Raw genomic sequence first — 72089 nt, forward strand, 5'->3', positions numbered from 1 at the left:
CCATCACAGCCTCCTTACTCTTGTTTTGGACATGAACCCAGAACTTAGTGTACGGTGGCATTTGACAATTAACAAGTAACCTTTAAGCGCCTTAACAAGTTTAGTCTTTATGTTCTAAAATATTAGTTACTGTTTGTTTACGTAGGAACAACAGGTCTGCGCTCGAGTCGTATTTTACTTAACAATTAAGAAAATAATTTAAAGCGTAAAATTATCAAAATAAAGAAATTGTACATATAAACTAAGGCATACAGTTCTATCAAGAGTTTTGTTTAAAACTATTTAAATATTACTATCCACTAATGCTGAGTCACACTAAATAAGATATCCTTGATTGCTGTTTGAAGCTTCTTCCCGTTAAGTGTGAAACTATTAAATAGGATGATCTATCAATCATTTCCGAGGTATTTACTTTCCGACAAATAACACCAATCGGCATAGCTCACAGAGTACAATGGCGATGGCCGGCGTCTATTTAATTGATATAATCGCTAGCCAATTAAAAAAAAGAAGTCGAGAAAAGTAGCCAATCAAAGGCGGAGTAATGCCAAAGACGAGGCAAGGTCCATTCCAATTGGTTGGCGGTTTGCTTTCGGCTCAATGAGTGATGCTAATGTCACAACGGGTGGGTGGAAGGGAAGGCAAACCCAGCCTTTAAAAACCAACCCGGTGGAGCAGTGCGCAGAGTGGGCGGGATGGAAATGATTGACACCGAATTGACGAATAAGCATAAAGACTGTACAGCTACAACCAATCGACCTCAGCCACAGGCTGGGTCTGGTGGGTTTGTGGGGGAGGGGGAGACATGGGCCCGTGTTGAAATAGAGGGAGAGAGAAAAAAAATACCGTGCGCAGAAAGGAAAACTTGCCGGGTGCAAAAGTTTTTTTTGTAAGCGTCTGCATAGTTACGGGTTGGGTGAAACAATGGAACGTCTGTTTTTCTATTCTCTAGAACTTTCGGCTTAGCTCTTCTCCTTCCACTCCCCACCCTGTTTATTTTGTTTTAAATTCTAGCCGTTATTTTAAACGCTAAACGGTCCTTTGTTCCTTGGAACGTTTGTTTTTTTTCCTCTCTCTTGGTCGCTCGCTGTCAGACTGCGGGAAGATGGACTGCGAGCCGAACCGGGCGCGCCTGATGTGCATGTTATGGTTGACATTCGGCTTCTTCGTGGTGGAGGTGGTAGTGAGCCGGCTGACCAGCTCGCTGGCCATGCTGTCCGACTCCTTCCACATGCTGTCAGATGTCATCGCCCTGGTGGTGGCCCTCATCGCCGTGCGCTTCGCCGCCAAGACCCAGTCGACCGCGAAGAACACGTTCGGCTGGATCCGCGCCGAGGTGATGGGAGCGCTGGTCAACGCCGTCTTCCTGACGGCGCTCTGCTTCACCATCGTGCTGGAGGCCATCGAGCGCTTCAGCGAGCCGCGGGAGATCCACAACGCGTTGGTGGTGACCGGGGTCGGCGCCGCCGGGCTCCTGGTCAACCTCCTGGGGCTCTGTATGTTCCACGGCAGCGGCAGTGCCGCCGGCGGAGGAGCGGCCCACGGCCACTCGCACTCCCATTCACACTCTCACTCCAGCTCGGAGAGCGGGGGCCACTGGCTCCGCAAGAAGAAGAGGGCCGAGGCTGGGAAACTGTCCGGCAACGGGACGAGCGTCCGTGACCAGGAGGAGATCAACATCCTCGTCAGCGGCAGCGCCATCAATGGTGTCAACCCCGACAAGCAGGATGTATTCGGTACGTGTGGCGATCGGGGATTCCCCCGCCTTGTCAACGCTAGACGCTAACACCTTTTTTTGTGTATTTTTTTTGGTCAGATGTTGGGGCCAGTCCCGGTGCCCAGCTCACTGGGAACGGGGTCTGCAATCTCAACAAAACAAAACCTGTTCTTTGTGTGGAAAGATCCATTCGTTTCCGTCTGTCCTTTCGCCGTTTGCTTGTAGTAAAGTGCCATGACAGATTTGAACCCGCACCGCAAGCCACTTCTATTTAATTCGAGGCCGCTGTGGCCCGAAAATTCCCAGTGGAGGAAGCACATTTAACCTATTAGGGCTTCACTGGCGATCTTATTTCTGTGGCATTACCTGGCGTTGTTTCAGTATGGTTTGCTTCAGACGACGACTGAGATGATCTCAAGCCACGCAAATAACCAGCTAGCCTTAATTTAAAGGCTAATTTCTAATGGTTCGATTTATACTGTACCCGGCTTGTAGCTAATATCCAGTACTATGTCAGATTCTGCTTCCCCTAACAGCACAGTTGACGGTGGCGGTGAGGTGTGCACAACCTATTTGTAGATATTTTTAAATCAGCCTGTTAAGTGTGACACCAGCCTCTGGCAGGTGGGACTTTAACCCGGAATAAACTTTGTGTACTTTTCAGCATATCCAAACCATTGCCTTTGTATTCAGAATTTCCAGTGCCAATTTGATAATTACATGTCAGAGAAAATTTAATTGGAAACTATTTTGCTTTGCTCTAATGCAAGATTCACAGCACATCTGGTATTATGATAGAGCAGTGGTAAAATTAAAAGATCTGATTGACATGAGACCACAAGAATTATTGCAGTTTAGTAGGAGGCCATTTGGCTCATTGGAGAGTTGGTGCAGCAACAATAAGTGATTCTCTTGTCTAATCCCTTGCTTTCTCCCATAATCCTGCACATTCTTCATTTTCAAGTCGCAGTCTAACTTTGTGTATTTCACTAGATTTTTGTTTTTTGATAATTGACCTGGTTTCATTAGACTTTCATTTGATTTCAGATTTAATAATTGAATTTTAGTTTAACTCCAATCAAATGCCCTTCAATTATAAATCTAGCGTGTAGATTAATAAACCATTGATATTGTCACTGCCACCAACTCTTTGTAGTGACAGCAGCGTCTGATATTGGGTATAATGCAAGATATTAAGCCTTAATGTTCTGATTTAACTAGTTTAAAATTGGTCAACGTACTGATTGATTGATTACAAAAGAGAATCTGTAAATGGTAATGTACATTAGTGGATAATTGTACATGTAAGCTGCATGTATTTTGAGTTACTTTTGTGGATTCAGGGCGGCAGTGGGGAAAAAAATAGCAGTTGTGTACAGTTTTACAACTCAATTTTACATGTTGCTGCAGTCAGTGTTTATTTCACAAAGTCCATTCTGATCATGTTATTTCACCCTGTCAATGAATTCTTCTATTTCCACTTTTCCTTCATGACATTAGCTAAAATATTCCATACCACTATAAAGGAAAAAGTGGATTTGGTCAACATTTTTTGATGGCTGAGAAATTAATTAACTGGTCACTTTTTTTTAAATTGCTTTTTCTGGGACAAGCAATATGTAGTTGGTTTCAATTGATTGTACTGTACACTTCAAACTTTTTGTGTGCTTGGAAATCTTTTGCATATGATACAAAAGAGAAAAATGCAAATTTTGTTTTAAATATCTGATTTTAAGTGCAAGGTTTCTTTTGGGTTTTTTTTTTGAGAATGTAATTGATCAGTGGCGTACACTTCTGAATAATGGAGCTGCTGGTATGTGGTGATTAAGTTCTTTATCATGGGTTCATGTTCCCATTCAAACTTTAGTGTTATTGGCTTGTGTTTCTCCTGAGATGTTGGCCCATTTTCAGAGCCTTCTACCTTGTTGTTCTTACTGCATTGTCTTGCCACTCTGTATTTATAGAATAATACAGAATGAAAGGTGCATCAGACCCATTGTTTGTGTGCCAGGTTCTTGAAAGAACAATACAATTAGTCTTGTCCCCTTTCCCTTCTTTCATAGCTCAACAAGCGTTTTCAAGTATTTACCCAATTTTTGTTTAAAAATTATCAAACTTTGTTTCCACCATTTTCAGGGAGTACATTCTGGTTATGATATCCATCAGGCCTTTGGTGCTTTTTTGCAAATTACTTTTTTAAAAAATGTGTATTGTTCCTACTGATTGTCTGTCTGAGCTTCTCATTTTTTGTATCAAAATCTTCCAGGATTTTGAACCCCTTTTGTACCTTCCTTGTACTTTTCCACCCTAAAGATCAAAACCAGTTTCAGTATCCAGCCTTTCTGCATAACTGAAGCCCCCAAATTCCTGGTACTGTTCTGGTAAATCTTTTGTCCAAGGTACTGATGTCCTTCTGAAAGACTGATGCCTAGCATTGAACACTACTCCAGCAACAAAACGCAAAATTAAACCTCAGACAAAAAAAACTCTCTCCATTTCTATTGCCTCTTTTAATTCTTTACACCAAAATACGTTATTCACACTTCTGTTTCAAGGGTACATCTGCTGTGCTTATGTTTGGCAGTCTATTCTCTACAGTTTACTACACTTCCAATGTTTGTTTTACCTTAAGAAAAAAAAAATTGAAAAGGTAAGCTACGTACTGAAGTCCATGCTGTTAAATACGTTACTCTTTCTGATGTATGTTAATGGAGCACCACTAATGGATTTCCACTCAGTCTGAAAACACCCATTCACCACTATCCTCATCCTTTCCCTTGCATAGCTTTTGATAACTACTTCTAATCCCACAAGCTGTCTTTTTAAAATATAATTAGTCTGATATACTTTGTCGAAGGCCATTTGATAATTCCTAAACACTTCTTTTAACTCTTACTTTATTTAAAAAAAAAAACTCAATCTGGTTCCTATTTTTGTGCTTCATGCTGTAGCATTTCAACAGGTTTTTCTCATTGGTTTTGTTTGCAGCCTTTATCATTGGACAACTCCTCCACTTTCGGTCACTTTTTTATTATTCTCTTGAACCCATACTCCCATATGTCTGCTAGCTTCTCTGTGTAGTTGTCCTCCAACCAAATGAATGTTTTGTGCAAGCTTCTCATGTGTACGTTATATTCTGAAATTCATTATTGAAATGTTTAAAGGTTCTATCAGTCTTGGTAATGTGAAACCATATTCTTATCTCCATTCTTGTGCAGTACACTAGCAAAAGTTTTGTGCATAAAATGGGTTCCTATTCTATCGCAGAAGATGTTGCGCCTTTTTGATGGTCACATGCTGGCTTTTACCCTTGAGTAGATTTTACCTATTGAGCTCGAAACTTAAAACATTGCATTTTTGATCTATTTTGTTTTGGGGTGGAATTATTTGCTAGGTTCCTAGAGATGTTGGTTGTCATTTTAAGAAATTAAACAAAACAGAGCAGAAAACTGAACTTTGAGAGATGTTTACATAAAATTCATAATGCTTTTGACAATCTTCAATAAAGTCAAGGCAAGCCTAACTCTGGTGGAGCCAGCTACCTAGGGTTGTTGAAATGTGTATGAAATTTTAAAAGCAAACAGTCGTCTTAGACAGGATATATGAAAGATTAGTGAAAGTTGAAGATCAAATACAACGTGGCTTAACTAGTGGAATAAGCTAGCATGAACTGCTAATCATTATGGTTTAGATATTTTAGAATCAACCTGGTCAGAAGTTATGACACCTAGGGGCAGCATGGTGGCACAGTGGTTAGCGCTCCTGCCTCACAGCACAGAGGACCTGTGTTCGATTCTTCTAGTCTCTGACTCCTGTAGTCTACATGCTTTCCTCCGCATATTTTCCACCATTTCTGTGTGGGTTTCCTCCACAATCTAGGGATGTATAAGCTTGCTTCATTAGTCATGGAGAAATGCAGGGTTACAGGGATAGAGGTGGGTCTAGGTGGGATTCTCTTGGAGGGTAGGTGTATACTTGATATGCCAACTGGCATTCTGATTCTGAAACCTCTGGAGTACATGGGACTTGAACCCAGATCTCCTGGTTGGGGTTGGGACATTACTATGCCACAGTATTATTACACTGTACAATTTCAGTTATCACTGTACTTGATTCTCCATAGAATCAGGATTCTCCACTATAGCAGTATGTTTTGATTTGTCTAAACTGTTGCATGCATTTATTCCATCATTTGAGTTGGCATCTTCTGATCAAGTGTAATATGAAATATTCATGCTTTTAAAAATTAAATTTGTGAAATAAAGAATATATCCAGAAGAAGGACAAAATATGTATCAGTCACCTTTCAATAAGGAGCTAGCATACTTATCATTTAAAGATGGTTCTAATTCTTAGTTATTGGAGACTCTCCAGCCCAGAAAAATCCAAAACTGCCCTTGCTCAGTCTGTATTATCCACTGCTTCAAATTTTAATAAACTTTCTCTTTTGAAAAATGCAAGTATCTACTTGCTAACCCCTGGCCAAAGTTTGTGCTCCATTAACATTTCCCTACATCGATTTGGTTTTTTTTTAGTACATAGATTTGTAATCATCCTGCAGAGTGAACTCTCTCTGCATCCTTTCAAATCCATGAATCCTGACTGAGAAGAATTTGCAGTTTGAAAGAGTTCTAATCTCTACTCTGGTTTTTTTTTTTTGAGATAAAAGAAACCTTTTGTGGATGCATAGTCTTTGTAATGTCTTTTGAAGAAATAGAACTATAAATAACTTGTTTCAACAGCTTGCTTGGCTGTATCATATATTTCTTGCAAATGCTTGAGAACCTAGCATATGTAACAGTTCTTCAGATATTGAGTTGAACGCATCTAATGTTAGCTTTGCCCTAATCTTGATGTGCCATTGTACTGCATTATTTCATGAAATTGTAACTTTCATCTTAAATATTTCAGTTAGTTTTAATCAAATTAATACTAATAGTGAAACACCTATAATGTCCAGACTTGATTATTCTTTAATTTGGTTGAATATTTTGTTTTGAATATGTTATCAAGTGACAAAATAGAAATCTGTCATACCATATATTTTACTAAGATGATTTTGTCAGGTTAGAATATTAAGTGAAGGACTAACCTTTTTTCAGAGGGTGAAGTAAGAACTACTGCACAACAGTTTGATCACACTGTTGTATCATAGACAGATTCCAAGAATATACTTGAAATATATGCAGTCAATTTTGTTATTTTTGATATACCCTGAATGACCTAGTTGTTATTTAATGTCCCCAAATCATAGCCAGAACCTGATGACAACAGTTGCATTTTGTGTAGACCAAGTTAGTTTTGTAGGTAAATGACTGCAATCTTGTTGTCACCTACCCTTTCTCCCCTGGGCTACAACATGTACCTTTTTTGATTAATAAAACTTTTCATTTGAGGCAATTTGTATATGATTTTGCAATCAAATTATGAAATGTATGTCACTCTTCATATTTTTGATTTGATAAATAAAATCCAAATGTGAAAGATTTGCCTGTGAAACTTACAGAACTTGTTCCCAAATTCTATTCCATAAGTGTACAAAATTAGCAGAATCAATACAGAAACAGACATCATTATAATATTATTGCAAGCTCTTAAGACATGCTGTTTGTGGTTTGATTTTAAGTATATTTAACAGGATGACACAGCTTACAAATCTAGCATGTGAAGTTGGGCTCTAGTCAGTTTAGTTGTTTAACGTCTTCTGATAAGATTTGCAAACAGTTTTCATAATACAAATATATGAACAAGGATCAGAAACTAGTTGTTCAGCACTTAGGGATGTGCTTCATCATCTCAAGACCCTGGCTGATATGATTGTAACCTCAAATTCCTATCCCTGCCTACCCCCTAAAGCTTTCCCACTTTTCTTACAAGTAATCCACTCATCTCTGCCTTTAAAAATATTTTAAAGACCTTTTTCCTGAAAAGGTGATGCAAACTGATTTCAAAGAGTCTTAACTCGTAGAGTCAGTCATAGAGTTGTGTAGCATGGAAAAAGACCCTTTGATCTAACTTGTCCATGACATCCAGATATCCTAAATTAATCTTCCAGTTCCTTTTGCCAGGATTTGTCTCATAGCCCTCTAAACCTTTCCTATTCATGTACCCATCCAGATGCTTCTTAAATGTGGTAATTGTACCAGCCCCACCACTTCCTCTGGTAGTTCATTCCACATGCACCAGCCTCTGCATGGGAAAAGTTGTCCCTTGGGTCACTTTTTATAAATCTTTCTCCTCTTTCCTTTTAAACCTATGCCCCTAGTTTTGGACACTCTACCTGGGGGAAAATACCTTGGCTATTCCATTCTATCCATGCCCCTCATGGTTTTATAAACAATTATATGGTCACCCTTTAATGCTCCAGGGAAAATAGCCCCAGCCTATTCAGCCTCTTCCTACAGCTCAAACTCTCCAACGCTGGTAACATCCTTGCGAATCCTTTCTGTAACCTTTTCATGTTTTACAACATGCTTTCTATTAGCAGGGAGGCCAGAATTGCTTGCAGTGTTCTAAAAGTGGCCTAACCAATGTCCTCTACAATTGCAACTTGACCTCCCCACTCCGTACTCTGTGCACTGACCAACAAAAGCAAGCATATCAAACGCTGACTTCACTATCTGTGACTCCACTTTCAAGGAACGATGAGCCTCTCTCGGGTCTCTCTTCAGCAACACTCCCTAGGACCTTACCATTAAGATGTGTAAGTCCTACCCTGATTTGCCTTTGCAAAATGCAGCATCTCACATTTATCTAAATTAAACTCCATCTGCCACTCTTTTTGGTTCCATTGGCCTATCTGATCAAGATCACATTGTACTGAGGTACCCTTCTTTGCTGTCCTCTACACCTTTTTGAATTTGTCATCTGCAAACTTACTAACAATACCTCATATGCTAATATCCAAATAATTTTTAATAAATGATTAAAATCAATTGACCCAGCACTGATCCTTGTGGCACACCACTGGTCACAGGCCTCCAGTCTGAAAAGCAACCCTCCACTGTCAGCCCCTCTTTTCTATCTTTTGAGTCAGTTGCATATCCAATGGATAGTTCTCCCTGTATTCCATGTGATCTAACCTTGCTACTCTGTGGGAAAAGATTTTTACATCCATCTATTTATTATGGGCAGTCTGCTTTTTTTTTAAACCATGAATCCTCATTTTAGATCCTTCAAATGGGAATGTTTACCTTGTCAACATCCCTCAGGATCTGATACGTTTCAATCAAGTCGTCTCTTATGTTCCAACCTCCACCAGTTACAAGCCCAGCATGTTTAATTTTCTCAGAGCATGCACGTTCCAGATATTAATTTGATAAACTGTCTTTGAATTGCTTCCAATGCATTTATGTCCTCTAAGGTGACCAGTACTATAGACAGTAATTCAGATCTGTTCTGTCTAACTGAAGCATTTTTGTTTTCATTCCATTCCCTTTGAAACAATGTACTTGCTGTATCAGCATATTAGCATTTTTGCAATCCATATACATGACACCTAGATTCCTCTGCATCTCCAAGCTCTGCAATGTCTCCTCATTTAGATATGTTCTTTTATTCTTCTGGCCAAAATGAATAGTTTCATGTTTTTTCACATTTATATTGTATTTGCCACATCTTTGCCCACTCACGTAAACTATCTTCATATAGCTTCCTTGCATCTACTTCACTACTTGCTTTCCCACCTATCTTGTGTTCTGGTGAATAATTCCCAATTGGATTACTTCTATTCAATTACTGCTTTCTAAAGTTCTACTTGAAATTACAGTAGTTTGGATGATCCATAATGTGAGGTATGAGGAATGGACCTAATTGAGTAACTTTCTTTTCCAGACATGACAGTTATGTTCCCCTGCCCCAGAATTCTTTCAGGGAATAAGGGAGTGGGATTAGCTGAATTACTTTTGCAGAACACTGGCACTAACTGGTTTACAACACACACCATCCTATGATTCAGTGGATAGAAATATTTTTCACAAATGCATTTTTGTAATGTGTGGTGTCAGACCATCGCATTACCCCTGCCCTCTGGTATACAATGGCATTGCCATCATAGAATTTCCAATCTTCACTATCCTGAGGGTCACCATTGGCTACGTGCTAGCCAAATCACACTCCTCCTACAGATGATTTAGCTAGTAGAATCATTGAAATTGTGTTCTGCAGCAAGTGCATACGTGAAGAATAAGAGTGACCAGGGAGAAAGTAGAGCAGATCAGGGATAGCATAGGGAACTTGTACGTGCAGCCTGAGCAGATAGGAGAAGCCCTGAAAGTCTTTTTTTTTTTTTTTTTTTTGCCTCTGTTTTCACTAAGGAAAGGGACCTTGTTGTGAATGAAAACTTTGAGGAGCTGGGATATGGGCTCGAACAGATTAAGATTGATAAAATTGATGTGTTGTTCACCAAAAATTTACATTCAGTCCCCAGGATACAGGATGTATCCTAGGTGCTCTGGGAAGTGAAAAAGGAGGTTGCTAAGCTGGTGGTGAAGATCTTTGCTTCCTCACTTTGCACAAGAGTCATACAGGAGGCTTGGAAGGAAGCGAATGTTGTTTCCCTTTTCAAGAAAGGGAATCTGGAAATCCCTGGCAATGCCAGGCCAGGCGGCACCACACTTTTCAACTCTGGTCTCCAGCATTTGCAGTCCTCACTTTCTCCCAATTACAGGCCAGTCAGTCTTGCATCTGTGGTCAGCAATTGAGGGATAGGATTTATGACCATTTGGAAAAGCATAGTGTGATTAAAGACAGTCTGCATGGCTTTGAGGGGCAGGTTGTGCCGAACTAATCTTTATGGAGCTCTTCAAGGAGATGACAATACTGCTTGACCTTCAACCTGTCGATGTGTATATGGACTTCAGCAAGGCACTTGATAAGGTTCCCTATGGTAGGCTCGCTCCTAAAGTCAGGAGGTATGGGATACAGGGAGATTTGGCTATCTGGATTCCGAATCGCTTGGCTGATAAAGCAGAGTGTGGTTGTGGATGGAAAGTATTCTGTCTGGAGGTCAGTGTTGAGTGGAGGGCTCTGTTCTTGAGCCTCTGCTCTTCGTAGTTTTATAAATGACTTGGATGAGGAGGTTGATAACTTTGCAGATGACAAAGGTTGGAGGTGCTGTTGATACTATCAAGGGCTATTGCAGGCTGCAGTGTGACATAGACAGGATGCAGAGCTGGGTTGAGAAATGGTAGATGGAGTTCAACCTGGATAAATGCGGAGTGATGCACTTTGGAAGGTCTAACTTGAATGCTGGATGTAGGATTAAAGACCAGATTCTTGGCAATGTGGAGGAATAGAGGAATCTTGGTGTTCAAGTACATAGATCCCTCAAAGTTGCCACCCAAGTGGATAGGGTTGTTAAGAAAGCATATGGTGTTTTGGCTTTCATTTAACAGGGGGATTGAGTTTAAGAGCCACGAGGTTTTGCTACAGCTGTAGAAGTCCCGGGTGAGACCATAGTTGGAATATTGTGTCCAGTTCTGGTCTCCCTACTTTTTAGGAAATATACAGAGGCTTTGGAGAGGGTGCAAAGAAGATTTAGCAGGATGCTGCCTGGACTGGAGGGCTTGCCTTATGAAGAGAGGTTGCCTAAGGTCGGACATTTCTCTCTGGAGAGAAGGAGGAAGAGAGGTGACCTGATCAAGGTATGCAAGGTAATGAGAGGCATGGATAGAGTCAGTAGCCAGAGACTCTTCCCCAGGGCAGGATTGACTGAGACGAGGGGTCATAGTTTTAAGATGTTAGGAAGGTATAGAGGAGATGTCAGAGGAAGGTTCTTTTATGCAGAGAGTTGTGAATGCATGGAATGCTTTGCCAGCGGTGGTGGTGGAAGCAGAGTCATTGGGGACATTTAAGTGCCTGCTGGACATGCACATGGACAGCAGTGAATTGAGGGGTGCATAGGTAAGTTATTTTGTTTTATATTAGGATTAATCCTCTGCACAACATCACAGGCTGAAGGGCCTGTTCTGTGCTGTACTGTTCTATGTTCTAAGTGCCTTATGCTGATCTCCACAATACACTAACTTTGATTTGTGCACTGTATCAACACTTGAGCTCAGTAGCATCTAAAATGAAGTGCCCAACTGACATGAATGTGTTTATTATTGTTCTTTCATTGCTGTTAGGCCACGTTCTTTGGAACTGGGGGAAAAAAAATGTTGATCTTGTAAATTTTTGCTGTACTCCATTTGCAGAATATTATCTGGGTGTCTCTGGTTAGAGTAGACAATGTTCTTTTGAAATGAGTTTAGTGGGAAGGGGTATGGAACTCTGCCCCAAAAGTAGTGGTTGCTAGCTCCGTTGATGCTTTAAGTCTGAGGTCAATAGAACTTTTCTGTCCAAAAGTACAAAATAAAGTAGGCTAGAGATGTAGATTCATCCTGATCTCATTGATTAAAGGAAAATAATTGAAAGGCCAAATTGTTTGTTCCTCTAACTTATATCTAACAGTACTGTAGAAGTACCTTTTTTTTTATTAAAACTGCAGCTATTTTAAAAATAATACTCCAAATATTCCAGGTTATAAGGTCCACTGGGGGTGGGGATGTGCAATGATGGGAGGAAAAATCTGTCATAAAGGATTGAAATCACTTCAGAGATAAAGATGATATCATGAGGTAAGCAGATAGTGAAATCTTTGCTTGGGAATATGAAGTGTAGGCTGTAATCTATCAAAATAATTTAAACAGCCCTCTTAATGAGGTTAATTTTGTTCAAAATGTTTTGAATGCAGAATAGTGTATAAGCCATCTGTTAGCTGTGATAAAGTGACTGACTGATTAAATGTGGAGATTGATAAGTATGTAGTTTTGTGGAGGTTGGGATTAACTTTAACACAGACTGGGATAAGTGGACAAGCGTATGTCAGGAAAAAGTCTGAATTTGAGAATTCAAGATATTTTTATGCAACAGTATCTTGTGACATGGCTCCTTCGTGCCTTTTGGATTTAATGAGTCACATAATTAACAGCCTTTTTGTAATTTGAACATTTATTGAATACCATGATTGAATGCAATGGAGTGTTATAAGAAATGCATAGGCATTTGGCTTACTGAGTCAGCTCTGCTGTTCAGTACAATCGTAACTCTTTATCCACTATCCGTTTAGTCCTAAGAACTATCGCAACATTTTTCTTAAGTCTTCAATGTTTTGGCTCATCAACTTCCTGTGGCAGAGAGTTCCACCGATTCGCCACTCTGGGTGAAGAAATTTCTCTTTTGTGCAAATAGGCCTGCCACTTCTGCAAGTGAGTCCTGGTTCTGGACTTTGCATCACTGTGAGCCTCCTTTCTGCATCTGCCCTGTCTAAACCTGTTACAATTTAATTGGTTTCTGAGATTGCATTCTCCTGCCCCTACCCCAAATTCTACCGAATAAAGTCCTAACTGATACAGTCTCTTCATACTTCAGTCTGGCCATCCCAGAATCGCTTTTGTAAACCTTTTACGGCACTATCTCAATAGGCCAAGATAAGGAGACCAAAACTGCACATAACACCAGTTTTGATCTCACTAATACTTTGTACAGCTACAGCAAGACATCCTTGTTTCTGTACTTTTGCTTTGAAGACAAATGTTCCATTTGCTGCCTTCATTGCCAGCTGCACCTGAATGCTTGCTTACTTTTAGTAACTGGTGCATCACACATTTTGGGTCTCTGCATCATCCCTTCCCCAATTTATCACTATTCAGGTAATCTACTTTTATCCAAAATAGATAATTTCCTTTTTTGAAAAGGTGTATATACATTCCAATTCTCCTATCACCTGACATCTGCTGTAAAATGAGGAAACATGTAAATTAATAAAATGACAATGTCAGTGAAAGGAGTTTAAAATAATTCGGTGATTTTTACTCTCGTGATGGAGAGGGATATGTGTGTACTACAGGGCAAGAGTTATAGCTGGGGTCAGGGAAATTATGATGCGGTGAGGCATGACTTAGGATGTGTGGCTTGGAAAAGTAGACTCCAAGGCAAGAGTGTAAATGATATGTTGAGCTTGTTCAAGGAGCAACTATTGAGTGTCCTTGATAATTATGTACCTGTCAGGCAGGGAGGAAAGGGTCGTGCGAGGGAGCCGTGGTTTAATAAGGAATTGGAATCCCTTGTTAAATGGAAGAGGGCGGCCTATCTCAAGATGAGACGTGAAGGTTCAATTGGGGCGATTGAGAGTTATAGGGTAGCCAGGAAGGACCTGAAGAGAGCTAAGAGCAGCAAGGAGGGGACATAAAAGGTCCTTAGTCGGCAGGATTAGGGAAAACCCTAAGGCTTTCTATAGGTATGTTAGGAATAAAAGAATGACTAGGGTAGGAATAGGTCCAGTCAAGGATAGTAGTGGGAAGTTGCGTGTGGAGGCGGAAGAGATTGGGGAGACACTGAATGAATACTTTTCTTCAGTATTTACTCAGGAACAGGGCATTGTCGTCGATGTGAATACTGAGTCACAAATAAGTAGAATGGATGGCTTTGAGGTATGTAGAGAAGAGGTGTTGGAAATCCTGGAAAAGGTGAAAATAGATAAGTCCCCTGGGCCTGATGGCATTTATCCTAGGATTCTCTGGGAAGCAAGGGAGGAGATTGCAGAGCCATTGGCCTTGATTTTTATGTCCTCTTTGTCTACAGGAGTAGTGCCAGAAGACTGGAGGATAGCAAATGTGGTTCCCTTGTTCAAAAAGGGGAGTAGGGATAACCCTAGTAACTATAGGCCGGTGAGTCTCACTTCTGTTGTGGGCAAAGTCTTAGAGAATTGTAAGGGATAGGATTTATGCATATCTGGATAGGAATAATGTGATCAAGGATAGTCAGCATGGTTTTGTGAAGGGCAGGTCGTGCCTCACAAACCTTATTGAATTCTTTGAAAAGGTGACTAAGGAGGTTGATGAGGGGAAAGCGGTAGATGTGGTATATATGGATTTTAGTAAGGCGTTTGATAAGGTTCCCCATGGTAGGCTACTGCAGAAAATACGGAGATATGGCATTGAGGGTGAATTGGAGGTTTGGATTAGGAATTGGCTGGATGGAAGAAGACAGAGGGTAGTAGTTGATGGCAAAGTTTCTTCATGGAGTGCCGTCACTAGCGGTGTTCCGCAAGGATCTGTTTTGGGACCATTGCTGTTTGTCATTTTTATAAATGACCTGGAAGAGGGGTTAGAAGGTTGGGTGAGCAAGTTTGCGGATGATACGAAAGTCGGAGGAGTTGTTGACAGTGAGGAAGGATGTGGCAGGTTACAGCAGGATATAGAGAAGCTGCAGAGCTGGGCAGAAAGGTGGCAAATGGAATTCAATGTAGCTAAGTGTGAGGTGATTCACTTTGGGAAGAATAACAAAAAGATGGGGTACTGAGCTAATGGTCGGATACTTGGTAGTGTGGATGAGCAGAGGGATCTTGGTGTCCATGTACACAGATCTCTGAAAGTTGCCACCCAGGTAAATAGTGCGGTGAGGAAGGCATATGGCGTACTGGCTTTTATTGGTAGAGGAATTGAGTTCCGGAGTCCTGAGGTCATGATGTAGTTGTATAAGACTCTGGTGCGGCCGCATCTGGAATATTGTGTGCAGTTTTGGTCGCCATACTATAGGAAGGATGTGGAGGCACTGGAACGGGTGCAGAGGAGGTTTACCAGGATGTTGCCTGGTATGGAAGGAAGATCGTATGAGGAAAGACTGAGACACTTGGGGCTGTTTTCATTAGAGAAAAGAAGGTTTAGGGGTGACTTGATTGAGGTGTACAAGATGATTAGGGGGTTAGATAGGGTTGACAGTGTGAACCTTTTCCCGCGTATGGAGTCGGGTATTACAAGGGGGCATAGCTTTAAATTAAGGGGGGGTAGATATAGGACTGAAGTTAGGGGTAGGTTCTTCACTCAGCGAGTTGTAAGTTCATGGAATGCCCTGCCAGTAGCAGTGGTGGACTCTCCCTCTTTATGGGCATTTAAGCGGGCATTGGATAGGTATATGGAGGATAGTGGGTTAGTATAGGTTAGGTGGGCTTGGATCGGCGCAACATCGAGGGCCAAAAGGCCTGTACTGCGCTGTATTCTTCTATGTTCTATGTTCTAAAATAATAGCGTTGGAATTGATTTTATATACCAAAAGGGGAAGAGGGCTACTTGCCAAAGGAAGGGAGAGGGAAAAAAAAATCAACAGTAGACTTTAGTAAATGGGAAATGCTGCAAAGTAAGTCTTCCTACTTCAAGGACTGTAATTTCCCCTCCCTTGTTATCAATAATGTCCTCAATCACATCTCTTTTTTCATTTCCTGCAACTCTGCCCTCGAACCTTTTGGGCATGAAATGGTTTTTAAAAATCTGTGGCGCTCTCGCTCTCGCTCTCTAACTGATATGTGTTGACTGGTTCAATTTAAAGCAGATGGATGCAGGACCAGGATCAGTATATGGAATTAGTTAGCAAATTGACTATGATATCCCTGAATGATGGAACAAGCTCAAAGGTAAATTACCTGTATTGAGTATGAATGGGTTATGTTTGTACATGTATCCTATAGGGACAATCCTGAGACAAGTCACACTGAATGTTCATTGCCTCACTCATAGCCAGTGTCTAGTGTACATTCACTAAGTAGTTAGCAATGCTGCCTCTCAGCACCAGGAATCTGGATTCGTTTCCAGCCTTGGGAAGATCAAAAATGTAAATTTAGAAAGTGAAATTTTAAAATTAGAATATTGTACATTTAAAGAATATCAATGTTTTTGTCTAATACTGTTCTTATTTTGCTATAGATCTACTGAGGGACAATAGTATGGAAGGTCTACAACTGAATGGAATTTCTGTTCTTGATGACCATCGTGATGAATTTGGAGATGTAGGTGACTCTGCATCGCAACTGAACATGCGTGGTGTCTTCCTTCATGTGTTGGGAGATGCCCTGGGCTCTGTCATAGTGGTGGTAAATGCACTGATATTTTACTTCATTTGGAACCCATGTCCTGAAAATGGCCCATGCATTAATAAGTGTTTACATGATCATTGTGTTGATCGAGAACATCTAAATGGCACACAGTCAAACATATCTGAAAATAGTAAAAACATTCCAGAAGCTGGACCCTGTTGGGTGTTGTTCTTGGATCCCACTTTATGTTGTATTATGGTATGTATTTTGTTGTACACAACGTATCCTCTTCTGAAGGAATCTGCTCTTATTCTGTTACAAACAGTCCCTAAACAAATAGATATGGAGTTAATAAATGAGAAGCTGCGCAACTTGGAAGGTGTACTAGCTGTACATGAGCTTCATGTCTGGCAGTTAGCTGGTAGTAGAATTATTGCAACCGCCCATATTAAATGTCGTGATCCAACTGCTTACATGGATGTAGCAAAACGTATTAAAGACTTTTTCCATGATGAAGGAATCCATGCCACAACCATCCAGCCGGAATTTGCTTCAGTAAACTCTGAATCACGTATTTCCCTTTGTGAACTGCCATGCAAGACTCAGTGTGCCTTAAAGCAGTGTTGCGGTAATGGTGAGAAGTCCTCAAGTGATTTAAAGTTGGAAACTCCATCCACTCATTCTCTTGAGGTCATCAGGGAATCTCCTGAACATCCCAATATGAGGACTCAAAGAAATGAGACTTGCAGCAATCCTGCAAAAAGCAAAGACACACAATATGAATCAGCTGTGTAAATTTAGTCAGTCTAATTTTAAGTGACGTGGTACTTTATTGACATTAAAATATTGGGGTTGTCAACTGGAATTGATTGGCACTGAGCTAAAATAATAGTGGTGCCTAACAAATGTTATTGAACTTGTTCCACTGCTCCTTGATTTATATATGGCACATTCCAAAGCAAACTTATGGACAGCTGATCAGAATCTACTTGAATCTGTTCTCACCGCTTTGGGACAAGCAATGTGGATAGTGCATCACTGACTGTCAGCGGAAAATGTATTTAATTATTATTAAAGGCTGTAACATTTTGCAAACTTAGGTTTTTCTATAAACACTTTTTATATAGAATGATGTAACAGTTTTACATCAACTTGTAAAACTCCTTGTCTCCACCAAGTTGAGTTGCTGCTATATAAAACTAGGGGAGGGTAGTAGTGTGAAAAGCAGTCCATTAAATCCAGAATGTTAAACCTAATAATTGGTATTACATGTGGGTAATTTGCTTTGGTGTGGTTAAAATGTGACCCTTTTTATCCCCTCTAGCTTGAAAATTACATTTATTGTATTGCTCTAAATTATTAGATAGCAGAAATGTTTTTGATGCAGAGTGATCTGTTAATTCTTGCATCAATCCAGTTAATTATAACCAGTATTCGTAAGTAATGCTTTATCACTCTGTCTTGAATTTGTACCCCAGCCAATAACTTGTTTCTGTCTCTTTTTGAGGAATGATGTCCTTCTGGACCAGTGATTTATGTTTTTTTAAAAAAAATATACATTGAAATCTGCAAGAACAATTGTGTGGGAGTTTTTTCTCTGTGGGGGGGTGGGGGGAGGGCAAATCTATAGGATGCAGATTATCAACCTAGTGTATTGAAGGTTGAGTGCATAGTAAAAGTGAAGGACTGTAACAGTGAATTGTACTGCTTAGCTATTTGTTTTTAATTCCTTCATTTCACTTTTGCAATTGTTCACAATCCATCTCTGGGCAGCATTTACCAAGATCCATTGTTTTTCTTGAGTGTAAGATGTTTGTCTGCATACACCTATTTGAGCAGGCATATATGTTTCAGTTATTGGGTAGATTTTTCTAACTTTTTTTTTCTAGTTAGATGGATAGTAGATACAAAATCTGGATGGATTTGTTTTCACTTCCATTTGAGTAAAAGTATTTTACAAATAAGGTATTTGGTAAAAACTGGCAGTACTTGTGCAGTGATGACACAAAGAAGACAGAGTTTGGAGGAAAATCTTGCTGTAATTTTTTTTCTCCTGTGACATCCACTATTATTTTGATAACCTTTTTTGAAATTTTAAGCCTTCTTTTGAATGCAGACAAATCCATGCATGTCTGAGATTACCTGAAATGTATGTGTCAGGCAGCTGCCAAAACTAATTTGGATAACTTTTAAATATAAAAATGTTGGATTTACATGAATTTCTAGGAAACTGGCACTTAACATTTTTATGTTACATTTTATAAATCTCAAAACCATATCTAAAATTTTGATAGAAATATACTATTTATTGGATCAGGTTCCAGTTCCCATATTTTCTTTTGCTGCGATCTTTAAGTCCTGACTCTTTCTGCTCCCTTTACGGAAGTAATTACAGATGTAGCACCATGTAAGTAATTGCTTACATTTGGAAAGCTTGTGAATTACTGGCTACTTTGACTGTAAGTTTACTGAGTATTTTCAAAGATCCTGCAGACTAAACCTGAAGCATAATACCAGCTTCTAATGCTTTGAAACCCTTTCTCCTGTCAAAATATTTAAATGTTTAAATGATAAGCCATGCTTGATGCTAGGTTTAAACCATATACTTATGTTTACACTATATGGTTTCAGTAAAGTCTAATTTGCAAATTTTGTACTAATTCTATTAAAATTGTGAAAACAATCCTTTAAGTAGATTGTCATCACAATTGTGTTCTGCTTGGAAACACTTAAATTTTAGCATTGGTGTAGCACAGTTGGTTGTAAGTCTGTTATTGATAGTGGTGAATGATTTTTATTTTTTGATGTTGAATGAAGTATGTTAATTGAGCATTGACACACTGGCTTGCATCTATTTTTTTCCCCCAATATTCTAAACCAATCCATTTGTAACATTGTTTTGTTTTTAGAATTTGAGGGGTGGGGAGAATAGATCTGAGATCAGGCTTGTGTTTTTGAGTTCTTAAATAGATCAGTTGTAAATCTTCTAGGTCCAGATGTCCTCATTTCTAGCTTCTAGTAATGTTTTTTCCTGAAAACAGTGGGCAATGTTTTGTTTGGCAGCGGAGGGAGAAGTGTGACTGGTGGGGTGGGGGGGGGGAAACATGTCAGGTAATCCAAGCTCTAAACTTAGGGAAAAGCCAACAAATTTCATCAAGATCTGGCAACTATCATTAGAAAATAGTGTATACCATTAGAGCAAGTCATTTTTGACTTAAAAGCTTTAAATGTAAACCATTAGGCAAAACAAATGTTAAAAATCTATTTTTTGATTCATTAAGAGGTATTAAATGCTACTTTTGATTTGCTTTTGTTTGTAGTAATTCTACTGCTTGATTTCAGACACACCTAAATTTATCTAATGAATGTGACTTCTGAAATTTATTTGGATAGTTCAGATCTAGCTGACATCTACTACCATGTAGACCACATTTGGTATGAAAATGTTTTTAATCTGTATAATTTTACAGCCCTATGTTGAGTGGATTCTATTCTAGAGCAATAGCTTTGCACAAAGCCTCAAGCCTTGCGCACACTTTCTTGAAAATCATTTAACTTTGTTTCTACAAACTGTATACTCATGTCATCCAGTTGAAAATGATTCACAAAGTCTCACTTTGGTGACCGTATAAAGGTTTTGGGATATGTGGTGATATAAAGTCACAACACTTTGTTACATATCCCTTAGCAGAACTTCACATTTCCAAAATGTCCTGGTTCTCAAAGGATATGATTTATAGCCAAAGCACTAATGTCCTACCAAGAATTCCGGTAATGCTTCTAAGATACATTTATTAGACCAAACTTAAAGTCTAAAATCTCTATATAGAGGAAAATAAGAATTCTATGTACATTCCATCGATCTCTTAATGTTTGAAGTTACCTGAGGGAAATGGTTGCTCAAATTGCTTAATATTGGTAATTGAACTTTTCCATTTGAAAGGAAATGAGAGTTCAAAGTCTATAGAAGCTTTGTGAATATCAATTGTTGTATATCTTAAATTATCAAGTCAACTTCTGAACCTTGGAAATTAGACTAATTGCCTTTTTCGGCCTTCTTTCTTTGCTTCATGTACAATGATTTAGATTTCCTGTAATTCTTGATCACAGATCATTACAAATAGGGAGCTTACAAGATTGACTGATTTGTCAGAGTAATGGAAAAATCGTCAAGTGTTGCTACATTTTTGTGTGGCATTGGTGTAAATTAGAATTGGGAGAAGAACATTTAATGCAAAGTACATTGCTTTGAACAAACTCCCTCCAGTTGAGGGAAATGAGGATCATTTTCGACAGCCTTGTTGCCACTGCAATTCAGTCTGTTCCAAAAAGACTGAATCTATAGATCCTGCCACATGTGGGGCAGACTATTTTAGAGGGTTGCGTAGATGGGTTATTTGTATGTCTGTACACTTGTTTGAATGCCTGGACATTGTCTATACATACCTCAAAGTCTTTGGATGTGTTTAGTCACCCAAATTAGCTTTTCCCTTTTGTCAGTCACAGACCATGGCCTCCAGTAAGTGAATGGGTGGGCATGTTTGACTTTGTTTTGAAGATCTTTTTAAAATGATTATCAAAACAGCAGGATAATCTGTGTACTGTACCAATTGGTAATGTGATTCTTGTGATCATGAAGGATTGCTATCTCTGTCTACAACATTTGAATTTTTTCCCCTACTACCATGGTTGCTGAACCTCATTTTTAAATGAGAGCCACCTCCTTCATAATAAAACTAGTGCTCTTGTATAACCAAGGCTATACTGCTTAGTTCAGACTTTAATGAGCTAAATCTTACTGGGATGTGTTTCACACTGCTTTAGGGCATGCTATTTCTACCTTTTTGTTTTTGTTTGAGAATTGCTGCTGAAATACTGTAGATTTGCACAATCTTCCTGAGTGCTAATTATTCACTTCCTATGTTCATTTGGGATAAATTAACTTTTGAATTGGTACAAAAGGTTTACAGACCTTTTATATATAAAATATTTTTAGGGGAGGAAGAAGGGATAATCCTTGTATACGTGTATGTTATAAAAGTTTGTAGTTAAAGGTTGTAACTAAAATCAGTAAATTTACTTGTTCTTCAACACCCTTTTTAGTGTAATAAGCTGAACTTGCAAACAATATTGCATGTCACCTTAAAGTGCCTGTGTCTGAACAGTTTCAAGAACTGCTATCTCTTCCTCAGTTGGAGAGGCAAATGTGATTCAGGTATCAAAATGATGGAGATCAGTACTACAATTCAGTTCATTTCATAGTGAGTATAAAATATGCTGATAGAGCAGGGAGAAGAGCCATGCGAGGGTGGCAAGTGTGAACTCAGTACATCCTTTCTTTTCCTTTTTTATAAAATCAATATTTGAATAAGAAACCTTTACACTCAGCTTTTTCTTTTGATTTGTAATGAATCATAGGTTTTTTTTTCTTGAGTATGTTGTTATCCTAAATTTTGGTGCAGTTCTATGCATTTGCTTTTGTCTGCAAATCTACACTGCAGCATTCATCTGGAATTTTGTTCTTTATTGTATGTATTGCATTTTGTTTTCCTAAAGTAATTTGAACATCTTGACTAGCCGAACTATTTAAATGTAATGTGCATTATAAACTTGTTCTTGATAAAACTGGTTTGCGTCCTTTTTTTTAGAAATTGGTTCACAATTTTTTTTAAAAATGCTTGGGTTTTACTCTCTACATAGGTTTGCAGAATAGGTTCTTAGTCAATCAAATTTCAATTTTTGTGAATTGATATTCAAAGATAATTATGGAAATTAGAAGTAAGTTAATGGTGGGTTCATGGCCAGACAAATTGAAAAATGGCAAGCCTTCGATGGGGTTTGCTGAACATTTTCAGGCATTAAAATTGCCATGACCATGTTCACTTTTTTTTTCTTATCCCAAAGTGAGCTTACACACAACTGAAATTTCTTGTCCTCATCATCAACTCTTAAACCCTACAATGTAGAAGCAGGTCCATTCGGCTTGTCAAGTCCACACCGACCCTCCCAAATAGCATCCTACCCAGATTTCCCCCAACCCTATCCCCATAGCCCTGCATTTCCCTTGGCCGTTCCATCTAACCTGCACACCTTTGGAATTTGGGAGCAAACTGTAACACTCGGAATGTGTCCATATAGACAATCACCTGAGGCTGGAATAGATCTAATCCCTGGTGCAATGAGGCAGCAGTGCTAACCACTTTGGGGCCTTTTTAAAATTACTACCTGGCACCAGTAAATAATTTGTATAGTCTGTTGGATATTTACACACCAAGTCCATTAAGCCCAGTGCAAATCGTCTAGTTAGGGAGCATGGATCAAAATGGAGTTGGATTGCGAGGTAAAGTACTGAAGTGCCCACCTTTGAGGCCTAGAGTGTTGGTGGACACAATGTGCTCCCTCACCAAGTACATGCAGGCAGAAGATGAGCAGTCAGTAGAAACAACCCCTTCCACAGGCTATTTAGGCCTAATTTAATTGTCAATTTGGCTACCCATCAGGAGCTCTTCCAACTTGTGTAAACCCACCACTGTATGCCCAAAGAGCAGAAGTGTAGGTCTAAAGTGCTATGATAACACTAAGCAACATATAAACTTGTCACCTGGAAATTAATTCTAATTCATTAACAAAAAACTATTAAAGTTACTGAAACAGGCAACCTGTAGACAAATAGCTGAAAAGATCATGGTGTTCCTTTAAAACAAAGGTGCCCTTGGGTGAATTCTACAGTACATTGATCCTTGTCTGAATTTTAAGTACATGCTTCTGCTAATTATCATGCCTCCAGATGTACAAATGATACCTGAAGTCACGAGTTTGTCCTGAATATCATTGAATGTGAACAGCACAAAATACTAAATAACAGAATATATCCCAAATACTAAGGCTGAATTTGACAGTGATCTGCATGGTTTGCTTCATATACTATGCATTGGATGCCTTGATCTAAGCAGTTACTTATGAGCTAGTTTAATTCTTAAAGATTTATTTTGGTCTTGATAGCATGAAATGAGTATCTTGGAAAAAAGTTTCCAATATTTGGCTTCAGGGATAAACAGTCTCGTCAAACCTTGGATGTAACATTTGAGTCTAATAGTGATATTCTGAATGGAGATTGAGAGCTTCAAAGCTGGGTGCCCCTAACTGAAAAGAAAATGTGCTTTGAGAAAAGAACAGGGAAATCATGATAAAATAAATTTAGTGGCAACATAACGGCCTCTTAACATTTCTTTTGCTTCCACCAAATTTAGCAGATGCGAGAACTTGGAATCCGATTAAAGAAAATTGAAACTTCAACTCTGTTGGATAACCTAAAATGGAATATTACTCCATGATTCTGCAGAAAAACTATTGGATTCATGTTTATTTTCATTAGGTAATTGACCACATTAATTCTTTTTCAATCTATCTTTCTACTTGAATTAATATTGATGGAGCTAAAATGGTGGTCACTAGTCTACATCAATTATAATAAAGTTTAAATAATTTTGAGTCTAAAGGGATATGTCTCGAATAACATTTTTAAGTCCTTTTGTCACACCTTTAAATTCATCAGACTGAAGCTGGAAATTTGTATAATTAAATGTTCTTCTTAAATTACAACCAGTTGTGTCCATGCTGGTACTGCAAGAGCAACAAAACTAGTCCTACACTCCCCTGTGTGGGGGAGGGGGGCAATTGTTGGGAGTTATTTTCCTAAGGCCCTTATTTTAGGGCTATGAGTAAAATCTTAAATTAAGAAGTAAATCTTTAATTGGTACAGTGACAGCTTTATAATTGACTTGTTTTTTTGCCACAATGATCAATTCTGTGAGTCAAGAGCCACATTTTGCTATGGAGAAAAATAATGGGATGACAATATACATCATTCATTTCCCCCACCCTCTCTTCTCTGGGTTCTAGCTTTCTGTATCCTTCTCTTCTGAAGCCATTCCAAAGAGTCAACTTTCAGAAAATATCACCTGGTCAGTTGCTGTGTCCTAGTTGCTAATGTTGATGGCTGCTAATGTTGATGTCTGCTATCATTGTATCTAAACTGCAAGTATTTGTTCATCCTTTTAGTTGGGCAGGCAGGACTTTGTGATTCTGTTACCAGCTCCCAAATAGAATGCAGCCACTTATCTTTGTGCATACAGCTGTTAGCCATCATATAGACATGACTGAACCAGATATCATTGGCTTATCAATAAATATCACAATCACTATAGTTTTGGAAACCGTTCCTTCAGCCCAACGAGTTTACACAGACCCTCTGAAGAATAGCTCACCCATACCCATTCCCGTACCCTATTACTCTACACTTACCCCTGACTAATGCAGGGGTATTACTCTACACTTGCCCCTAACCTACATATCCCTGAACACAGGGCAATTTGGCATAGGCAATTCACCTAAACTGCACATCTTTGGATTGTGGGAGGAAACCAGAGTACTGAGGAAACCCAGGCAGACAAGGAGAGAATGTGGAAACTCCACACAGTCACCCAAGGCTAGAATTGAACCTGGGTCCCTGGCTCAGACAGCAATACTAACTACTGTGCCACCCCAAATTATATAAAACAAACAAACAGCCTACTAAAGGCATACATATGCTGATTAAGATATTCCGGGACCTCAGCTGACCACTTCTCCTACCTAGCATAAGTCGTTTAGCTTTTATCACTGGAGAAGTGAACTAAAAGTTTTGCTATCCCCAACCAAAAATAACACTCTCCCCTCTTCTCTTGCCCCCCCTTTATATCTTTACTATAGCATTGATATCCTCCAGCACTAAGCTGTCAGTCCTGACTTTCTAATAAGCTAAGTTTCTGCAATAATGATAAATAATTTGGATGTGAATATAGGAGGATTGGTCAATTAGTTAGCAGATGACACCAAAGTTGGTGGTGTAGTTCTGGCTTTCTCGAGTTGCCACCCACTCATTATGCAACTTGAATGTAGCTGTTGCAGCTTTTGTGATGTTGATTTCTGCATCAAGTGAAATTGGTGAATTTGGAGTTTAGATATGAAATTAACTTCCAGAATCCCATTGGATGAAAGTATGAAAATATCCTGAATTATGACATTGGTTTGACCATTAGCATTAGAAAGATAAAACTGTTTAAAGTATGATATACTTTGTCCATTTGCAGGTATTCCTTGGTTTGGAATGCTAGTGTGGCATAGTTAAAATAGGGTGATTCTAAGGACTTGGCACTCCTTTTGTCTTTGATCTCAAAAGCACAGCTACACATTGCTTATGCACTTCCTCTCAACTTTAGCTTTGCCAGATGAACATGTAATATTTATTCTTTTCAGTCATCTGCTCTCAATGAGCCTGGTTTCTTGTACTGAAGTTATGTCAATGTACAACTGATCAAGCTTGATATCAGTCATAGCTATCTCTTGTGCATTATTGACTAGCTGAAAGTCCTCTAGCAAACATATGCATAATCTTGACATTTCAGCTTGCTAATCAGTTGGCAGCTGTTTATTGCCTAGGATAATGCACTCTGTTCACTTATTCAGGCATTGTGAGCTCGAAGCATCCACTGAAATTGCCCAACTGGTCAGGGATTTGCCCAACTTGTGCTAGACAAAGTTTCAACCCACAGTTGGAGACAGCACATAGCACCCTACTCCAATAGAGGTGCCTGGTCACTTGGAGCTATTGTGTTTCTTGATTTCCAATGAAACTGGACTATCCTCTTCTGGATGCTAGAATGGATACCACTTATGGAGAGCTGCTCAAACATGGATACTCTTTACTGCCCTTCTTAATCCAGAGAAATGAAAGCACCATGGTTTGGTGATGACTTGGTTGTAGGAATTGCCAGAAAGATTATATGTTTAACTATCTGTCTGCTTTTGAGCTCTGACTTTTATTCCTACAATTATTTCTTGAGTGAAAAACTAAGATATCCACAAAATTGTGGAGCTATTTGACCGTGCCTGGAAGTTAAGTTCATAAGTGGTAGGGTGTTTACATCTGCTTGTTTAGGAGGCCAAATCTGAATTGTTCTGAAGCTTTGCTTTGTAGCTATGAGGCACCTAGTTTCTGGGTTGCTAATGAGGTGCTACAGCTGAGGTGCTGGCAATGGAGAAACTGTGTGCTCACTGGGAGAGACTTAAATGTTAACTTCACTTGTTTACATTAGCTAATTTTAATGTAGACTGAAAATGAGAAGGTTAGTTAGAACCATAGGCCAGCATATGGTGTCCAGGTAGATGGAGTGTATTGGAGTCTATAACTCTAATAGCTGTAACTACAGTACAGCATGGAAAGACCCTTTTTGGTCCAACTTGTCCATGCTGACCTAATTTAGATATTCTAAATTAATCTAGTCCTGTTTACCACCACCTGGCCCATATCCCTCCAAACCCTTCCTATTCCTATACACGTCCAGATGCCTTTTTAAATGTTGTAATTGTATACCAGCCATCACCACTTCCTCTGACAGTTCGTTCCATACACGCATCACCCTCTGCATGAAAAGTTGCTCAGTAGGTCCCTTTTGTCTGTCCCTCTTGCCTTAAACCTATATCCTCCAGTTTTGGACTCTGCTACCCTGGGAAAAAGACCCTAGCTATTCAGCCTATATATGCCCTACATGACTTTTATAAACCTCCTACAAGAGATCCTACAGCCTCCAACGCTCCATGGAAAATAGCCCCAGCCTATTTAGCGCCTCTGTACTGCTCCAACCCTGACAGCATCTTTGTAAATCTTTTCTGAATCCTTACAAGTCTCACATCTTTCCTATGGTTAAGAGGCCAGAATTGAATGCAGTATTCCAAAAGTGGCCAAATCAATGTCCTGTACAGCCACAACATGACACCTCAACTCCTATACTAAATGCACTGGCCAATAAAAACAAGCATACCCATTGCTGCCTTAACGACCCTATCTATATCTAACTCCACCCTCAAGAACTCTGAACCTGTGCCCCAAGATTTTTGTTTGGCAAAACTCCACAGGAGAAAGTGAGGACTGGAGATCAGAGCTGAAAGTGTGTTGCTGGAAAAGTGCAGCAGGTCAGGCAGCATCCAAGGAGCAGGAGAATCGACATTTTGGGCATAAGCCCTTCAGGCCTTCTCAATACTCCCCAGGCCCCTACCATTAAGTGTATAACCCCTGCCCTGATTTGCCTTACCAAAAAATGCAACACCTCACATGTATCTATATATTAAACTTCATCTGCCACTTCTTGGCCCATCTGATGAAGGTCTGGTTGTACTCTAAGCTTCTTCACTTTCAAACTACACCATCAATTTTGGCGTCATCTGCAGACTTTCCTCCTATATTTGCAAATTATTTATATTTATCACTTTTTATTACAGAAATGTGACTCGTGGTTGGGACTGACAGCTTAGTGTTCCAGGTTATTGATGTGAGAGGAGGAGGGGCAAGAGAGGAGGCAGGATTGGTGTTTTTTGGGGATAACATTATGGGATATTTCTGGGATTACACCCAGTGAAGCAGTTTTGGTGGAATGGAGAAATAAATGGATGATCACCTTACTGGGGTTGAACTATCAGAATCTTTCTTTCCCAAAAATTCAGATATATGTAAGAATAATTGATTGGGTTGTAATGGTAGGGGATATTTAACGTTCCAAGCATAGACTGGGACTGCCATAATGTTAAGGGCTTGCCTGGAGAAGAACTTGTGCACAAGAAAATTTTCTTTTGTCTGGATGAATCTACTAGAGGAGCAAAACTTGACCTTCTCTTGGGGAAATAAGGCAGGATAAGTGACTGAGGTGTCAATGGGGGAGCATTTTGGGGCAGTGATCATAATTATATTAGTTTTAAAATTATTGATGGAAAAGGATAGACCCGATCTAAAAGATGAAGTTCTAAATTGGCGTAAGGCCAATTTTGATAGTATTGGGCAAGAGTCAGTTGGTGTTGTGCAAACATATTAATGATGCAAAAGTTACAAACTGTTGAGCAATAACTAAATAAACTAGAACTGTTAGTACCCTGAAATGTAAATTCCTCATTTTGGAGTTTTAACTCGTGACTATAACCAATGACTAAGTTCAAATGTAGATTGTGTTGAGGAAGTTGCCTTTGAAGTCTAATTCCTAGATTTTTGTCAAGCAACATTTTTGTTTTCAGAAGATAAAGCAAAATCCGCACATTTAAGATTTTTATCGCTTGCTAATAACTAGACTAAATGAGTCCAAAATACACAGGGTTTTAATTAGTCAGTTTGACAGCCTACAGCATTAATGGCCAGCAGTGGTTGAGATGTGGCTTTTTTTTTTTTAGGTGAAAGTGATAGGGAGGATGGTTGGGAGAGGGTAATTTGTGGAAGTAAGAAAGACAGAGTCAATGAGAAGGAAGGAGACTTAAAGGTTTAGCAAGAGTCATTGGAGATCACGGATGGAGAGAAGGTCTGGGAGTTGGGAGTGTGGTTGACAGTGGGAAGAGGGGAAGGAATTGGGATAGCTAGTATTCTCACTCTGACCAATTAATCCTTTTTTTTTTGTTTTTGCCTTTCTAATTCACTGAGCCAAATATCAGTTTTTATTAATATTAAATTTATTTGTTGGGTCATGGGGCAGAATGTTATAATTAGTGTTGTTGTAATTGTAATTAACCTGTCTTGCAATGGTCAGTTAATGAGTACTGAAAATTAATTAACTTCAAAGATACCATAGAGTCATAGTGATGTATATCACAGGAACAGACATCCCAACCCAATCTAGTCCCACCTGCCAGCACCCGGCCCATATCCCTCCAAACCCTTCCTATTCATATACCTATCCAAATGCCTTTTTAACGTTGCAATTGTACTAGCCTCTACCACTTCCTCTGGTAGTTCATTCCATATACATACTCACCCCAACCTGAAAAGGTTGCCCCTTAGGTCTTTTTTTAATATATCTTTCCCCTCTCACCCTAAACCTATGCCTCTAGTTCTGGATTCTGACCCCAGGGAAATGACTTTGTCTATTTATCCTATCCATGCCCGTCATGATTTTATAAACATCTATAAGGTCACCCCTCAGCTTCTGACGCTCCCAGGGAAAACAGCCCTAGCCTGTTCAGCCTCTCCCTATAGCTCAGATCCTCCCAACCCTGGCAACATCTTTGAAAGGGTTCAGAAAAGATTTACAAGTTTCACAACCTCTTTGTTTTTTTTCCCTATAGGAAGGAGACCAGAATTCATGCAAATATTCCAACAGTGGGCTAATCAATGTCCTGTGCAGCCACAACATGATCTCCCCAATTGAAGTACTCCATAAAGGAAAGCATACCAAATGCCGCCTTCACTATCCTCTCTACCTGTGACTCCATTTTCAAGGAGCTAAGAACCAGCACTCCAAGGTCTCTTTGTTCAGCAATGCTCTCTAGGACCTTACCATTAAATGTATATGTCCTGCTAAGATTTGCTTTCCCAAAATGCAGCACTTCACATTTATCTAAATTAAACTCCATTTGCCATTCCTCAGCCCGTTGTCCCAACTGATCAAGTTCCTGTTGTACTTAGAGCTAACCTTTTTTGCTGTCCACTACACCTCCAATATTGGTGTCATCTGCAAACTTACTAACTATACCTCTTGTGCTCACATCCAAATTATTTATGTAAATGAGGAAAAGCAGCACCGATCCTTGTGGTACTCCACTGGTCACAGGCCTCTAGTCTGAAAAATAACCCACCACCAACATGCTCTTCTACCTTTTGAGCCAGTTCTGTATCCAAGTGGCTAGTTCTCCCTGTATTCAATGAGATCTAGCCTTGCTAACCAGTCTCCCATAGGCAACCTTGTCAAATGCCTTACTGAAGTCGACATAGATCACATCTACTGCTCTGCTGTCAGCAAGCCTCTGTTACTACTTCAAAAAACTCAGTCAAGTTTATGAGAAATGATTTCCCATGCACAAAGCATGTTGACTATCCCTAATCAGTCCTTGCCTTTCCAAATACATGTACATCCTGTCCTTCAGGATTCCTGCCATCACTGGTCTATAGTTCCCTGGCTTGTTCTTATCGCCTTTCTTCAACAGTAGCACAAGTTAGCTAACCTCCAGTCTTCTGGCACCTCACCTGTCTTAGAGGCCAGAGCATCATGGAGTATAGTGAGATCTGTGACCGGGTTCTTGGCAGGAGCAATTAGTATTTAAAAAAATCTAGTGGTTGCTAGAGAGTGAAGATTCATGCTGAGTAGCAGTGAATTGCCAATTAAAGGGGTGATAGTTTCTTAACCTTATTAACTACACATCTCACCTCATTACTGTCCAGTTTTCCAAATCCACACATCCCTAACGAGAGTCCAAGCTGAACCTGGTGCATTCAGTTCATAGATGGCTCTGAAGGTCTTCTATACTGTTCTGTCCTGAGAAACCTTTTGGGCCTAATGCGGGGCACCATGGAATACGTACACCCCTCGTCCACTGATGTTGACATTTTATATTTGCCAACCCCTCAGGAATTCCTTGGCACCTCTCAGATCCACTTGCAGAATGCTGAGGAATCACAGACCTAAGGAGTAATGTATTACTTGGGACAGGGAGGGCAGTTGGAAGCAAAATTCATTGTGGTTGATCTCCATGTGGATGGATGGAAATGAGCTTTTGGGGTACTGCAAGGTAAAGGGGGACATTGAAGCTTTGGGTCTGTACCTCGTAATATCTACTGAGAGATGAAAAATGCATCACTTGACACTCTCTAGATGCAAAGTGTGACTAAAAAATGTTTGAATGGAGTCTGTCACAACGTACGGATGAAAGCATAGGATTTGCGTTTGCTGGACAGTAGGACATTAAAAGCGCAAGTGTGTGAAGCATGCTTTTGCAAACTGCTTCTGCATTTAATTTCCATTAATTTCTTCACGTTCGGGTGCAGAGATCAACTGCTGATCAAGGGAAGTTTGTACCATACTGCTGGTTCTTGTAAAATAAATAGTGGCATCTCAACGATGCAGAAGCTGGTGCAATGAATTTAAAAGAGACAAATGCTGACCATAAGACACAGGAGTACAAATTAAGCCATTTGGCCCAGCAAAACACTTCTGCCATTCAATCATGGCTGATCAGTTTCTCAACCCCATTCTCCCTTGTTCCTGTAACCCTTGATTCCCTTGACAATCACAAACCTTTCTATCTCTATCTTAAATATACTCAATGACCTGGCCTATGCAGCCTTCTGTGACAATGAATTCCAAAGGTTCACTACTCTCTGGCTGGAGAAGTATCTCCTCATCTTCATTCTAAAGGGTCTTCCTTTACTGCAAGGCTGTGCCCTCAGGTCCTCGTCTCTCCCGCTAATGGAAGCATCTTCCCAATGACCACTCTAGGCCTTTCAGTATTCTGTAAATTTCATCCCACCTCAAACCTTCATCACACATTAAGCCTTTCATTCCCTGGATCATTTTCGTGAACCTCATCTGAATCCGCTCCAGGGCTAGTATACCCTTCCTGAGGTATTGGGCCTGAAATTGGTCATAGTACTCCAAATGTGGTCTGACCCAGAGTCTTATAAAGCCTCAGAAATATATACCTGCTTTTATATTCTAGTCCCCTCAAAATAAATGTCAATATTATATTTGCCTTCCTAATCACTGATTCAACTTGCAAGTTAACCTTCAGAAAATCCTGGAGTCGGACTCCCAAGTCCCTTTGTACTTCAGATTTATGAATTTTCTCCCCATTTAGAAAATAGTCTATACTCCCATTCTTCCTACTGAAGTGCATGACCTCACACTTGCCCACATTATATTCCATCTGCAACTTCTTTGTCCACTCTCCTAACCTGTCCGAATCCTTCTGTAGCCTCCAAGCCTCCTCAATACTACTTTGTATCATCTAAAAACTTAGTCAGAATGCCTTTAGTTCTTTCAAGATCACTAACGTATAAAGTGAAAAGTTGTGGTCCCAACACTGACCCTTGCGGAACACCACTAATCACTGGCTGCCATTTTGAGAAGGACCCTTTTATTTGCACTCTGTTTTTGTCCAGAGAGCCAATCTTCTATGTGCTAGTACCTTGCCTCTAACTCCATGGGCTGTTATCTTACTCCGCAGCCTCCTGTGTGGCTCCTTATCAAAGGCCTTCTGGAAGTCCAAGTAGACAACATCCATTGGCTCTCCTTTGTTACCTCCTCAAAGAATTCTACCAGGTTTGTCAGGCATAACCTCCCCTTGATGAAAACATGCTGACTTTGCCCTATTTTACCAAGAGCACTTCCAAGTATGCAGAAATTTCATCCTTCACAATGGACTTCAAATCTTACTAATGACAGAGGTCAGGCTAATCGGTCTGTAATTTCCTGTCTTTTGCCTTACTTCCTTCTTAAACAGGCAGACGAGGGTGACATTAGGGATTTTCCAGTCCTCTGGGACCCTCCCAGACTCCAGTGATTCCTGAAAGATCACCACTATCTCTTCAGTTAGCTCCTTCAGAACTCTGGGGTGTCATCCACTTGGTCCAGGTGACTTATCTACCTTCAGATATTTTAATTTTTTAGCAGCTTCTCCTATGTGATGGCCACCATACCTATCTCGGCCCCCGACTCTCTTAAATGTTTGCAATGTTACTCATGTCTCCCAATGTGAAGACTGACAAAAAGTACTTGATCAGTTCTTTGTTCCCCATTACTACTTCTCTAGTATCATTTACCGGCAGCCCAATACCTACTTAAGCCCTTTATAACTAAAGAAATTCTTGCAATCTTTTTTATATTACTAGCAAGTTTAGCTTCATATTTAATCTTCTCTCTTTTTGTAGTTGTTGTCTGTAGGCTTCCTAATCCCCTGGTTTCTTAGATTAGATTTCATTCCCTACAGTATGGAAACAGGCCCTTCGGCTCACCAAGTCCACATTGACCCTCCGAAGAGTAACCCACCCAAACCCACTTCCCTACCCTCTATTCACCCCTGACACTATGGGCAACTTAGCATAGCCAATTCACCTACCTGCACATCTTTGAAGGAAACCCATGCAGACACAGGGAGAATGTGCAAACTCCACACAGACAGTTGCCCGAGGCTGGAAACGAACCCGGGTCCCTGGTGCGGCGAGGCAGCAGTGCTAGCCACTGAGCCACTGTGCTGCCCTTTGCTGCATGATATGCTTTCTCTTTTCCTTTTCTTCCATTGTCAGTCATGGTTGCCTCGTCCTCCCTTTGGTATACTTCTTTTCCCTAGGGCTGAATCTTTGAATGTCTTCCGAATTACTCCCAGAAACTCCTGCCGTTGTTAATTTCAGTTCAGCTGTCTCAAGTACAGTTCCCCAGGATTTCAATTGGCCTGTGGCCATTTTAAGTCTGACTTTATTGTTCCTTTTATAAACCATTTTGCTCCATGAAAGTGCCACATATCGAATCGAACAATGGAATTCAAAGATCGGCAATCCATATTTTATATTATCATGAGAAATTTTATACAGGTTGTTCTGCTATAACACATGTTTCGTCAATGTGAATTGGCTATAACATGATTGACGAATTGTCCATGTTGTTTGGATAACGCAAACTTTCTACTGACTGGGTATAGTGATTTTCTATTAGCGATCTTCAACAGTGTGATTTTTCTGTATCAGTTTTCCATAGCACGATTTTCTAAAGTGCGAGGTTGCAGAGGAACACAATTGTCATGTCATACAGTTCTAAAGAGGTCACCTGTCAATTTTCTAAATGGCAAAACATGTTGGCCCAGTCAATGCAATCTCTGCTCATAGGAAATCCCTCTGTCCCTGGAGCCAGTTTAGTGAACCCAAACCTTTGGAGCATAGCCTCGAGAGCAAGCACATCTTCCTTTGAGAAGTGGACATGAGCTGCAAAATCAAATCCAGTTGTACCCTTGCCAATGTCCTGATGGAGATTTCTTTTTAAGTCAACTAAAAACTGTTAATTTGTCTAACCCAAATAAAAATAGAAACTGGTAGGAATGCCAAGAATGTCTGGCAGCATTGGTGGGGTTCAGTGCCTACAATATTAGCATCTGTAGGGAGAGATGTGTGTTGATCGATGGGAGGAATGAATCCGGTTGGTATCTGGAAGGAAGGGTCAGAGGAATGAAAGAGGGAAAGGGGCTGGGAAGAGAATTGAGGGATGGGAAGGGAGGCTATTTGACATTGGAGAACTCAATGTTGAGTCCTCTGGGCTGTAGTCTGTCCAGTTGGAAGATGAAGTGTTATCGTCCAATTTGCGGTTTGATTTGCTGTGGCAGTGAAGTAGACCGAGGATGGACATAGTCATACAGCCCGGAAACAGACCCTTTGGTCCAACCAGTCCATGCCAAACATAATCCCAAACTAAACTAGTCCCACCTCCCTGCTCCTGGCCCATATCCCTCCAAACCTTTCCTATTCATGTCTCTAACCAAATATCTTTTAAACATTGTTATTGCACCCATATCTACCATTTTCTCAGGAAATTCGTTCCTCACACAAACTACCCTCTGTAAAAAAACGCTCTCTCCTCTCACCTTAAAAATGTGCCCTCTAGCCTTGAAATTCCCCATCCTAGGGAAAAGACAACTACCACTAACTCTATCTAAATCTCATTGTTTTATAAACTTCTATCAGGTCACCTATCAATCTCCTTTGCTCCAGTGAAAAAAGTCCCAGCCTATCCATCGTTTCTTTATAACTCAAACGTCTACACCCGGCAACATCCTGGAAAATTTCTTCTGAACACTCTTCAGCTTAATAATATCCTCGCTATAGCAAGGGCGTGGGAGGGGAATTAAAATGGACAGTGACTGGGAAGTCAGGTTGGTCCCTGAGGACCCGACTAAGATCCTTGGCGAAACATGCCCTGATTTTACATTTGGTCTCACCAATGTAGAGAAGATCACATTGGGAGCAGCTACCTATCTTTACCTCACCGCTCCACTCCCCTCCCCTCCCCACCTAAAACCCTCCCTCATCTACCACCCCACCCTCTTTATCTGCAGCTCTCCTTACACCCACCCCCAGTCCTGAAGAAGGGTTACACACAAAATGTTGAATTCTCCACCTCCTGATGCTGCCTGGCTTGCTGTGTTCTTCCTGCGTCCTGCTTGTCTACCTTGGATTCTTGCATCTGCAGTTTTTTTTTGTCTCTAACCAGCGTAAATCCTACTGAAATTAAGAATCTGATTTCTCTTGGTGCAATTAAATAAATTTGGTTTGAATTGATCACTAAGGATGTTAATGACATTTAAGCATTTGTCATTTAACGTCTGCAAAGGTTTGTTAATGACTTAAATCAGAGCTGTAATTCTGATTATAAGAAAAATACAGAATCCTGATTTGTCAGATAAGAATTTTCCTTCTTTCAGTTCTTTAATTTACATTCCCCAGATCAATTGTACAAACTAGGTAGAAGGTCTAAGATTAGAATAAATTATAACAAAGGTTCAGGCATTCCTTGATATTTGAACTACACATGTTCCAGACACAGTTCAGTATTTTCTATAAAGTACTGGAATCTCTAATAACGCTAACCACATAATGATGAAGTTCTGTGAAAGTAAATTGAGCCTTTTAAGTAAAACGTGTATTCAACATCTTCAGAATATTTTTCAGGAACTTCAATTAACTATTCGTAACCTGAAGCCAATATTTTTCAGATTTTCTTTTCACACTTATTCCCAGTATTGCATATATCATTGATACAAAGTATTTTGTCACTAACAAATGGAATATGCAGCTGTGCACCTTTCGTGGTTGATGTACATGATTTTCCCCTGTTTTCTTCACAGTTTCAGTAATTTCCCTTCTGGTAACATTCTGGATATTTTGGACTCTGTCGTTTTCAGAACAAGCAATATGTAAATCAGCCAAAGCATGCAAAATATGTTTAATTCTGCAATTATTGCGATGTATAGGTATATCTTTAATTATAATACAACCAGAAATCAATCAAGAATAGTTATTGTAGTGGAGAGAAGACTTGTTTTGACATTAATGTACAGTAACTTCATAAAGAAATTTAAACTCCGTTATTAACTGAAAGCATTGCACTGCAAGGTTTTCCATTTTAAATAATACCTTTTATTGCATGGGAGTTAAAGCAAATACTATTAACGTAACATTCATAAACACTTACTTTACATGGAAAATCTCAGCATACTATTTCCGTTTTTACCTTTCATTTTACCTGAGAGTTCCTCAGTACTGTTACTGTGCTTGACCTGGACTGAACTAAGGCATTCCACTGCTCTCAGGAATTCTCTCTTCTTCTTCTCTGTATTCCTGCTATTCCCTGAGGTATGGGATTTTTTTTTGTGTGGTTCTTCCACCAACAGCTAGCTAGTTGACCCTCCAACTTGGTGTAAGTATCTAAAGATTGTGGACACCATAGCTCAAGCATAGCCTTACTAATGTCTTGCTTAGTGACTATAACTTGGAGAGCATTCTGAGCTTTTGATAGCACAAGGCTTTTCCCAATTTCCCCAGTTTCTCTGAGAAATCATGCAGATAAAAGCCAATGAAAAGACAGATCTCACTGCAATCTATCCCCATTTCAATCTGGCATTCTTTGGGTGTCCTAGATGGAGATCCAAACTAAGTCCCATTCTCAAACCTTTGATGTGAATATTTAAGACTTTCTCTTATTTACCAGTTGGTTTCTTTACTTTTCTTTGATCTGGGAAAATTACATGAAGAGTCTATTTATACAATGAGGACAACTATAATTTTACCAGGCTCACTGGCTCCATTATGAAGCTATAGGATCACCTGTTGCTTTATTGTCTCATATCTCTAACTCTTTGAAATAAACATAACTCATCCTTTTAATTGCATTTACTGCAGTTCTGTTGGCTAACATTTTACATTTAAAAATTAAAATTTTGTAACTAGAAATCATTTTTCTAAAATATACCATGAAAATAGACACTTTTGTTATTACTCACTGGGGATAGCTGCTGTAAACCAAATTGTACTGTTCCCTGAGTTGTCACAAATGAAGATTTGATTAAACCACCAAATTGCCCAATTCGACCCAATTGCCTAAGTCAGATAAAAAAAATACATACCAATTTCTTTTCCATGAGCAAGAAAATAACTGTTTAAAAAACTATTTCATTACAATAATGGAAAACCACAGACCAATTGAATTGTTAATCTATAATTGTATAATTTAAACAAGCACTGGAAAAGAACAGGATTTCTAATTGATCTAAGATAAAAGTTACCCCTTTAAAAGCAATGCAAGCATACAAAGAAAAACAAACAAATACAAATAAGTTAAGTTAGAGGGAATAATAGAGGTAAAAACAATGACTGCATTGTTCCTTGGATGCTGCCTGAACTGCTGTGCTCTTCCAGCACCACTAATCCAGAATCTGGTTTCCAGCATCTGCAGTCATTGTTTTTACCTCGTTGATTTTAACCCTACTGCGAATCCTCTTGCAAGGATGCCTGCCTTGAAGAAGTTTTCCTCCTCTCTGTACAAGAATCTCAGGGAGTCCCTTTCCCACTGCAACTCCCAGGTCATTTCCTCTGCCCTGAAGCTCTTCAACCATATCATGATACAAACTCGCTACCACAGCCACATTTGCTTCCTCAGTGCCTGCCTCCATAACCAACTCAATCCACACAGACTCCAGACCATCTTTAAACCAGCAGAGTTCAGACCCGAACAGGACAAACAGTACAGACTACAGATTCAAAAACACCAGTAACAGTTCTCCTTCAAGATCCTCTGCTCCATGCTTGCAGCAATGCGCTGGCACCTAACCTCTCTATAGTCATCCCTGCCTCAGCTGAGGGCCACACTCTCTCAGAATTGCAAAGGACCCACTCTGTACTACACCCTCAGGAGAATTCATACTCTCAACAAACAGTATTTTAATTCCATCTCAAACATCAAAAACTGTAAGTACAACAAACTTTTATCTACCCACCTCCATAACCAGCGCTCCTCAAACATTCCAGAAGATTCCCCTGGCCTCGAAATCTACTCAGACGCCATTAGCCATGCGGCTGTTGCAGCTGCCACCCCCACGCTGATTGATGATGTCACTTCCGCCCCATCATGGCCACTCCCACAACCAGTTCCACCCCTCACAATTCCTCATGTGTCATACGTGACATCACTTCCGCCCCTCACATCATCACTGATGCCACATGCTCAGTGACTTCCACCACCCCTACTGCCGTGGTCACCACCACTTCTGCCTCCACCAGTGCCACTCACATGCCCCCCACAGACCCCACTGTCACTATTCCCACCCCCCAGAACCCTGAGGGGAACACTATCCCTGCTCATGACTCCACCCACATTCCCCCTACCATCACACCCAGTTACAGGTTCCGCCCCCACTCCCAGCTCTACACCCACACCAGATCCCAGCTCCCAGCCCTGCCAAGTTTTCACCATCCCCTCAGACCTCCCCCTCACTGAGGACGAACGATCAGTCCTCAGCAAAGGACTCACCTTCATTCCCCTCCATCCACGCATCAATGAATTTAATACACGCCGTGACGTCGAACAATTCTTCTGCCGCCTCCGCCTCCGAGCTTACTTTCACAATCAGGATTCCCGCCCACCTTCCGAGGACCCTTCGCCCACCTCCAACACACTGCATCCACCTGGACACCCCGCACTGGCCTATTATCTGCCCTCGACCTCTTCATTTCCAACTGCTGCCGGGACATTAACCGCCTCAACCTGTCTACCCCCCTCCCCCACTCCAACCTCTCACCCTCACAATGCGCAGCCCTCCAATTCCTCTGCTCCAATCCCAACCTCACCATCAAGCCAGCGGATAAAGGGGGTGCAGTGGTAGTCTGGCACACTGACCTCTACACCGCTGAAGCCAAACGCCAACTCGAGGACACCTCTTCCTACTGCCCCCTCGACCATGACCCCACCCTCCATCACCAAACCATCATCTCTCAGACCATACAGAACCTCATCACCTCAGGAGATCTCCCACCCACAGCTTCCAACCTCATAGTCCGGGAACCCCGCACTGCCTGGTTCTACCTCCTTCCCAAGATCCACAAGCCTGACCAACCTGGCCGACCCATTGTCTCAGCATACTCCTGGGAGGAGAAAGTGAGGTCTGCAGACGCTGGAGATCAAAGCTGAAACTTTATTGCTGGAACAGCACAGCAGGTCAGACAGCATCTAGGGAAAAGGAGATTCGACGTTTCGGGCACATGCCCTTCCTCAGCATACTCCTGCCCCACTGAACTCATCTCTACCTACCTCGACACTGTCCTATCCCCCCTAGTCCAGGAACTCCCCAGAGTTCGAGACACCACCCACGCCCTCCACCTCCTCCAAGACTTCCGTTTCCCTGGCCCCCAACGCCTCATCTTCACCATGGATATCCAATCCCTCTACACCTCCATCCACCATGACCAGGGCCTCCAAGCCCCCCATTTTTTCCTCTCCAGACGTCCCCAACAGTACCCTTCCACCGACACTCTCATTCATTTGGCCGAACTGGTCCTCACCCTTAACAATTTCTCCTTTGAATCCTCCCACTTCCTCCAGACCAAAGAGGTAGCCATGGGCACATGTATGGGCCCCAGCTATGCCTGTCTCTTTGTTGGCTACGTGGAGCAGTTTATCTTCCGTAATTACACCGGCACCACTCCCCACCTCTTCCTCCGCTACATTGATGACTGCATTGGCGCCACCTCGTGCTCCCGCGAGGTGGTTGAGCAATCATCACAATTCTTCACCAACACATTCCACCCTGACCTTAAATTTACCTGGACCATCTCTGACACCCCCCTCCCCTTCCTGGACCTCTCCATCTCCATTAATGACGACCGACTTGCCACTGACATTTTTTACAAACCCACCGATTCCTACAGCTACCTGGATTACATCTCTTCCCACCCAACCTCTTGCAAAAATGCCATCCCATATTTCCAATTCCTCCGCCTCCGCCGTATCTGCTCCCAGGAGGACTAGTTCCACCACAGAACACACCAGATGGCCTCCTTCTTTAGAGACCGCAATTTCCCTTCCCACGTGGTTAAAGATGCCCTCCAATGCATCTCATCCACATCCCACACCTCCGCCCTCAGACCCCACCCCTCCAAACGTAACAAGGACAGAACACCCCTGGTGCTCACCTTCCACCCTACCAACCTTCGCATAAACCAAATCATCCGCCGACATTTCCGCCACCTCCAAAAAGACCCCACCACCAGGGATATATTTCCCTCCCCGCCCCTTTCCACCTTCCGCTCCGTGACTACCTGGTCAGGTCCATGCCCCCCTACAACCCACCCTCCCATCCTGGCACTTTCCCCTGCCACCGCACGAACTGTAAAACCTGCGCCCACACCTCCTCTCTCACCTCTATCCAAGGCCCTAAAGGAGCCTTCCACATCCATCAAAGTTTTACTTGCACATCCACTAATATTATTTATTGTATCTGTTGCTCCCGATGCAGTCTCTACATTGGGGAGTGTTTTAAAAAATTCTCAAGGTCAGGTTCGTAGGAGAGTAGTCTGACACAGAACAAACGACCAAGAGGCGAGTCTGCTAGAATATGAGCATTTTATTCCCCGCAGCGTCGCCACAACCAGGTCTCATACTTACAACGGGTCTGGCTTATACTCACTCTACATGTTACCGGAACTGGGAGCCGTCAGTTCTCGTAGAGCGGTTGCCAACAACCCACGCTCGGCGGTTAAACGTAACCCCGGAGCAGACTCTCCGAACTGGAGACTTTTCCAGCTGATATACTCTTTTCCAGATATAAACATTCATGTGAACAGCAGAGCAAGGCTAAAAAACACATTCCATTCTGGTTACATACAGATAAGAAGATTCACACGGGGAGGTGTGTAATAAGATTCACACGGGACTAAGCAACACCTCCATTCCGGTTAGATTCACACATGTATTGGGACATAATTTTTAACCGTTTCACCACATTCCACTGCTTGGCCCAATACATGTGTTACATTATGATTCACACATGTATTGGGACATAATTTTACACCACAGGGAGACTGGGCGCCTCCTAGCAGAGCGCTTTAGGGAACATCTCCAGGACACCTGCACTAATCAACCACACCACCCCGTGGCCCAACATTTCAACTCCCCCTCCCACTCTGCCGAGGACATGGAGGTCCTGGGCCTCCTTCACCGCCGCTCCCTCACCACCAGACGCCTGGAGGAAGAACGCCTCGGAACACTTCAACCCCAGGGCATCAATGTGGACTTCAACAGTTTCCTCATTTCCCCTTCCCCCACCTCACCCTAGTTCTAAACTTCCAGCTCAGCACTGTCCCCATGACTTGTCCGGACTTGTCCTACCTGCCTATCTCCTTTTCCACCTATCCACTCCACCCTCTCCTCCCTGACCTATCACCTTCATCCCCTCACCCATTGTACTCTATGCTACTTTCTCCCCACCCCCACCCTCCTTTAGCTTATCTCTCCACGCTTCAGGCTCACTGCCTTTATTCCTGATGAAGGGCTTTTGCCCGAAACTTCGATTTCGCTGCTCCTTGGATGCTGCCTGAACTGCTGTGCTCTTCCAGCACCACTAATCCAGAATGGAGGGGAATAATAGTCAGAGGAACACATTTTGGTAGCACCAGTGTAAGAGCACTAGTTGGGTTGATTAAAAAAAACTTTCCCTTAGTTGCACACTGATCAGTCTTTAGTCACTTGTTACTTGGTTGGACCCAGTGGACTTTCTTTCCATGTGGTCTTTACTGTTCTTCCTTTCTGCACCTCCAAATGTATTTTTTTTTTTTCTTTTGGCAGAATTGGAGACGGTATTTTTTCACAGCAAGGGAACAGAGAGGGAGAGAAAGAGAGATGTTGATGTTGGGCTTCTGTTTTCATCACATTCTCCCCTCCCATCTCCCCCTGGCTCCACACACACATGCACACACATATAAAAAGACAGAAATGCACATAAACAGACTGCATTAACTGCATTCACTCCAATTGGAAGGTTGTTACTACGCTGAAATCTCCTGAGCCCACATCTAGTGCCAATTGAAAAACCAATCAAAAATCTGACACTGGGCACAATGTCTATGATTACAGATTTGTATGGACTTCTCCCTTACTGCTTCAATAGGGCGACATTGTATAGAAAACTCAGACTGTGCTCCGGTAATGTGTTTCCCAAACTGCAAACATCTTCATACACAGTTTCCTTGGTTTAAAGCTGTATCTGTTCCCATTTTATTCCACAGTTTTAAAAAAAGTGGTCTTTACAATTATCAAAATACTGTAGTAAGAGACACAATAGTATAGAAAAAGTAACATCCATTACTCAATATTTCTCTGCAGCTGCTAGATTAACTGTAGAATATTCTGTTCCGTTTCTGGTTTTCCTTCTTTCCAGTATATTCAACTCAATACATTCAAAGATGAGGGAATGAATCTTGAATCCTACTATATAGCAGTTCCAGTATATTCACACAGTATATTAAAGACTTCAGTGAAATTTGAACAGTCTAAAGTTGATTTGGAACCTATCTTAATTTTGTAATGATTATTTTCACTTCCAGCTCAATGATCCCAGAGAGAGTCTCATTCAAGACTAAAAATCCTTCCAGTAGTCAGACAACATAGATGCAAAAAAAGACAGCAAAATTACATGACAATTACGTAGATAACAAAATTACATGAAAAGCTACACATTTAACAAGGTTGTGGATGCAACACCAGCTTGATCAAATCAAATCAGAGAATTTATGAAACGAGGAGGCTGATTGGCACATTATGAGGATTTTTAATCAATCTGTTTGTCTATATTATAATACACCTCCAGGACAGGTGAAATTTGAACCCAGCCCTCCTGCTGTCAGATAGGATACCACCACCACAACAAACAATCCTTTATGCAGGTTATATGCATACACGTTAACAAAGAGTTACCCAGCTTTACCCCTCCAGCCTGCACTTTTTCTGTAACCCTGCAGGTCACAGCTATATGTATAGATGTCCAAGTTTCTTCAAATGTGATGAAAGTTTCTGCTGATATCACCCCTTCAGGTAGTGAGTTCAAGGTCCCTATCACCCTCTTGCTTTTAGCCCCTTGTTAACTCAATAGATATCATTAAACCAAATTTCATCCTCCTCTTCCCTGCAAAACAACTTCAGCTAATCCAAAACAGAAACCAAAATGCTGGAGAAACTCAACAGCATTTGTGGAGAGAAAGCAGAGTTAACATTTTAAGTCCAGTCACCCATCTTAAAATCCAATCCAATCCAATCTTTTCTCATAGGTGAAAATTTCCAGTCCTGAAAATTTCCTCTGTAAACCACAACAGCCTCTCTAGTGCAATCTCCTTTACGTTGGTGACCAAAACTCCATGCGATATTTGAGTTGTGATCTAACTAATGCTGTAAACAGCTCTAGAATAACTTTCCTGCTCTATGCCTTGGCAAATAGAGGAAAATATGGCATATGCCTGACCAACCACCTTATTGATGTGTTCTAGCACTTTTAAGAATCTGTGGACACGCACTTCAAGATCCCTCTGTTTTTCTACACTACTTCATGTCCTCCCATTTTTTATGTGTTCCCTTTCCCTTTGCAGCTCCCAAAAAGCATTACCTCACATTTCTTTGGATTGAATTCAAGTTTTCACGTTTGACCATATAAAAGTTTATAAACATGGTTGGCATGGAAAGGGTGAATAGTCAAGTGTAGAGAAGTCCAAAACTGAGGGCGTAGGTTTAAGGTGAGAGGGGAAAGATTTAAAAGGAACCTACGAGGCAACTTTTCCATGCAGAGTGCTATATGTATAAAATGAATTGCCAGAGGAAGACAGTTGGTGGAGGCTGGTGCAATTATAACATTTAAAAGGTATCTGGATGGGTATATGAATAGGAAGGGTTTAGAGGGATATGGGTCAAGAGTGCAGTCTGGAAAAGCACAGCAGGTCAGGCAGCATCCAAGGAGGCGAATCAACTTTTCGGACAAGAGCCCTTCATCAGGAATTCTCCTGCTCCTCGGATGCTGCCTGACCTGCTGTGCTTTTCCAGCACCCTACTCTTGACTCTAATCTCCAGCTTCGGCAGTCCTCACTTTCTTCTTAGAGGGATATTGGCTAAATGCTGGCTAGATCAATGGAGGATATCTGGTCAGCATGGACGAGTTGAACCGAAGGGTCTGTATCTGTGCTTTATAACTCTATGACTCTATGATTACTGAACAAGCCTTCTATATATTCCGATATCCTAAAAGGTTCCTTCTGATAACCTGAGTGAAGTTTAGGTCAGCTGCCAAATTCATTATCACACCACATACATTTGAGTTTGAATTATTAAGGGACCGAGTACTGAACCTGTCAGGACCACAACAGTATTAGCTTCACAGTCTCAGAAATATCAGTCAACTACTGCTCTTTGCTTCCTTCCAGCACATCACCTGTGGATCCAATTTACCACTTTCTTTGGATCTTTAGATGGATTTTCTGAATGGACCAACTTCCCTTTTGAGACCCTGTTGAAAATTCCTAAAATTGATGTAGACCTCATTTTTCACACTGCCTTCATCAGCCCTAGTTTAATCCTTGAATTGGGTCTTCCCCACATTTAGAGTTTTCCCATAACAGTTCCAACCAAAATTCTGTCCATTGATGTATCTTCCAATGGCATACTTCATTCCCTGAAATGAAATTTAGAATTGTCTCTACTTTTGTTATAGTTAGTCATATACTGGATAAATATGTTTTACTAAATGCAATTCAGGAGTTTTGTGCCTTTTGTATTTTTACACTGTTCATATCCCAGCTAATATTAGGGTCATTGTATATGAATCACAAAATGTTAGCATTTAGCCACAGCAAGTAATTTAGAAGGCAAATAGAATGTTGGTCTTTACTGCAATTGGGCGCGATATTATTACAGAAGATTTATCAATGCATATTAAACAGAGTCGGGATAAATGGATCATTTTCAGATCAGCAAACTGTATTGTGCGGCATGCAATAGATATCAGTGCTGACTCCTCAACTATTTGTGATCTAGAAAGGGACTACTGCAGCCAATTTTACTGATACAAAGGAAGGTAGAAAAGCAAGTTGCGAGGAATTTATAGTCTGCAAAAGGATATAGGTTGGTTAATTAATCAAAATGAGCCATAACATTGGAAAATATTAAGCTTTTCACTCTGATGGAAAGAATGAAAGGAATTATTTAAATGAAAAGAGGAACAGAATGTTGCAGTACTTGCAAACGAATCACAAAATGTTAGCATGCAGGTACAGCAAACAATTAAGAAGGCAAATGGAATGTTAGTCTGTACATAACAAGGATGGAGTATAAAAGTATAGAGTTCTTGCTACAAACTGTTCAGTTAATCGGTGAGATTATACATTTTGCACTGCGTACAGATTTGGATTCCTTACTTGAGGAGCGATACCCTTGCATTGGAAGCAGTTTAAAAGGTTTATGAGACTGATCCCTGGGGTGAAGGGCTTATCTTATAAAGAAAGGTTGAGCAGATTGGGCCTGTGCTTGTTGGAGTTTAAAACATGAGAAATGACTTTGTTGAAAGCTCAATGATTCTGCGGGGAGTGTGAATAGGGTGGATGCTGAGAGAATGTTTCCCCTCAGTGGGGCATCTTGAGCTGCGGAGTACTGTTCAGAAGGTACAGCACAATAAAACGTATTGTAAAGGGAGAGATAGTGGCATAATGGCCATGTTAGTGGGCCCAGGGGAGAGGCTCAAAATAATGCTGTGAAGACGTGAGTTAAAATCCCACCACTGCAACTGGATTTAAATTTAATTAATAAAATGTAGAATATAAAGCTAATCTCAGTAAGGGTAACCACAAAACAATTATTGATTGTTGTAAAAAACCCATTTGTTTCACTAATGTTCTTTAGAGAAGGAAATCTGCTATCCTTATTTGGTTTGGCCTACATGTGACTCCATATTATAACATTATTATAATGCTAATTTTTATCTTGGGAAAAGGGAATTTTTTTTTGTTTTAAGGAGTCAAATATGCTAGTGAGCCAAGGAGCAGGATGAAGCCACACGACCACCTATCTTACAGTCCAACAGAAGTAGTTCGATACATAGTTATTTGTAAATGTAAGTTGTATCCTGAACTGTTAATTGAACCTGTGAGATTTTGCCTTTGTTAAATAAGGCAAAACACATTAAAAAATTTATACTAAAGTACATTAAAAAAATTATACTAAAGTACTGTCGATATGGCAGTAAATAATAAACTGAATGCTACCTTAATGTTTTCATGGTCTTTTTTGATGTATGATAAAGGCGCATAATAGATAATTATGATTTGGGAATTCTGATTTTAAAGTAGAGGTAAAATAGATTGTTAGCTTCAGTTCTGTGAAAACAACTTCTTTTAGAAGTCAGAAAGTCATTTGGAAAAGTGAACTAAAGACATAGTTTCCAAAACGAATCTGACTTAAGTGCCGAGAAAGATATCTGTGAAGTTAATTGATGTAGTGCTTAGACAATTGAATTTCTATGACATATACAGAAAACAGATGAGGGCCACTAATTTTTGAGGTCAGTTCAAAATTGGGTTTCAGTTCAGAAGAACTTTCACCATAGCAGAAGGTCAGATAGATTGAAGACTTCACAAAACTATGAGAGTTTGTATAAATGTTTTCAAGCTGTCAGACTGAAATGTGTTCATTCTATCAAAACTGGAAAGAGGTCACTAGGTAATCAAAACTATGAATCAAAAGGTTCATAGAAATCAATGAGTTAAGATGTGATACTTGCCCACAAATGAGAATTTATAAAGGATATTGCTGGGAACAAGGTTAAATTTGGCTATTTATTTTTAAAATTTTCTAAAATTGTGTTTTTTTTCATTAAAGAGCTATGGCAGCCTCTTGTGAATAGTTCAGTGAATCGTCATGGTAACCAACTTCAAAAATTAGCCCTGTGATCATTTATACCAGGTTTGACTCTGAGATTGGATATGTCCAATATTACCATCACCTTGGATTAGTAGGGTAGGAATTTGTTGAATTTCAGAGGGATCTCTGAATTTTTAATGTGTAGGTAGTGGACATCAAGCAGTAAAATTGTTGTGAAGTATCTTACATGGGATGGACTTCCAAAATAATTTTGAATGTTGCAAAGAATTTTCTGGGAATAGAAGACAAAGCTGTAGATTATTTGAAATCTTTGGCAAAGTTAGCAGATATATTAAAGGTAGAACTAAAAGCAGGATCTTGTACAGATTAGATGCTTAAAGGGAAACTTGAAATTAGACTGGGATTATAGAGTCATGGAGTCATACTACATGGAAACAGACCCTTTGGCCCAACCAGTCCATGTCGAACATAATTCCATAATAAACTAGTCCCACCTGCCTGTTTCTGGCCCCCATCCTTCCAAACCTTTCCTATTCAGGTATCCATCCAAATGTTTTTCAAACATTTTAATTGTACCTTAAACCTCCGCTACTTCAGAAAGTTCATTCCACACGCAAACCACCCACTGTGTAAAAAAAGTTTATGAATTTCTTAAATCTCTCTCCTCTCACCTTAAAAATTTGCCCCTTGTCTTGAAATTCCCTAATTTAGGGAAAAGACAACTACCATCAACTCTATCTATACCTCTCATTATTTTATAAAAGGCGATTAGGTCACCTCTCAACCTGCTATGCTCTGGTGAAAAAAATCCCAGCTTATCAAGCTTTTCTTTATAACTTAAAACTTCCATACCTGGTAACATCCTGATAGATTTCTTCTGAACCCTCTCCAGCTTGATAATATCCTTCCTATAACTGGGTGACCAGAACTGGATGCAGTATCCCAGAAGAGGCCTCATCAATGTCCTGTACAACCTCATCATAACATCCCAATTCCTATATTCAAAGGACTGAGCAATGATGGCAAGCGTACTAACCACCTTTTTAATCATCTTGTCTATATGTGGATGCAAACTTTAAAGAACTACGTACCTACATCCCAGGTCTCTCTGTTCTACAACACTACTCAAAGGCCGTACCCTAATTATATAAGCCCTACCTGTGTTGGTTGTACCAAATGGCAACACCTCACATTTATCCAGATTGAATTCCATCTGCCATTTTGCAGCCCATTGGCACATTTGATCAAGATCCTTTTGTAATCTTAGAAAATCTTCATTGTGTACTATGCCACCAATTTTGGTTCATCTGCAAAAGTACAAAACATGCCTCTAATATTTTCATCCTAGTCATTTATATAAATGACAAACAAAAGAGGACCCAAGACTGATCCCTGAAACACCACTGGTCATAGGCCTCCAGTCCAAAAAATAACCCTCAACCATTACTCTCTGTCTCCTCCTGTTAAGCCAATTATGCATCCAATTGGCAAACTCACCCTGAATCCCATGTGACATAACTTTACTAATTAGTCTATCATGCAGAACCTTGCCAGAGGCTTTACTAAAATCCAAATAAACATCATCTATTGCTCTGCCATCATCAACCATTTTGGTAACTTTCTCAAAAAACTCAATGAAGTTTGTGAGACATGATTTTCCTCACACAAAACCATACTTAATCAATTTTTGCCTCTCTAAATGTTCATAAATCCTATCTTTTATAATCACCTCCAACAATTTAAACCCACAACTGAAATCAGATTCACGGGTCTATAATTGCCTGGTTTCCCCTTACAACCTTTCTTAAACAAATGCACATCATTAGCCACCCTCCAGCCAACAGGCACCTCACCTACAGTTATAGATGATGCAAATATTTCTGCAAGGGGTCTCATCATTTCTTCCCTTACTTCCCACAGTGTTCTGGATATATTAGATCAGGTCCCGGAGATTTATCCACCTTTATATTCTCTAAGACCTTCAGAACTTCCTATTAGAGATATACAGCATGGAAACAGATCCTTCGATCCAATTCATTCATGCCAACCAGATATTCTAAATAAATGTAGTCCCATTTGTCAACATTTGGTCCTCTATACTTCCTATTCATATACCCATCCAAATGCATTTTAAATGTTGTAACTGTACCAGCCTCTATCACTTCCTTTTGCAGCTCATTTCTACATGCACCACCCTATGCATAAAAATGTTGCCACTTATATCCCTTTTAAATCTTTTCCCTCTCACCTTAAACCTATGCCCTTTAGTTTTAGATTCCCCAACCCTGGGGAAAAGACCTTGTCTATTCACCCTATCCATTGCCCCATATGAATTTATAATCCTCTATAAGGTCACCCCCTCAACCTCTAATGTCCAGTGAAAATAGCCCCAGCCTATTCAGCCCCTCCCAATACCTCAAACCCTCCAACCCTGGCAACATTGTCTAAGATTCAGTTGTAAATGAGGAAACATAGAAAGAGAAATGAGAATCTAAATAAAGGAGATGGAAAGGTAAGAGGAGAAAAAGACAAAAGGAAATGGAATTTAAAAAGCTTGATCTTCAAAGAGGGACAGAAGTCAGACAACGTAATTCTAAATCCTTTTCTATTCAAGTTAAGAAATAAAGAAGATTACAGAAACATGGCTGAGGGAGGGGCCAAATTGGCAGTTCAATGTTCCAGGGTACAGATTCTCCAGGAAGGATAGAAGGGGAGTTGTATTTCTAATTAGAGAGAACACCACGGCAGTACATAGATGGGATGGGAATGGAGAGTTTGGACCAAATGCAGGCAAATGGACTAGTTTAATTGTGAAAACTGGATGTGATAGGCAAGTTGAGCCAAAGGGCCTGTTTCCATGTTGTAGACCTCTATGACTCTCAGGGATAGTAGCTCAGAGGATGATTCTAATTCTAATGAGGGATTTGATTTCACTAGAAATCTACATTTGGTGCCTAGATAAAGAAGAAACAGTGAAAAGGTATTTCATCTCAAGGTAGCTGGGGAGATGAAGTGACCAAAAAATGTTTAGACTATAATGTTACAGAGCATTTTGACAGGAACAGCTATTCAATATGTGCATGCCAGTTTGTCACAGGAACAATCTACAGGCTACAAAGTTGTGAAACAAGCAATTCTCAATGCTTATGAACACGCTCTTGAAGCTTATTAATTGAAACAAGGGCAAAAGAAATAAACCTAATCAAACATTTGTAGAATTTCCAAGAAAAAATTAAATGTTATAGGATCAGTGGTTTCTATTAATGAAGTTAGAGAACTTGAGGTAAGTCAGGATTGTGGAGGAACGTCAAAATGTATTCTAATAAATTTTAAGGAATATTTCAATGAGCTTCAAGTGTCAAAGGTCCGAGAAGCAGCAGTTCTGGCAGATACCAATGATACCTCAAATATGTGAAGAAATGGTCGTATAACAGTCATCAAGGAAATTGGGAGTATGGAAAATCTGGAGATGGAAAAAGGATTTACTTTAGGGAGCAAAAAGGGCACCAAAATAATAAAGGAGAAAACCTAGTACCTAGAAGTGATATAAAGAAAATAATATGCTTCCATTGTAAAATGACTGAAGAGACTAATTTCTGGATGTTGAATGGGATGCTGATTGCAATAGTAGCAATACTTAATGAATTCTCAGGGAAGGGTGAATCAGAAAATAATATGGGTAATAAAATTGTGGCTGAAGTACAAGTGGAGCATGTTTCTGTGAAATCTTCTAAAAAGGGAGAGATTACTCAGAGCAGTCAGAAAAGACTATTGAGAAAGAGATTCAGATTGCTGGAGGTTCTGAATGTTTTCTTTCAAAGTGAGAGGTAATTTCTTACTCTATTAATCAAAGAGGTAAACCAGTAAAAGTATTGAGAGACTCTGAAGATGCTGCTGGCTAATGATACAACTTGTGTTCCAGAAGACAAAGAAAAACATCAGTTTTGGCTATGCCAGGGCGTGAATTAATCGATGATGTAACCACACGCAGATAGCATGACATTCCGGCACAGTGACATCATCCACATCTCACATGCAAAAATGAACATTCACATTTCAAGTCAAAACATATCACTGCCCATTCTCAGAATTTTAAAAACATGTTTTTTTTTAAATGAAAAAAGTTACTGCATATTCCTAGAATTGAAATTTACAGTTCCTGATCATGTATGGAGTGCCAAAGGCAGATGAAAAGGCATCAAAAATTGGCAAAGGCTGCAATTTTAAAGCTGTAAACATTTGTGACAGGTTTATTCATTTTTATTTGTGATTTTAATACATTTTCATTCTTTTAGAATTTATGGCAACTGTTATTCTTATCATATGTGAGTTTGATTAACTTTGACTCATTTATAAATTCATTTTTATTTCCTCAAGGCTTCTTCGCTGGATTCAATTGAACAGTTCCTATCCAGTTCAGAAGACTGGAGCTCAAAAGCTTTAAAGTTTCAACTGTAAATCAGAGATCTTTCAGCATGAAATCTGGTAACTGCACACACTAAGGGAGAGAAAAAAAAAACGTGAGCAAGGGAGGGAGGGCCAGGAAGGGAATGGGGAGAGAGGGAGGGTGTGGGGAAGGGGGGGATGGAGCGGGGAGAGAGATGAAGGGAAGGAATCTAAAAGGAAAAACAAACTTGTGAATAACACATACTGGTCTGACCCATCTTATATAGTTCAGTGCACATTCATTTCCAAATATTATTGTCTTTTCCCTTGGGATTGGGAGAGTTGGATGAGGGGGAAGAAAGGAACATTGGGAAAAACATGGGAAGAGAATCAGAAGGAGGAGAGCAGGAGGGAGAATAAAAAACAGAAGGTAAGGGAGAGAGAAAGGGAGGAGAAAGTGAGTCTGCAGATGCTGGAGATCAAAGTTGAAACTTTATTGCTGGAACAGCACAGCAGGTCAGGCAGCATCCAGGGAACAGGAGATTCGACGTTTCGGGCACAGGCCCTTCTTCAGGAATTCCTGAAGAAGGGCCTGTGCCCGAAACGTCGAATCTCCTGTTCCCTGGATGCTGCCTGACCTGCTGTGCTGTTCCAGCAATAAAGTTTCAAGAGAGAAAGGGAGGGATGGGGAAAGATGAACAGTGGGAGGGGAGTGAATTAGAGGGATTTAAAAAAAATTTTTGCATTCTGCCAAATGACAGAATTGCCGCAGATTTGTTGCACAAAGCTTCCTCATGGCTTCATTCATGCAAAGCATTTGTTAGTAAAGAAGTAACTTTTTAATACAAATCATGCTTGCCAGTTTTTTTTAAAAGGGAACAAAAGTTTTGATTAATTGATTGATATATTGTTGTTACATGTACTGTGATACAGTGAGAAGTGTGCTATACAGGCAGGTTGTACCATACAAAGTGCATCAGGGTAGCAGAACAGAGTGCAGAAGGCAATGTTATAGCTGCAGTAAAGGTGCAGAGAGATAAAGCAGCACTAACATTTGAGAGGTCAGTTCAAAAGTCTGATAACAGTGGGGAAAAAGCTGTTCTTGAATCTATCCATAAATTTATCCAAACTTTAATATCTTCTGCCCAAGGGTAGAAGAGAGTATAACCAGGCAGAAAAATGATTATGTTGGTTGTTTTCCCGAGGCAGCAGGCAATATACAGTGTAGATGGAGTCAATAGATGGAGGGCTGGTTTGCATGATGGACTGGGTTGTGTTGAATTTAGTTTGCAAATAAAGACAATAAGTACTAGAGACCTGAAATGAAAAGAGAATATGCTGGAAATACACAGGTCAGTAAGCACTTGAAAAGAGAAAGACAGGTTAACAATATAGTGTGACTTTTCATCAAAACTAACCTCAGTATGCTGGAAAAACCATTATAAAATCTATATGCAACTACACCTATCAGCTGTTTCTTTGTGCAAGTAGTCAACATATTTGCATTCCTGACCTCTATCCTGTTCTCCTCATTCCTTGCTTTTTTCTGTCAGTTCTAAAATTGAAGTTCTCTGATTTGTTTGGACTTTAAGCTTTGGAATTCTCTCTCGAAGCCTCTTCACTCATCCTCTTTCAAACTACCTCTTTCACCAAGCTTATGGTCATTTTCTGAATATCTCCAATTGTTTCATCTGATTATGCTTGTGGGAAGTTTCTTGGGTTGCTTTTTTTCAATTTACAGTGCAAGCCTTTGCTGGTAATTGCAGCACTTCTGTTTAAGCCACTCCCAAATTAGTTGTGTATATTAATTTCCACTACATACTTTAAATATAACATGTTGATGGCTATTCTACTGCCATCAAACTGAGCATTGCAAAATCTTGCGTTTTAGGAATTCTTTCTCCAGAAGCCAGTCAGCTTTAGTCTTTAATATTGAACATTTGGAAAAAATAGAAGATTATCACTTCCTTCATGATCAAAAAGTACTCAAAATATTGCATACCTTTGAAAGAAATGTAATGTTTATCCACTTTGTAGAACTGTATGATATCATTGCAGGTTTATCCAGGACACTCAGTAAGTGCAGGAGAAAGTGAGGTCTGCAGATGCTGGAGATCAGAGCTGAAAATGTGTTGCTGGAGAAGCGCAGCAGGTCAGGCAGCATCCAGGGAACAGGAGAATCGACGTTTCGGGCATAAGCCCTTCTTCATTCCTGAAGAAAGGCTTATGCCCGAAACGTCGATTCTCCTGTTCCCTGGATGCTGCCTGACCTGCTGCGATTCTCCAGCAACACATTTTCAACTCAGTAAGTGCAGCAGTTTAGTTCATCTGGAATGGTGTAAGTGGGTTGGCATCCTTCAAGTCTGGCAGGGATGTTCAAATTCATCTCAGATTCATTGCAATTTTTTCTCTCTGCTGTCTATTGGTGAAGAAGAGAGTAACTGAGCAGCAGCAGATAGTGTGCAATAAACTGTGTTGTGACTGTGGCAAAAGGAATGCACTGATAATCTCGCCCCATTGCTCTACCAGTCACACCATTAGTATAAATGTTGATCCTGTTGCCAAACTTGTTGATTCCACTCTTTCATCCTGATACCCAGTATAAAAGAAACATTGACCAGTCTTTAACAAACTCAGACATAATCTGTGTATCTGAACAAATTTTTTTGCAGTAATAACTACTGATTAACACTTAAATTACGATCAGGAATTAAAACTGTATCCCCTTAATCCACACACTCAGGCACCCTCACACGACATAAAAAGACAAGTCTCTGTGGAGATGACGCATTTTTATTTTTAAAAATGGCAAAAGGGGAAGGAGCAGCTCTTGTGGACCAAAGTTTGAAGCAAAAGATAAAATGTGACTACGTTTGACATCCATAGAATTTCCAGTTGCATGCTTGAATTGCTGACAGCTATAGATTGATAAGAACTGTCAAGTCCTGATTCCAATCCACTTGAATCAGTTTGTTGAGAGTAGTTCACAGTCCACGACAAAAATACCAATATTTAGAAACTCTATTAACTTTTTCATCTCATATGCCTTTACAATACAGAAGGAGGGCATTTTGTCTATTGTTTCTATGATGGTATCAAAGATCTAATTATACTACAGTTTCTGACTCAACCACCCTTTCAGTAAATCAATTCAAGTCTTCCACCACCCTCTGCATGAAAATATTTCTCTATTTCCTTCTTTGCCTTCTACCTTTTACAGTCAATCTGTGCCCCCTCTTTACTGGAATATTATTATTATTGGAATAAGTGCCTTCCTATCCATCCTATCTATGCTCCTCATAATCTTATACACTGAAAACAGATCCCCTCTCCACATTCACTATCCAGGGAAAGCAATCCCAACTTACCCAATCTTTCCCATCACTCAGAAACTCCTCCAACCCTGTTAGCGTCCTGGTAAATCTACTCTGCACCCTGTCTAGTAAAATCACACCTTTGCTATAATGTGGTGACCTGAAGTTTTTCTAAGAAATGGGACTTCAGGAGAGACTGCAGCTTCTGGGAAGTCTTCTCTACTCACTGACAGAACCACAATGAGCACAAACCCCTAGTCTTCCCAAAACAAGAGTTTCTTTCTCTCCAGTAACTACGGCAATAAACCTTGTTTCCATCTCCTTGAAAATTATGACTCTCTGGTCCTTGAAAGCTACTTGATTCCCAGGAAAAACAGCACATATTAAACTTTTCACTTCATTAATTAGCAGGTGGGTGAGAGCTCACAAAGTGTTAAACACAATTTAAAAAAAAAACAGGATTCAGAGAATATCCAAATAATTTCATCTCTTCCAGCAACCTACAGATAATTTGTTTATGTAGATTTATAATCCCAATGACTGACAGTTCTTTTTAGTGGAATTACTACTTTTGCAGAGAGAATGCCAGAGAGTTGTTGATATTGCAGGTCACTGAAATGAAGTATCCTCCCATAGACAGAATGACCAGAATGTGCTCTGCCAAACATTCCAATTAAAGCATATCCAAACAAGCCCTCATCACTGCAATACAGACACTAAAAATTAGCGTGTATACCATATTAAAAAGAATAAACAGATTTCTTCGTGTTATCCTTACAATGTTGTATTAATTGTTAATAAGTGTTCTCTAGTGCAGTGAAGTGCACAAAGGGCCATGTAAGTGGGAAATCCAATTTCTTTTAATTGAGTAATTCTAAGATAAGTGTTTGAAGAATGCTTTCTTTTGTCTCCAAGGCTCTGAGTTTCAGATGCAATTGATTTTGGGCTAACTTTGCTCAATTTGCTTCCAGGAAAAGTCTGTTGAAGTATTTGCATTCCACATCCATGAGACAGCAATTTCTGGCATCTTACTATCTGCATAAACTAAAATTAAGTTGACAACTGTGTACATATATTCTGTGGATATTTATGCCCTCCAAGTTGCACCTGTTTCAAGAATATTATGGGCTTATTTACAATTTTTGCAGGACCGTGAGTCTCTTTAGAATATGATAGATAGAAAAATGTGGGATCTTCCTTCAGTTTGTCACAGTTTATGCTAACATTTTTCATTTGATCGATGTCCTTACACTTTCAGTTCCTCCCTCAGACTGGGCTGGCACAGGAACTGAGCTGATTCGATGTGCTTGGGCCTGCTCTGTATGACAATACTTCACTGTACTTTCCCACTTTATAGTGATGACTACACTTTAAAACAACTCATTGGCTGTAAAGCATGTTAGGAGAACCTACGGACATCAAACATGCCAAATAAATGTAAAATCATTCTTTCTTTACATTTCTTTCCAGGTCACTCCAATTTATTTGATCAATGCAGAAATGCATTTCAATCTATCAAATTCTGAGGACAGAATTTTCCATTGCCTTGAGTGGTGTGGGCAATGATGACAAAGTTGAGAGCTTAAGGCAAAAATAGAAATATCAGACTCCTGGCATCAAGAAAAATATTCTGATTCTCCTCAGAGTTTAAATGATGAGTTCTGAATCTCACCTATGAGTGGCAGCTATGTGATTTCCATAAATATGCACCTCATTATCTTATTTCTATTTAACTCCCAATTCTCCTATCCTTTCCCAATATGAAAGTCAGAGTGGATACCTGGCGGCAGCAGCTTGTGACTTACTTCTTTAGTCCTTCATCTAACTTCACCATTGCCATCATTTCCCTGCATGCTCCATGGACATTCACCTCTTCTATTTTTTGTCCACATGAGTGGGCATTGCCAAACACACAAACCAATCTCACCACATCATCATGGCCGCTTTCAGAGCAACCTGATTTCACTTTAGAGCTCAGGGTCACTTTTGACTTTCGTGCATCTGCCAGGTCTCTGTCAGCAGAGACATACGTGCATCTCATGCATTTGCATTGGATGCATCTTAAGGCTCTTAGCTTATTTTCTTGGAATCACTCACTTCTTGTTTACCTGGAAGCTGCCAGGTGCTCTGGCTTTCATTGGTTTTTCAAGTATAGGATCCTCAGTTCTAACTTATAGACTGTAAGCTGCTATGGCTTCCATTGCTGATTAATGTGTAGGCTCTTCAGTTCTGATGTCAGCTTCACTGGCTTGCATTGCTGTCTAATGAAGAGAGAAAGGCAGGGTGCTTGCCATGGTTCAGAAGACTGAATCCTTGTGGGTGGGGGATCATATTGCTGTATGGCACTCTGCTACATCAACCTCACACCTTCTGTCTTGAAGTGCCTGTGACTGTCAGCAAACTTACTGCATGTCCTTTAACCAAATGACCAATCCTTAGTGAAGTGAAGAGGGAGTACCATTAGTCAGGGGTATCTTCTGATTTCAGTTCAGGGTGTGGTCTGTCAAGAGTCCGGGATCAGTGTCCTTGCAGTGGGGGGATTGGGCCACGCTGAGTTCCACTGGCCAAGTGACCAGTCCAGGATTGCACATTAGTTGGAGTGCTGGGGAGATACAATTATGAGGATTGCACTGTTCTCTGTGCCCTCAAGTCAATCCAGATGGTGGGCAATGGACAATTTGGGCGTATTTGAGTATTAGTATAGCTTGCAGAGTTCTGGGAAAGTACGAAGCTCAAAACTAGGGTTGGAGTTCATTGATAGTCGATTATAGTGACAGCAATTGAAGATAAGAGGGTAGGATACCATAGTATATAAGAGGGACAGGAAGCTGGGTGGGGATGTAGGTGGCAGGGAGTTGTCACCCTGAGGAGAGTGTATGACCAACAAAGACATAGCAATTTGCAAAGCCATGGATTCAGTGACTAATTTAGGAATGTTACCACTTATATTAGGAGTTGAATGGAAAGGGGATACTGTAAGGTCATCAGGGACACAGAGACAGTAACACAAGAGCGAAGCAGAATGACGGGGGAGGATTATCATTTATCTCAGTTGGGGTTTGCCAGTAACTCACAGTGACACAAAGCTGCCATCTTTGCACTAAACTCAACGTTGCAAAAAATGAAACAAAATTGCTGCCACAGAATGCAGAGTGGGCAGAATAAGTTACTGGTTTTCCCCTGAGGGACAGAATATAATTCTTTGCATGTGAAGCACTGCTCGGGGCAACTATATTAATCATCCATTCAAAAATCATTCTTTTGTCAACAATTAACATTTAAAATTAACACCTCAAGCAATCATGATCATTACATATTTTACATCAATTGGCTCCCTGTCATGCCAGATACACAAAGCTATGTCGACACAAACTTAAATGCACTTACTATTAATGCTTCCATCATTGGTTAGTCTTCAATGTTCAGGCAGCAAGTCAACAGCTATGTGGCCCTGAAATGCTTGAGCATCCTGTAGGACAGTGTTAAATCTGCGAGAGGCAGCACTTTGTACAGCCTGTCTTAGCAGGTCACTGAGCAGTGAGGGACAGCCGAGCTGTGAACTTCTCATTGAATACCTGCCAGCCTGGAATGGCAATACGTTTCCATGAAAAGCTGAAGGAGGGAATAAACGTGACCTGCAGTGCTGTGTGAATCACCATTGTTTCTGTGCTCTCATTAACAAGGTGGGTGTAAGTGTGGATGGTCAATGCAGGGCAAATGCTAACACAGCCCCTGTGCATTCCCTGTTGTCTACAATAAAGTGCAATTTCTTGACTGCAGTTAACAGTATCATGGTCCAAGGGTCCCTGGTTACTGGGATCTTTTGCTTGTGAAAGATGAGCAATGTTTGGCCATTATAACTTCCTTCATCCTTGGGATGTTTGAGGAAGTTGCTCAGCTCTCACATGGGTGTAACTTCAGCAGGTCTTACAGCAAAAAAGGGACTGGAGCAGGAATTTAAGAGTGTAGATGAGTATATACTTACAGAAATATAAGATTATTTATAATGATATGTCACCCATGATATCTATGTTCCCCAATATGATTTTTTGCTTTGTGTCCCTCTCACTATGTAAAAGTACAATTCCTCTGCCTACAGTAGGGTTGAAAGAGTCTGCTCTGGAGTTGGCCCTGATGGCCTGGAAGACATGGCTGGTCATCCATGAGGGCATTTGTGCCAAAAGGCAGAGGCATGATGAAATTTACCTGACCCTCCTCAGTTTGGACCTTTTCAGGTTTTGACATTGCAGGCAGTGGGACATGGAGGGGCCGGGCACCTCTGAGACGAGGCTTCTGGGGTGCTTGTGTGCAGCTCATCCTCCCTCTTGGTACCTACTGCTCCACCCAGTCTCCCTCAGAGGAAGGAGCAAGGATGAGGTCCCTTGACATTTCTAGCTTTGTTACTGCTGCTGTAACATCTATGGCTGGAATGATGGAGTACATGTCCGTGCACATATCCAATGGTAGCCAAGCATTGCACGGAGACAGGCAGACATGTATGTGTTGGAGCCAACATGGAACTGATAATCTTGGTGGATTTCTCCATCCTTTGATCCAGCTAACTGACTGCCTTTGACAACCTGTCTACTATTCCCCACCCTAGGGAATAAACTATTCCTATTCACCTTATCTATACCACTCATGATTTTATAAATCTCAATAAGGTCACCCCTCAACCTCCTACACCCCTGTGAGAAGAAACCCCAACCTGTTCAACCTCTCCTTATAACTCAAACAGTTAATGGGATCTGCAAGTTTGATCACCGCTATCATATGCTGAACTAACTTTCCTAGAAGTTTAATTTTCTGTTGTGTTTGTAATACTTGATGTGCTCAAAATTTGGCCACAGTATTATGAACGGGCACTTGCTATTCTTGCTTTAATTCAAAGGAATTCTGTTGTGATTAATTTTCTATTTTAATCTACACGTTTGTTCTATGATATTAGATTAGATTACTTACAGTGTGGAAACAGCCCTTCGGCCCAACAAGTCCACACCGACCTGCAACCCACCCAGACCCATTCCCCTACATTTACCCCTTCATCTAACACTACGGGCAATTTAACTTGGCCAATTCACCTAACCAGCACATTTTTGGACTGTGGGAGGAAACCAGAGCACCCGGAGGAAACCCACGCAGACACGGGGAAAATGTGCAAACTCCACACAGAGAGCGGGAATTGAACCGGGTCTCTGGCGCTGTGAGGCAGCAGTGCTAACCACTGTGCCACCATGCTGCCCACTGATATATGATATTAATTTTGCTTATATTGTTATTTTTCTCTTTATTCCTTTCTGCATTAAAGTTTCAAAATCTGGAGCATTTAATTGACTATTCTGACCTAATTGCTGCCGTGGAATCAGAATCACAGCACGGTAGGCAATGTCTCTGTCACTGCTGCTCACATAATTTTCATTTTTAACCTGTGATTCTAGTTTACAGTTTCCTTTCTTTTTATACTCTGCATTAAATAAAACTCTGTACATAAAATTGAAAGTGTTGCAGAAACTCAGCGATTCTTGCAGTATCTGTGGAGAGAAAAACAGAGTTAACATCTCAGTTTTCACAAGAACTGTTCTATCCATGACACTCTGGTCTCCTATATTGTGTTATGACATTGTGGTGAATCCCTCTGATAACTAAACTAAACACACAGAAAAGCTCAGGAGCAAGTGAGGACTGCAGATGCTGGAGATCAGAGTTGAGAGTGTGGTGCTGGAAAAGCACAGCAGGTCAGGCAGCATCCGACGAGCAGGAGAATCGGTGATTCGGGCATAAGCCCTTCATCATTCCTGAGATACTTTTGATCGAGAGTGTTTCAATGTTTTGGGTCTCTCTCATGACTTTCAAAATGCCTGCATTTTTTATATCCCCAACATCAATTGTCTCATTGGTTTGATATTGGCAGAACAATAAATTCAAACTTAATTGGGTTTTAGTATCCTGGGGCATAATTTAAACTGTTTGGTTAAATTTGAATTGCTGTCAAAATGGCAACCAACTCAGGTATCTATTTCACAGCCAAGTGTTACATATTTTCAATTTTCCAGTATAAACTGAGACTGTTATCTAGTTATATGAGACAGGTGCTTGTAATCTCTCAGTGCAGAACAGCATTCACTCTCTCTTAAAGGTGCAGTCCACATCTTCAGCTTCATAGTAGGTGTCACGTCTAACACTTCCTCATCCTATACCTCCCCCATGGAAATGCAGAAGTTTTAACACTTGTCTATTCAGCTCCTCCCTCCTCACTGTCCAATGACCTTAACACACGTTTTAGATGAACCAATGTTTTATGTTCCGGACTACTGGTTGGTCCGTGGCGGGTGGACTCTCTGCCAGAGGAGTTATGGGGGTTCAGCTGGAGTACCACCCATCTCCTCTACCTGGGGGTCTACCTCAGCCCGGCTGAGGAATCCTGGCCGGCCAACTGGCAGGAGCTGGAGGCCAAAGTCTCGGCTCACCTAGGCCGCTGGACAGGACTGCTCCGAGTGCTATCTTACAGGAGTCGTGTGCTGGTCATAAACCAGCTGGTGGCCGCCATGCTGTGGTACCGGCTGGTCACTTTGGTCCCCCTCCTGGCTTTGTCGCTGACATCCAGAGAACGTTGGTCGACTTCTTCTGGGACAAAAAGATGCACTGGGTCGCTGCGCAGGTTCTGAGTCTCCCTATTGAGGAGGGCGGTCAGTTGCTGGTGTGCGTCCGCATCCAGGTCGCGACGTTCCGCCTTCAGACCTTGCAGCAATACCTTTACGTCGAGCCTCCTCCTAGGTGATGCGCCCTGGCGACGTATGTTTTCCGCCAGGTGCGTAACCTCAACTACGACACGCAGCTCCTGTTCGTCGACCGTGACGGTTTGGAGGTCGCCCTCAAGACGCTGCCTGTCTTTTACCAGGACCTGATCACTGTCTGGAACATGGTCGAATCGCGCCGCGCCTATCCTCCGGCTGGAGTAGCGGCTGTCGTCAGGGAGCCGTTGCTCAGGAATCCGCACCTCCGCACTCGTGGGTTCGAGTGGCTGTCGGAGGGGAGGGCCGCGGCGGCGAGGGTGACCAGGGTCGGGGACGTGCTGGGTGCTGGGGGTCTGGGCTGGACGCTGCCACAGGACATAGCGAGCAGGGCAGCGGTAGACGTCCGGTATGTGGCCACTGCCATCCGATGCCTTAAAATGGTGGTGCTCGGACCCGACGTAGTGCACCAGTTGGAGGACGCTCAGGTATGCGGTGGGATCCTGTCCGCGCTCACCCCAGCCTGGACGGAATTTCACATTGGCCCCAAGGTCCCGTACTTCCCGCGGGAGCCTGTGCCCCACAACCTGAGCCGCCTCCGGAATTTTAATTTTGTCTCTTTTAAGGATGTAAAAAGGAGGGCCCTGTATAGACTGCTGCTGCACACCGTCCACCTCTTCTCCCTCATCCACCGCCCGGACACGCCTTGGCGTGCCCATTTGCCACCGGGTGGTGGGGATCCCCAGTGGTGTGCTCTCTACGCGGGAGTCCTCCCCCTTTCTCTCGGGGATCTGGGCTGGAGGGTGCTGCATGCAGCAGTCCCCTGCAACTGCAGATTGCGGTGGTTCACGGACTCCCAGCCCAACTGCTTGTTCTGTAGCGCTGTGGAGTCCGTGGACCACGTGTATATTGGGTGTGGGCGTTTGCACTCCCTTTTTGATTTTCTGAAAAACCTCCTCCTCTGCTTTTGGTTGCACTTCAGTCCCACGCTCCTGATCTTCGGGCACCCGGTACGGAGGAGGGAGGGCAGGTCTGAAGACCTCCTCGTGGGTCTGCTCCTGGGCCTGGCCAAACTGGCCATAAACAGGTCCAGGCAGCGGGCCATGGAGGGGGTGGTTAGGGCCGACTGCCTGCCCCCCTTCCGCGGTTACGTTAGAGCCCGGGTGTCCTTGGAGAAGGAGCACGCGGTGTCCACCAACACCCTGGAGTTGTTCAGGGAGAGGTGGGTGCCGCAGGGAGTGGAGTGCATTATTTCTCCCTCCAATGGGCATTTAAGGGCATTTAAGAGGGCATTGGATAGGTATATGGAGGATAGTGGGTTAGTGTAGTTTAGGTGGGCTTGGATCGGCGCAACATCGAGGGCCCAAGGGCCTGTACTGCGCTGTATTCTTCTATGTTCTATGTTCTATGTTCTAATTCTATTTTGATTTAGTCCCTACCCTCCCCTTCACTGTTTTGATCACACAGCACTGCCCTTTGATGTCATTGGCCACCTGGGTGTTTTCCTATCTTCCTGGTGGTGGAAATTGAATAAAGATTCGTGCACTTTGTGTCTTTCACTGTGTCTCACATCTGCACACACACACCATGGGTGCTGGGGAAAAGAATAAGCACTACCGCACTTAGGTGGTAGTGTGGGGGTTAAAAAAAAGATTAAAAAAATAAACAGGACTGTTTAATCACACAGCATTGCCTTTTGTGAAGGGCACTGCTTGTCACTGGCCACTCGGATAAAAAAAAGAACCAATGTTTTACTGGTACTTGTTTTAATCCAGTATACTGTTTTTCACAAAGTTGTCTCCTTTACAGTGATGTACACAAATGTAGACAGGGTGATTGCTTCTGCTCTGTTTGTAAGAGTGACCCCAACCTTCCAGTTGCTTGTCATTTCAATAAAGCACCTTGCTCCTTTGCCAACACTTCCATCCTGGGCCTGCTACAATGAAGCTCAGTGATAGCTGGAAGGACAATTGTCATTTTTTGAGAAGGCACTTTACACCCCCAACCCTGAGTGTGTCTTGTTAATATCTTATGACTTTGCTGTCAGCAGAATGGACCCATTTTTTTCCATTACATGCCTTGAGAAGTAAGAGTTGAGTTGAGACACCATTTTATGTCTCTATCTGTCCTTCATCAATATTAATACCACCTTTATCTTTTGCACCCTCATCCTTAGTTCCACTCCTCCTTCTCTTTCAACAGAATAAAAACCATCCATTTTCTAGCCCCTTCCAATTCCAAAGATGAGTCATTTGGACTTGAAAGATCAGCTCTATTTCTCTCTCCCTACACACTGCCAGATTTGTTGTGTTTCTCCAGTTATTTTTCTGTTTTTATTTCAGATTTTCAGTATCTGCAATATTTTATTTCTATTCCCATAATTAAATTTTGTTTTGGACTTCCTTTATTTGCATTTTTCCTTTTGTCTTCCTGGATTGACCCTGCATTTTTAAAACCATCTTATTCTGACAATGTCTTCCTGCTTCCTTATTGCCTTTTGGCACACAACATGCTTTATTTTCGAAGCTGTTCATTACGTTTCCTTATTATTTTTCTTCTGTCTTATTAATTTAAATGTTCCCCACTCCCACAATTCAATTCAAATTCCCAATGGACTTATTGAAAAATTTCAAGGAATTTTTAAATCAATGATACTAATCACATATAAGCCTTGGAATATTTTGATTTAAAGCAAAATCTCTCTGAGGTCTTCCCAGCTGTTTTTGCTGCTTTGTTGCACTTTGTACAGAGTATAATCTCAAACACTTGAATAGCACACTATTGCAAAATGTCTTGAACACCTTCAGGTACCTACAGGCTTTGCATTCCTTTAGTGCTTGCGTTCTTTCCTTTAGGCTCCACATCGGCAGTCTTTCCTGAATATTTTAAAAGTGAGATTTAAATTGCAATAGTGGTGAGGGGGGCACAGCAGGAAAACCAATCTAGTACAGTAGAGTGGATTGTTGGAATTTTAGGTTTGAAAAATTACCTTTTGAAAAGTGCCAACATTACTCAACTTTGAATTCTTATTTTCTCATCTTTAATTCCTGGCTAACATATTTAACGATAAGGGAGTTTTACCAGTCACAAATGTCTTCGAGGAGAAAGTGAGGACTGCAGATACTGGAGATCAGAGCTGAAAATGTGTTGCTGGAACACATTCCAGCAACACATTTTCAGCTCTGATCCCTGCTGCACTTTTCCAGCAACACATTTTCAGCTCAGTCACAAATGTCTGTAATGCTCACATCATCATAAATAAAAAAGGAAAATTATCCTTATCTGTGAAAATATATGAACTTTTTGAAAGCTGGACTGCTTGCTTATTATCCAAAGAATTGAAATAAAATGTTTACTCATTTTGAGCAAAGGTATCTGAATAAATGTAATGCTGTTGAAATCACAGGAAGTTTTAGGAGTTTAAAAAGAAAAGTCTTTCCTCTGATCAAATGATTATATCCACTGCTTCCAGCACATCCCTAAATCCAATTTCTTTCCAAAACGTTATCAAACTGTCTGTTTAATCATTAGTATGATTTGCTTCACTGCATTATTTCACTGCATTATTTCTTCACTGGGAACTTTACTCAATGAGCTTGGGTTGTGCTTCAACTCAAATTTATTCTGGAAAGGAGAAATTACATTTCTAAAAAAAATTCACTCTCCTGTATAAATACTGATGAAGCTAAGGATAAGTCACTGCTAATGAGATTGGAGGAATTGTTTTTTTCCATTACAAAAAGAAGGTTAAGAGTGAATCTAATACTGGTATACACATAAATTTAATGTCATCAAAAGATTGAAAGAAGAAACTTGGACAAATATTTGGAATAGGCTTTTGTCACATAACATGATATCAAATATAAAATAGCAGCAGAACTTAAACAGAACAATATCTATGACATGAGACCAAACTGAAGGGAGCTATTAAATTGATCATTTCAGTTCAACAATTGCTGATAAGGACAAAATACGTGGTACAATCTGGTGAAAAGTGGTGAACCACTCCCTTCTTTTCAAAGTTGTTGGTTGGCTGCAACAAAGTTTAAGTTCTTTTGAGTACAAGGCTATATCATTCTCCAATTCAAATGTAATTAACCAAGGATCCTTAGATAGCAGCTTTCAAACCCACCACCACTTCCATCCAGAAGGACAAGGGAGACAGATACCTGGGAACACCACCACCTGCAAGTTCCCCTCTTGGCCTCTCAGCACCCTGACTTGGAAATATATCACCTTTCCTTCACTGTTACTGGGTCAAAATCCAGGAATTCCCTCCCTAAGAGCATTGTGGGTCCAATCTACAGCATGTGGACTGCAACGATTCGAGAAGGCAGCTCACCACCACCTGTTCCATGACGTCTAGGGACAGGCAATAAATACTGGCCAGCCACTGACCACGAATGAATTTAAAAATATAATTTTCACTGCAAGCAGTTAAAGAACCAATCACAAAATGTTCTTAAATTTTTATGTATTTTGTAAATTGAGATATGTCAGTGATCAGAACAATGGCAGAGTAAACTAACTGCAGACAACTTTAAAGTGAGACAAAAAGGAAGATTCATAGCCTCTTGTGATTGAATGTCTCTTGTGTTTTTTTGTGACCAGAACTGGATGCAATTTTGAAGGTGATGTTTAGACAGAGCACAACATTTGATCACAACCTTCCCCTGATGTATATTGGCTTTGTAGGCTAACATCACAGTGGCATTATTGTTGCTGCTCTGCAAGTGTTTGGTGTGTTTTGTACTCAATCCAGGACTCTGTGAGCTTCATTCCTAGCTATTTTAGCAGCAATCAGTCAATTCACCTGTTATTTTCAGAATAATCTGCACTTGATGAATAAAACTAAAATCCCAAGAGTCAAATAAAATTGTTAGAGATGTTTTAGACAGTGCAGAAGATTAACACAAGTAGGCAATCTGTCTACAGTCACCAGCAGGAGGCTCATTAGGGACAAGGATCATCACCAGTCAGGACTGATCTTAAAACTGAGTTCATGTGACAGAGGGTTTCCTTACACATTCATGCCTTTCTTGAAATGCACCTATTTGGACATTTTCTTTATCTACAGGGGTTCATTCACACTGACTTAGGAGATGTCAAGTGATTGGATTGGCACAAAGCCATGGGAACCAAAACTATTTTCTTTGAATTGTGAAGCTGAGTTCATCCCTTCTATTTTATTCGTTTTCTATTCTTAGGTAAACAGTTGCTTCTATGAAACACCTTGGGAATTTTTAAAATAAATATTTTTATTGAGAATTCTTTTCTTTTCAAAATTATAAAATTACAAAATTACAAAATATGTAACAATCTAAGAGTATAACAACAAGTACAATGAACCAACTACTACTCTGCTTGACAAAACAAATCAAAACTACACTCACTACAAATCACCAAATAATTAAATAAACTACACCACTCAGCACAACCCCACCTAAGCTCCCAACCTCCTGGACCATTAGTTATTATACCTGTATTTCATTCAGGATTCTTCCTCTCAGGACACAAGCTTGTCCAACCTAATCATCATGGCTAAACAAAAGCCTTAATTAATATGGCCGACAAATCTGATTCTAAGTAGTTCAAAAAGGGCTGCCACATCTTATGGGAAAGTTCCATTTTCTGATGCACCATGTTTGTAAGGAAATCACAGGGATGTGTTCTATAACTAATCTACGCCATCCCAGCAGGCCCAGAGGGTTCTCAGACACCCAGCTCATCAAAATGTCCTTCCTCGCACAATAATTGAGAATGTTAAATAGCTTTTTCCCATGTACATATAAGGATAATAAATTCAGCAGGCACAGGAGAAGGGTTTACTTTGACTTCAGTCCCCAGGACCCCCTCTATGACTCCTGCCACAGTGCTCCAGGGCTTGCGAAGCTTGTGGCATGACCACAAACAGTGGGTCAGGGTACTTACATCTATTTTGCACTTGGGCACATTGCAAATGCTCTCTTTTTGAATTTCGCAAGCTGGTCTGGGGTCAGATAAACCTTGTGAAGGACCTTCTACTGCATGGCATGTGTTCTGTTGCAGATCGAGATCTTTCTCACGTTCTCCCAAATGTCCTTCCATGCTAGCGGGTTTTGAGAAGATTTGTAGCTCAGGTTGGAAGGACACCACTTCGACTGGGACAATACATCCATTCTAGGACAAGCCAAACAAAGACACACACGAGAATTCCTAGAAGCATGGCATTCCAACCGGAACTCTATCAACAAACACATTGAGTTAGACCCCATCTACCACCCCCTGAGAAAAGGAACAGGAAGAGACTTCACCACAGGAAAAACATCACCACAGGAAATGACATCACCAACCCAAAGAAACCCAAACATATAAATGGAAAGCAGGAATTTTCAGCATTGCTTCGTATGAGGTCCACTGAAGATGTTACCTAGTAAGGTAACGAAACGTCTGGAAATTAACCTTTCAGCTCAGCGAGTAAACCTACATTCATGTCCTCCCATGTCTCTGAGAAGATCTTGAGTCCCAACTCTTGCTCCCAGACCTCACATAGTCGCTCAATATCTTTCAAGGCAACACATCCCAGTAGGTAGTAAAGGATGCTAATTGAGAGAGTGCCTGTAGCCTGAAGCACTCCCCTCTCTGTGTCAGACCTACAAGCATTGATCAAAAGCGTAGTCTCTGTTTGGATAAAGTCCCTAACCTGAAAGTAGCAAAAGAGGTCTCTGCTGGGCAATCCATACTTGCGACTCATTTAGTCATAGAACATCATAACTTTCCCCTCAAACAGGTCTCCCAGACAGGAGACTTCCCTGGATACCCATAGTTTAAATCCAGAATCCATCAACCCTGGCTGGAATCCTGGCATTCCACCAAGGGAGTGAGGAAGGAGGTTTTAGATAAACTGTCTTTGCTCTGTCGCATCGCTCTCCATGCTTTGACCATATCAATAATGATTGGATTCCAACAATATTCCATGACTGTCCTTGTCTTATCCATAAACAACAGATTAATAAGGGAGCACTTTGCCTGGGAGGCCTCAGTAGCCAACCATATTAACCTCAGGTTCTCACAAGCTTAGTCATTCAAAAAGGATAGAAGGGAGCTTATTTGATATCTCTTAATATCTGGAAAGTCTACCCTCCCCCAATCCCTGGGGTAATTGCAATTTGACAATCTTAGAGGCCGCCTGTGACGCCACATAAAAGAACCGAGCCAGCCACTGAGTCTCCGTTATGTTTGCCTGGACAACATCAGAGGGAGCATTCACATGGGATATAGAAAACAAGGAAGAACATTCATTTTGATGAGGGCTACTCAACCTAACCAAGATGAGTGCTTCTCATTGTTGAAGACCTTGTCTTATCTTGTCAAGCAAGTGTGCAAAATTAGCCTTATATAGCTGGTCAAAGGTGGGTGTAACAAAAGTAACTAGGTAAAGAAAACCACCTGGCGACCACCTGAAGGGGAATCGCAATTCACTTCAATATCAGGTATTCCCTCAAGACCCCCCACTGGTATAGCTTCTGACTTTGCAAAATCGGTCTTATTTTTCGAGAAAGGGCCAAATAAATTAACGCATAGGGGCACGGAAACTGCTGGTTTTGATAAGAAGAGGAGAACATCATCCGTGTATAATGTGATCTTGTGCGCCCTTGATCCCACTTCCGGGGCAACTACATTGTGGTCTTTCTGGATAGCCTCTGCCAGCGGCTCAATCACCAATGTAAACAATAGTGTTGAAAGGGGACAGCCTTGCTGGCTGCCCCTACCGACACTAAAGTTACTGGATCTTACACCATTGGTGAGAACCGCTGCCATAGGATCACTATACAGGATCTCCACCCATCTGGTAAAGACCCCACCTAAACCGAACTGTTCCAAAGTTTAAAAAAGATATGGTCATTCCACCCGGTCAAATACCTTCTCTGTGTCTAGGGAGACCAACAAGCTCTGAACCAATCGCTGCTGACACACTTGGACCAGATTCAGTAATCTTCTAATATTATTAGAGGACCTATGGTCCTTTATAAAACCCATCTGGTCCTCCTTTACAATATAGGGCGTCACCTGCTCCAATCTCAAGGCAAGTGTTTTGGACAAAATTTTAAAGTCCCAATTTAACAGCAAAATGTGCCTATACGAGGCACAGTCCTCCAGGCTCTTCCCTTTCTTGAGAATGAGAGAGATACTGGCCTTTCTCAGAGAGTGGGGGAGGCAGTCCTGACTGTACAAATAATTGTTCATGCCCGCATCGACCCTGACAGGATATTTGTAAATTCTTTGTAGAATTCCCTCGGGAGACCATCAGGGCTGGACGCCTTCCCACTTTGGAGTTGTCTCATTGCCTCCTGTATCTCTTGCATTGTCAAGGTGGCGTTAAGGAGAGGCGCCTGTTCTGAAGTCACACCTGGGAGGCCTAGGTTCTTAAAAAAAAACTCCGTCTGAACCAGCCTAACCTCACAGCCTTCCGACCGATATAGTGCAGAATAAAATTTCCGAAATGCTGCATTCATCTTTTTGGAATTGTAAGTAAGAATCCCAGTGCCCTCTCTGATTGATGTAATGGATTGAGAGGCACTCTTTTTCCTAGCCAGATATGCCAGGTATTTGCCTGGTCTAACGCCATGCTCAAACAGCCTTTGTTTCACGAAAGAGAATTCTCTTTTTGCTTTCTGACTGAGTTCAAAGTAGCCCGGAGAGCTGTGACTCACTCCTCAGATGCTGCCTGACCTGCTGTGCTTTTCCAGCACCACTCTTATCTAAACGTTAGTCACTGATGGCCTATCAAAATATGCTGTCTCAGCTGCCTTCAACTGGGCCTTGAGCAGATGCTGCTGCTCTCCCTTCTGTTGCTTAGCAGTCTCCTAAAAGATAGATGGGTTACTGGCTGTGCCCAAATTGATAGCCAAGAACACTTTAAACTCATTCAAGAAGTACGCAACTAACTTACTGTCCTTGAGAATGTAAGGATCCATTTACCAATGCTACGAGCCTATTCCATTGTCCTTAATCTTAACCTCCAAATACATTGCTGCATGGTCGGAAATGGCTATGTTTCCAATTTTACAGGACATCACTGAGCTCAAAAAAGCTGATGGGGCTAGAAAAAGGTCAATCCTTGTATAACACTTGTGCAGATTAGAGAAAAAGGTGAAGTCCCTACTTGCAAGGTAAAGACATCTCCAAACATCCACCAGTCCCAATTCCATGCATAAGTCCACCAATTCTTTAGACAGCAGAAAGATACCTGGGGAACCTTGGGCACCCTATTCACTGTCGGATCTATGAGGTGATTAAAATCTTCCCCTATGATAGTGCGTCACATTCAAGGGTAATCAATTTAGAAAGTGCATCAGTCAGGAATTTGAGGGGATGTGCTGAGGGGCAGTAAACATTCAAAATGCCATACTCCTCACTGTGTACTAAAGCTTTAAGGATCGCAAACTGCCCATATTCATCTTAATTTGATCTAATAACGTAAATGGGAGATTCTTCTGAACGAGTATAACCACTCCTCTACTCTTAGTGGTAAAGGACGATAAAACACCAAATCAAACCTCACCCTGCAGCTTTAGATGCTCCTTATCATCAGGATGGTTTCTTGCAATAGGGCAATATCAACCCTCTCCTTCCTAAGACTCAAAAATACTTTTTTTCTCTTGATTTGTGAGTTACTCCCCTTATTGTTCTAGGTGCACCATTTAAAAAAAAAGTAGCCATACCATTCTAAAACAGCCCTTGAGGAAGAACCCTACTCACAATGCACTGAGTGCAAATAATTAGAGACTCATAGAGCCTAAAAAATACATATACTAAAACTACAATAACATAACTTTCAAAAACTACATCTACTATGAACCAATAAACTGAACCAATTACAATATACAAAATACACTTGATGGAAGACTCTACCCCCTGCCCATAGCGGGCACTTACACTACCCACAAACACTTCCGTAGCCCTTCCAGCTGGATCCGCACCCTACATCCAGGCAAAGAATAGAAGACACATAAATATTATGAACAAAGAAATTAAAAGTGGGCATTTCACCCATCCCCCTCATACATTAACCTCAATCATCACTGGAAGAAATCCAACAACACTTTCCAGGATATAATTGTAAAGGGAAAGAATAGAGAAAAAAAGGATAAAATTTAAGGAAAGAAAAGAGAACCAATATTATCCACATTACTTGGACCATTCAGTCTACTTCAAAGGGTCCAAAAAGTTCTTTGCTTTTAAATACATGCACGGACCCTTTATGGCTAAAACAGAGCACTGCCGGGTACCTTATGGAGTATTGAAAATCCAGATCCCTCAATCTCTTCTTTACCTCATTGAAGGTCTTCCTCTTGTGGATCATGGCAACAGAAA

At 40.9% G+C, this 72089-nt stretch overlaps 1 protein-coding gene across 1 annotated transcript; it reads left to right on the top strand.

Moving 5' to 3' along the window:
* Positions 1-740: 740 nt before the first annotated feature.
* On the top strand, positions 741-22193 carry slc30a1a (solute carrier family 30 member 1a). The gene is made up of 2 exons (XM_087991350.1): positions 741-1736; positions 16459-22193. Exons 1-2 carry the CDS (start codon positions 1106-1108, stop codon positions 17361-17363), a joined length of 1536 nt encoding a protein of 511 aa, XP_087847476.1. The 5' UTR covers positions 741-1105; the 3' UTR covers positions 17364-22193.
* The last annotated feature ends 49896 nt before the right edge of the window (positions 22194-72089 follow it).

The sequence above is a fragment of the Chiloscyllium plagiosum genome, unplaced genomic scaffold, assembly GCF_037043375.1.
Source record: "Chiloscyllium plagiosum isolate Xiang-an unplaced genomic scaffold, Cpla_swu_hap1 HiC_scaffold_10, whole genome shotgun sequence".
Taxonomy (NCBI): Eukaryota; Metazoa; Chordata; class Chondrichthyes; order Orectolobiformes; family Hemiscylliidae; genus Chiloscyllium; species Chiloscyllium plagiosum.

Excerpts from the sequence above, each read along its gene's own strand:
- slc30a1a (XM_087991350.1), top strand. The coding sequence starts at position 1,106 with ATGGACTGCGAGCCGAACCGGGCGCGCCTGATGTGCATGTTATGGTTG. Across the intron at positions 1,737-16,458 it reads CGACAAGCAGGATGTATTCG|ATCTACTGAGGGACAATAGT; the intron begins GTACGTGTGGCG and ends ATTTTGCTATAG.